Here is a 71,783-nt window from a genome sequence, read left to right on the forward strand (position 1 = left end):
TTTTTTTACTCTCGGTCGCTTTCAATAAATTGAAATTGCTCAGAGTGTGGGAGGCTTGTGATGTGTATCAAGGGTGTCAAAATTCAATTCAACTCGTCAATCCGACACGAGTCGATCGAAAAATATCGGATTAGGATTGGGGTTTTTGGGTGCGGGGTTGAATCGGATTGACCCGAAAGCTAACCTGAAAAAATTAACCGGATTCGGGTTGAGTTTGACCCAACATGACCCGAAACTTTTATTTATTATTATTATTTTTTTATATAAAATTAAAAAAAATTGTTACATTTTTATAGGTTGTATGCTTGAAAAAAATGTGTTGTATATTGATATAATAAATTTTCGTCATTTAATGTTTATTTTGTACAATTTTTATTTTTTAAAATAATTTTTTATTTTTTTAATAAATATACTTTAAATTTTTTACAACTAAAACTTTCAAATTTAAATTATATATAAGCTTAGATTTTATTATTATGTGATTAAATTAAATATTACTATTATTATTGTGTGTTTTGAATTTTTATTTAATTATTTTGTTAAATAAAAAAAAATAAAAAAAATCGAGTTGATCGGGTTAGTCAGATTCGGGTTCGAGTTGGGCATTTTCGGGTTAGTTCGGGTTCGGTTTGGTCGGGTTGAGAATTTTTTAAAAACTATTTTCCTCAACTCAACCCGAAACCATCCGACCCACCCAAATTGACATCCCTAAATTGGGTACAAGGTATTTTGATTATTATATTATATTTCTAACTAATAAATAACAAGGTTCTAAAAAGCATGAAGCGTGACGAAGCGTCACGGTCAAGCTTCAAGCTTTACAAGCTTAAGCGAGTTGAGAACAAGTTTAAGCGTGAAAAAGCGTTTTTTTTTATTTTTTTATAATTTTAATTATATTAAATTGATTTATAGAATAAATAACATATAAACTTAAAGATTTTAAGAATAAATACATAAATTTTCAAGTTATAAAAAACGTAAGTCTCAAAATAACAAATTATCTAGAGTAAAATGTTTGCGTTAGACCAGATTTCATCTCTTAGTCGCAAAGAAAGGAAGTGTACGAAACAAATTTAATTTTGATGTATTTAAATGTTTTTTTTAAAAAAATATATTATTAAATATTTATCATTTAAAATAAAATTCAAAAGTTAAAAATATTAAATAAAAATTAAAATTTTAATTGAATATTATTTTTAAAAAATTAAATTTTTTCACGTTTTTTTCGAGCTTTTCACGCTTTTTTGCGCTTAATATGGTCAACCAAGGGGTTGACCGCTTTTTTCACGCTTTTGTCCAAAGCAAAACTTTTTGCTCACGCTTCACGCTTTTTCGCGCTTAAGCGGCGCTTTTTCGCGCTTTTTAGAACACTGATAAATAGTAGTAGAAACTAGAAAGTGATCCTAACAAAGGAAAATAAATAAAGGAAATAGGTAAATCAAGAAGGTTAAAAAATACGCACAGAGAATTTTCGTGCTGGAAAAACTAAAAAACATTGAATCAAAGTGTTGGGATATTGGTAAAAGAACCTTGTTCTTCACCAATTTCTTCCAAAATATAAGCGTGTAAAAAAGAAAATTTATAAATATAAAGATAACTACATACCGACAAATCAACACCAGCTCGGGAACATAGTTTGGACACAGAACGATGTTGCAGAGACAGATCTACCGACCCGAGCATTCCTGAAGCACCTGAAGGAATGCATCCCTTCAACGTTTTGAATTTTCGGAACCATTCTGTTTTGGTTCTTCTCCACATTCTTCCCGGGCGATCCAGAAATTGGCAATCTTCAAAGATTACATACACTGCTTTAAGTACAAAGAACAGTGCAGCCACCCCGTCGAAGGGGTCGGGTCATCCTGGGTTACTGAAGAGTCGTCGCCCTTGCTTTGTTTGGTTCTTAAATGGTGGGTCGATCAGTCTACTCGCCCAAAAGATGAGATGGATGCTCCTTTCACAGTATCCTAAGATTTTGGTAGTATTTGGGAGATCTTATAAGAAACATTTATCAACTTTTTTTTAACAAAATTTTGAAAATTTTATTAAATTTTGTTAAGAAAAATCTGATAAGTGCTTCCTAGAAGCTCTTCCAAACACTAACTTTGTACAACGAAGGCGTCAGCTCTTGGTGTTGTATATTTGGATCGAGTCGACCCGTCTCAACTCTCATGAATATAAATTTTTCTTATGGTTATGTGTTAATACAAAATGTTTCATTTGAAGGCATTCGACATGTGTGCCGTCAAGCGATTTCGGCGGCTCATATGCTAGTTATTTTTGGTTATGCTGTTTTTTGTTTTCTTGGTTACATGAGACGTGTTTGACCTGAATCATATTTATAATAAAATATAATATTTTTGACATACAAAGTATTATTATTTCATGGTCGATTCGAACAGAAATTTCGTTTCACAAAGTTGATCCGTGAGATAGTCTAATACGAGTTTTTGTGTAATCATATCCAATTTAAAATAGATGATGCCGGAGAACATACAATGTTACCGATTGCACTTTCTGAATTGTGATAATCTAGGAGATAGATCAGTACAATTCAGAATACAAGAAATGAGAAGATAGCTACACTTTCATTCCCTTCCTTTGAGATTACCTATTTATCTTATTTTTTTATCTACATTTTTCGTCTCGTCTTTCACATCCAAATTTCGTCAACTCTTGCGAATCTTTTTCAAGTAATATAGATTTAGGTAGTGTTTGAGAGAACTTATTAAAAACTCTTCTCAGCTTTTTCGTTAACAAAAATTTGAAATTTTGTGAAATTTTGTTAACGAAAAGTTGAGAAATGCTTCATAAAAGCTCACTCAAGCAATACCTTGCTCAATGAACACAAATTATCAAATCACAATCATAAAACCATAATTTTCTCTTGCTACTTTTCTTCCTAGTTACCACTTACATACATTGGAATCCTTGTACTTACAAAAGCCCGGAAAAAATGGTCATAGTTAGTATATCCAAATGAGCCCAGAACCACCGGAAATTTAATCTATAAGGCCGGTGTGAACCGGTGCAAGATGAAGGCCTTCCAAGACCAGAACCATAAGATTGAGAAAATGGATCCCAGCACAGCTCCTACAATGACCTGGCTCACTGTATGAACTTGTTGCGAGACCCGTAGCCACGACTGCAACACCGACGACACGATTAATCGTGGTTTATTGCATTGTAAACAAAAAAATGCCAAGATGCTAAAGTTCATGTACTTACAAAGTAGGAAGCAAATATAAAAAAAAGTCCGCTTAAACTCATTGTAAGGCCACTGATCCCATGCAATTCTACCACTGAGAAAGAAAACACATCAAATTATAATCAAGGCTGTAGTATATATGATGAAACACTAAGTGTAGCATAAATGCGGAGATAGTATATATACTTGACAGATTTAGGAATGTGATGGTGTAAAAGAAGGATTGTGCATGAGAAGACGGCATCCCGGGGTCTGATCTTATTGTAGAAACTGGTCTTTGTTGGTTTAGAATCTTCTTAAGCTGGATTGATATCAAGACATTGACTACTGCACCCGCGAGCGCCCACAACGATCCCGTGTCGTGTCTCCACAGCACGATTGCGCCGAAGACCGCCGACACTACCCATTTGCTCTGCATACATCAATCTCAAACAGATGAATTCAGGATCATTAATGTTCTTAATTAAACAGGGAAAAACCGCAAAGATCGTCATGTAAGTTGGTTTGCTTTGACTTTTCGCCCAGCAAATGGTCAAAATTTGATCCTATTGCAATAAATTGATCATCTTTGACTACTTATGAGACCGAAAACCAGTATAGTTCAACTTACCTTAAAGGTATTACTTTAATCATAAATCCAAGGTTTTATGATTTGTCACATCAATAATATATAATTAATTATGCTAATATGTAGAGATATGGATGATCAGATACATGATTTGAGTAATAACCATAGTGTAGGATCTCGCATTAACCCTGAAAACCAAAACATACCAACTCACACCACAGTGCTTTTGCGGATCTTCCCTTCTTGAAAGCAAGCATTTAACAAGCAGAAAACATTTTACCAACCAAACTATTGAGAGTGGCATGAATATTTCGAGTCATGAAGGCAGCAGCTTTCTGCTCAAAACTTTTGGCAGTTCCCATTACTGTACTAGTTGTATTTAGACGATGGCCTCTAATTCTGCTGTGCCAGCAAACAATTTTCCTGCGGTTTGGAGAAGAAAAGTCCAATATTCTTCTGCTCCATTTTCTTGATTGAAATACAGTGGCACCTATCTGTGGTTTGATGAAAATGGCTGACATTTTTGGTTTTGCTTTGTGGTTAATTTTTAGTATGAGCTGAACGATTCGATCGGCATTTAATTAACAACTGTTGATTAATTTTTCTATGTGCCTTGCGATCAATTATTAGATCCAAAAAGGGAATCTGCTCAGGTTTCGTCAAAACCTACAAACGACAAGATCCCGTAATGTCACATATAAAATCTCAGCAGTTGTGTTGGACGTTAGATCACATGTTGTTTTTGTAAACTTCACTTTCGTTTTTTGTGAGTAGTTGCACATATGTACTTGAATAATATTATCTTTTGGGCTAATTTTTTGGGTTAGTTAAATCCAAATCTATAATTATTAATTAACATATAATGGAAACAAAAATGTCAAAATAAAGCACATGCATAGTACCATATATGTTTATGGTTCATGAGATCTAACAAAAATGTCAAAATAACGTGGCATGGTTATATTTCATAAATACTAATAACCGAAGCACACTCGTTGTGTGCGTGATAAGTGTTACATTTTCATTATAAAATATTTTGATAATTTACATTGAATTTAGTTTTTTAAATATCAAAATAAAATCTTGATTTTAAATTTCGGTGGTTTTTAATTATGATTTTTTTAAAGTTAACCTTCACTGTTTCCACATTTCCATTAAAAATCGACAATGTAGAGGCTAATATTGGAATTACAAAAATGACCTCACCAAAAGGTAAGTATTGTATTAATAACATAGATATAGATATTTTACAATTAAAACTTTTCAACTTCAGCATAAATAAGGTTTTACATTTTTTAACGGATATGAAATTCTATTGCAAATCCGGAAAATTTTTTAGGTTAAATCTTAAACTTTTTAAATAAATATTTTTTTCCTCAAATTTTTATTTTTATAATATCATTTGGTTTGTCTTAGTTGCATCAAAGTTCTAAAAAACGCGAAACATCCGGATCAAATTTCAAGTTTTATAAGTTTAAACGTGTTTAATACAAGTTAAAACGTGAAAAACGTTTTAAATTTTTATTAAAATTCTAATTATCTCTTACCAATATATTGGCTTAAATAACACACATATATAATAAATTTAATAGTAACATACAATTTCTCAAATTTTTAAAAGCACAAAATATCAAAATTATAATTTTTAGTAGTGTCTATAGCTAGACATCAAAAACTTAAAATATTGCCTAGAACACAAAAAAAATTGAAGAGAAAAATTTTGAGAGATATATGATCCTTGACTGGATGTATTTCTTTGATTTCGAAGAAAATGGTTTTCATTTTGAGTTTTTTTAATTGATATAATTTTTTTAAAAAAAAAATCATGTTTAATCTTGATTAAACACGTTTAATGATGTTTAATGATGTTTAATATGGTCAACATAGAGTTGACCGTTCCTTTCTATTTTTATCCAAATCTTACCGTTTTAATCACGTTTTACGTTTATTCCACGTTTAATCATGTTTTTTTTTTTTTTAGAATGAAAACATATTATAAATCATCAAAAGAATTCGATACAATCCAATCCGAAAATACCTCATCAACCCAAGACAATGGTGATGGATTAGAAATAGCAAATTTGGCAATACAATGAGCAAGTTTATTAGCTTCTCGATAAACATGATTAATAGAACACGAATGTCCGCTACAGTATTTTCAACTGGCTCACGAATTTCCTCCGATGAAGTCGCTACTTGGACAGCAAGGGAAGAATCGGAAGAAACCTGAACCATAGTACAACCTGTAGAATTTTTTATGTGATATAATACATTCGACAACGTGAAATAAATACAGGTGATCATTTTACAACCATGCATTGATTTAAATATTTAAGTATAACCCTAAAGATATGGTAGAAAAAAATTCCCTTCAACTTCAAGGTACAGGTTAAAACCCCATACATCATGGAAGTCCATGTAAAACAATAAATTAATAATACTATAAGTTACCACCTGACTTGTGGAACAAGACAATAAAATATAAGATAATAATAACAACGTGAGTCACTTGAATTACTGAGGAGGAAAGATAAATCAACGAGCCAATCAAGATATGAAAAATATATTTATTTTTAACTCTAGTAAAACTCTAGTCAAATGCCAAATGAAACAAAGATGTGAAGTTTTCTCAGCTACACCAAACAATACCTAAATAGAATTTCACATTCATTTCTTAATTTTATTATCATGCATTATTTTCAAACAATTTTTTAATGTTCTGACTCAAAAATCGGATGGATTATACTCCCGTCGTCCCCAAACACTTTGATAATCATTGGATCTGTAGTGAGGGTAATCCCCGCACCGTAGGATCTCATTAACCGAAGTTTAGCAAGAACAAGAGCTATGATGATGGAGCTGATATTATTATCTTGATTAAGCATATGTTGATATACCAAATCGGCATAAAGGTGGAACAACTTGTCCAGCATTAATGTTTATCCAAAATGATTCATGATCATCGATTCTTGAACGGATCTCACTGTGTTGGCCAATGCCACTCCATAGCTTGAACAATTTCCTGCATCTTCATACATTTCTATGATCACTACTTTACATTACCCCTCATTTCTTACTTCTTCTTCCAACTCTTCTATTGATGGCGAATAAAAGTAAACCTTGTATGGATCCAGTTTTTCCTCCGAAACTTAACCCTATCAAAAATCAAAAGATTGATTATTTAATCATCCATACTGTAGAATTTATCTGATCTGCACATAAACATACCTGGGTAACTAAGATAGCTATAGAATTTTCCATAAGATATTGTGTTCATGGTGGTTAGGGCCATTCCTTCCCAACAAAGTGAGCACCATTTGTCCTCCGCCAATAAGTTCCTCGGCTGGGACCTTGACTTGAGAAACAGTGAAAATTCTTGTTGGAATTGTTTTTAGTATGCTTGTTGCACTTGTGGCGGGCTCCTCTCTGATATGTATATGCTCTTTTTGTTTATAGACACACCCTGCTGAATGCTCATCATAAATACCTGAAGGAACCTGCAACTGATCAAATGCACAAAATATATATTCATCTACAAGCTTGATGCGTTCATCAATAGGTGGGTATGGGGAGGTGGTGTACCCTGGACAACCACTGCAAACGGTGTGAAGAACAGATGAAGTGCAAGTAATTATCTGGAAAGATTCTGCCACAAGCAGCTACATAAATACAACTAGGTGTCTTAAGCTCCCTATGTCAATTGGGCAAGGCCCGAAAAACTGTATTGAAATCATTGGTATGAAGATCATTGAGATACACCAGGTGCTTTGCTAGTAGTGGCCATGGCTTCAGCCTCCACAGCTTCCACAATATCTTTAATGTTTGAGAGAGTGTTCGGCCCCGAAGAACACCCAAGATCGGCTATTCTTCTGCTCTTGGGCCAGCTTGTTGCCACCAACATTTCTTTATGGCCTCCACCATGTGTTTGACCTTATCAGATGTCTTTTTCTGCATGCAGTAGTGCCATAAGAATATTGCTGAAACATGTATGACAAGATCAGTAAAGAAAATGTGAAACCTGACGCGAAGAATTTTCGGAATAGCTATTCCCTCCAACCCCTCAATTCATGTGAAAAACTTTTTCTACATCTATGAGTTTCGAGCAAATAATCATCCAATACCCAATAGGGAACTAGTTTACTTTATGTGTGCAAGTACAACTTCGGGCGAGGAGGAGAAGATTGATACACAGCTAATTTTGAAAATGTGATGGATACGGAATGAAATTTCCAACCACCTTTATACACAAGTCTAAAAAGGCAACATGTTCTGATCATAAGAAATTCTTACTCCATCTTGAGAAAGAGCTCGCCAGGACAGGCCTTCGTTTGTTGAGCAGATCCGGAAGCCATTGCCTGATTTGAACAAGATCTTCAACATCATGAACCCCTTGATTACCTCCTTTTCTCTAGAGAGAGATGGCTCATTATTGACTTCACACAAACATTTCTAAGAGGGAACATCGAAACTGTATGTGCAGAGAAGCATAAAAGCAAAAAGTTGCCAAAAGAAATAAATTTACTCCAGTCTGTGCTAACCTTTTTATTCTGTTGATTCCTAAAGCTATTGTCGCCTGATTCTTCAATGATGAAAAGTACTAGGACCTAATAACCAGCCCATACGGCAGAGAAAAAGTGCATGTATCTCACAGATTAGTCATTCACGGGATGCTGCGGGGAGACAAAGGACAAATATAACAAACTTAGTATGATAGTATTGTGATGAGAGCAAAAGTAAGAAAACAAGGAGGTGTCTTATCGATACCAATTTTCTCTGTCTTTTGAGATCCCACTTCTTCTTCAATACAATCTGGGCCAAATGAGGTTTGCCTTCTCTATTTAGCCCATAAAAAATTGTTCTAAAATTGACTGTACTGGGAATAATCCCATTAAGCATCATTTCAGGAATAAGTTTGATAGCTTCTTCAGACTTGCCAGTTCTACAAAGGCAATTGATATACATAGAATACATCTTAAAATCAGGTGATGGCCCATTCTTTTTTATATGATGGAATACCTTCCAAGCGTCTCTAACCTGCCCCATTCTTACATAACCACAAATCACCACCGAATAAGTGATGGTGGTAGGATGACAACCCACTTTTTTCATTTCTTCTAATATTTCCAAAGCTCTGTTTATATCTTTCTCCTTGAAAAAGTAGATTATTAAAGAAGTGTATACATGAACAGTTGGATGGATGCCGGCATTTTTCATGGTTTTCATCTTGTCCAATGCCTCTTCCAATAGCCCCTTGCGAAGTAAACAGTGAATCAAGCTACCATATGTGTACTGGTCCAAGATATTTCTTTCAGCGCCTACTTCGCCCATCAAGGGCAAAGCATCCTCCAACTTCCCTGCGCGGCACAGGGCCCTAAAGTACAAGGAATAAGATAGTGGAACCGAGAAACCACATTTAAGTAAGGATTTCACACAGCTTCTGGCATCTGACATTTTATCAACTTCACATAAACAGCCCAGATAAGTTTCAATCACTTCTTTATCAGGAATGCACCCCGTTCGAATCATTTCTTGATACGTCTGGATTGCTTCATCAACTTTCCTACCCTTTTTCCCGCAAAGAGATATTAACAAAGAATTGTAAGTGCTTTTAGTCGGTTCGCAACCACTAAGTTTCATTTCTCTAAAATTTCTCAACGCAATATCAGTCAACCCTGTTCGACCATACTGCATTATCATGATTGTCCATGTATCAGATGTTAACGAGCAACCTCTTCTCTTCATCTCATAAAAGAGGCTTCTCATTGTTTTGAAGTCTTTTCCTTGACCAGCGATTTTCATGGCCATGTTATATGATTGTGCATCGTGAAAATATCCAGTTTTCTTCCCAACCCAAGAGAAAAATTTTAAGGCATTTCCACCATTCAGCCTGCAATTACGCAAAACCTCTACCACGAAGTCTGGAATAATCTGGAAAGAGCATTTTTCCAGTTTTTCTTGCACAAAGCTCCAATCAGTTGAGGATGATAAGATTTGGCAAACTTCAAGTATCTCTTGTCCACAAGATCTTGACACTAACCCTGGCAAGGTATTTGGCAACCTTGGTTGTTCCACTTGATTGACTTCTGATTTTTCAGTCAATTCTAGATAAGTGCCCAGATTACCTTCCTTTTCCAATTTGCCTCTGTGATAAAACACACAAGCTCTATGCCTCAGCTTCATTGCTTCTAACTTCCCTGCCCCTTCATTTTTTTCCAGATACGATAGGACCCTCTTAAACGTATCATCTCTAATATTTATGTTGCGGGCATGCATTTCTTCCAAAACCTTGACAATTTCATGTGATTGGGAAACTTTACAGAGCTCCTTCATAAATATTGTATAGTCTTTAGAAGTGGCCTTGATTCCTTTCTCATCCATGCTCTTGAAAACTTTCCATGCTTCAGAAATGCAATTCTGTCTAACATAACCAGCAGCAACGGCAGTTATCGCTAAACTATCTAGTTGAATTCCCATTTCTATCATCTCATTGTAAAGCTCAATACCTTTTTGAAAATCATTCTTCCAGAAAAGGTATTGCATCAAATTTGTGTAAGCAGACACTGATACATCACCAGAATCCTTCATCTCTTGGAAAATATTAAATGCCTTGGAAACTTCGTTTCTTCTCAGGTATGTGCTTATAAGGATTTCGTATATCTTTCGATCAAAAATATTTCTTTTCTTCATCATTTCCACTATCTCTAACGCATCCACAATCCTATCTGTGTTACAAAGCCCCTTCACAAGCATAACAATAATTTCGCTGTCAAGGCTGACATTCTTATTCTTCATATTCTGAATTAATTCCAAGGCCTCTCTGATTCTTCCAGCAATGCACAAACTCTTCAACATCAGACCATAAACACAAGGCTCGGGAATCTCAGTTTTTGTGATCATGTTATCACCAACCAAATGAACAGAGGCAATATCTCCAGACAACGCTAAGCACTTGAGTAATTGTTTATACAGTCCCACATCCATGTCCACCTTGTTATGCACCATTTCCTTGTAGAACTCCAAAGCAATGCCCCCTTCTTTGCCATGGCAGAGCGCAAGCAACATTGTTCTGTAGGTGATTCCATCAGGTTCAACACCAGTTTTCTTCATTTTCTCAAACATAGACAAGGCTTTGCCAATCATATTTGCTCTACCATAATGAGACACAAGAGCAGTCCATGTCTTAACGTTCTTTCCATAAAAACTCTTCTCCATCCCCTCCACCAATTCCTCAACCAATCCAAACTCCTTGGCCTCTGAGGCTAGGAGAATCACCTGATTGCAAATGTTGGCGGTAAGTCGAAATCCTTCCCTTAATTTCAACCAATTGAAAAACTGCAAACCCAAATGAGGAACTTTGAAACACCTCTTCAACACCTTCACAACAACCTCCTCATTGTACTCGAAACCAGCATTCTCCAGTCTTTCCTCCATCGAAGCCATTCCATTGTCACCCCTTACGACCTCAGTGATCTTATGAACCGTTGGACTGACATCTACTAACTCATGTTCGTCTGGAAAAACCTGTAGCTTTTCCACCATTACCTTATCTAATCTCTCCTCCGCATTTCCACAAACATCATGCAGACTACATCCGGACTCTCCTGCCACACTAGCGTCACCTAGTTTCTGTCGAGCTTCTTTTGATATCAATAGCCCACATGGATCATTTTTATCCACGGCGCTTTCAGTCCCAAAAATACCAAGAATTTCATGGAACAGCGACCCAAAACCTTGTGTTCCTCTGCTGTCATCCAAGTCGCCAGTTTTACCGTGTTTCTTGGAATTATGAGGTGTGTTCGACGGCTTGAACAAAGTCGAAAACCAAAGCAATTGGGAAGCTCTGGGAGTAAAGATTGTAACTTTGTTCAAATAGTTACAAGAATTTGAGTTCAAAATTCTACGCCTGAACAAGTCCCGCATTATCAGCTGATTTCGACCTGTTGCTGGAACTGGCGGAAGTTCAATAATAGTCTACACATACAAAACGTGTTGTTTTCTGATTTCAGCTGGCTCGAAATTTTTTTTTGTTTTTTTGTGAAAAGAAAGGAAGAGAAAAGAAAAGAGGGAAATAGAGGGAGAGTAGTTGGAGGGAAAAAACAAAACAAAACAAAACAAAGGAAATAGAGTGAAGTAATTTGAAGAAATTGGGAAAAAGAATAATTCTCATTCATGCAGATTTCATACATATTACAAACATATATAGAGATATGTGATTAGCCTAGGAATATGGATGTACAATCATTAGTTCCTAAGAATAAACCTATACAGAATATTAGCTCTAATTGTCTCCACTAATTTAGCTTGACATATATACACATAATATTATTCTATGCTCCAATACTCCCCCTCAAGCTGGATCCAAAGGATTGATGGATCCAAGCTTGCTCAAAAGCCTGTGGAACTGAGTAGTCGTCAACACTTTGGTGAACACATCAGCTAGTTGATCATTGGAACGCACATATTGAGTGTCAATTAATTTGGATTGAACCTGTTGACGAATGTAGTGACAGTCTACTTCAATGTGTTTGGTTCTTTCATGAAACACGGGATTAGAAGCAATGTGCATAGCGGCCTGATTATCACAAAAAAGTTTCATAGGAATAGAACTAGGACAACCTAGATCAACAAGAAGACGATCAAGCCATACGAGCTCACATGCTGCGGAAGCCATTGCACGATACTCAGCTTCAGCGCTAGATCGAGCAACCACATGTTGTTTTTTACTTTTCCAAGAAACCAGATTACCACCAACAAACATACAATAACCAGTAGTAGAACGACGATCAAGTGCATTCCCAGCCCAATCAGAATCGGTATATCCCATAATATTAGTGTGACCATTACAGGTCATGACTATTCCACGACCAATCGTACCCTTCAGATACCGCATGATTCGTTTTACCATGCCTAGATGTTGAATAGTTGGAGCATGCATATGTTGACTAACAAGACTAACTGCAAACGTAATATCTGGTCTTGTGATAGTCAAGTAGATGAGTTTTCCCACAAGTTTCTGATAATAGCTTGGTGAGTCTAGGGCTTTTTCTGTAGAAGCAAGCCTCAATTTGCTATCGAGAGGAGTAGCAGCGGGTTTGGTGTGTAACATGTCAGCATCTTGAAGTAAGTCTAAAATGTATTTACGCTGGTTAAGGAATAGCCCTTTGCTGGAAGTCGCCATTTCAATTCCAAGAAAGTACTTCAATGAACCAAGATCCTTGATTGGAAATTTGTGTTGAAGTTGCGTTTTTAACTGAGCAATAGAGTCATTATTATTCCCAGTAATAATGAGATCATCCACGTAGATTAATACCACAAGTTTGTCAACTGAACCAAGCCGGACATAAAGAGACGAATCAGCTGAGCTCCTTCTAAAACCAAGAGATTCAAGAGCAGTGCTCAACTTGGCATGCCATGCACGGGGACTTTGTTTCAAACCATAAATTGATTTATGAAGTTGACAGACTAAGTTGGGATTGTCACTTTGAGGGTGCCCGGGAGGAAGCTTCATAAACACCTCTTCCTCGAGATCACCATGCAAGAATGCATTTTTGACGTCCATCTGAAACAAGGACCAACCGTTATTGATAGCAACTGATAAGAGAACTCGTGTCGTGGCCATCTTGGCAACGGGAGCAAAAGTTTCCTTGTAATCGACACCAAATTTCTGAGTGAAACCTTGAGCAACAAGGCGTGCTTTATGCTTATCAAGAGAACCATCGGAGTTGAATTTCACTTTAAACACCCAGCGACTGCCAACTGCATGTTTTCCCGGAGGAAGAGGCACTATAGTCCAAGTTTTGTTCTCAGCAAGAGCAGTTAATTCTTCATGCATAGCTTTCTGCCAAACAGCCTGGGATTTGGCTTCATGAAAGTTCTTTGGCTCAGGAACGTTTGATATAGTTGTAAGGAAAGCTGTATGCAAGGGTGATAGTCGTTGATATGACAGAAAATTAGTGACAGGATACCTGACCGTATGAGCAACATAATCTGCAAGTTTTGTTGGAGGGTGACGCATCCGCGGAGGATTACGTCGGGAAGATATTGATTCACCTTGTGTATCAGAACAATTTTGCTCTGGTGATTCTATAATAGCTTCCTTGGAAAGAGCACTAGAGATATCCAAGCGATCATCACAATGTTCTGAGGTAGCGTGGCTAGGATGTAAATCGTGAGTAGATTGTAGATCTTGAGTGGATTGGTGACCATCATTAATGCTAGGTAAGGGAAATAGCTCAGACAGCTTCTCCCCCTGACCAGAGGCAACAAAATATGGAATTTGTTCAGCAAAGCGGACATCTCTAGTCACATATAACTTCTTGGAGAGAAAATCAAAACATTTGTATCCCTTTTGTGTTTGAGAATAACCAAGAAATATGCACTTAACAGCTCGAGGATCAAGCTTGTCACGGTGAGCAGTTGGAACATGTACAAAACAGGTGCAACCAAAAATTCTGAGATGGGACAAATCTGGTGCCTTGTCCTGCAATACTTCAAGAGGACATTTAAAATCCAGCACTCGGCTGGGTAAGCGATTCACAAGATAGGTTGCAGTAAGAATACCGTGAGACCAAAACTGTTTTGGGACATTCATTTGAAGCATTATGGCTCGAGTTTTCTCAAGCAAGTCACGATTTTTACGTTCGGCAAGCCCATTTTGTTGAGGTGTACTAACACAACTAGTCTGATGCAATATTCCGTGAGAAATCAAATAGTTTGTCATGGTATGAGACATATATTCGGTGCCATTGTCAGATCGAAGAATTTTAATATGAGCTGAGAATTGAGTGGTAACCAACATGTGAAAGTCTTTAAAGAACTCAAAAACTTCACTTTTTGATTTCAATAAGTACACCCAAGTAACCCTAGAGAAATCATCAATAAAAGTTACAAAATATCTAAATCCATCTAGAGAGGAGGAAAAAGGTCCCCAAACATCTGAATGTACAATCTCAAATGGCTGAGTAGTACGAGACAATGATGAGTTAAAAGGAAGCCTAGAAGACTTAGAAAAATGGCAGATATCACAATCAAGAGTTCCGTTGGGTAGAACTCGATTTATTTTGCTAAGAACATTATTTGAAGGATGTGCGAGACGGCGATGCCATAAATCTTGCTCAGTAATGGGAAAGGAAATAGCCTGGAATCCCTTGGTAACCTGAGAGTTAGGAGAGAAGTAGTAGAGTCCATGCAAATGAAATCCTTCACCAATCATCGCCTTGGTGACGGGGTCCTGAAATATGACCTTGTGAGGAGTAAATATAACTTCACAATTGAGCGATGATGTCAGTTTGTGAACAGAAAGCAACTGAAATGGAAAGGAGGGAACATATAGAACATCGGACTCTATAGTATCTGAAACAAGTTTAATTTTGCCCTTACCCTGTACAGGAGCACCTTTCCCATTTGCTACAGATACCAAAGAAGGTGTAGAAAAAGGATGAAAATCATAAACATGGGTTAACTTATTTGACATGTGATCTGTGGCACCAGAATCAATGATCCATACATCATGCAAATTATTAATTTCGAATGCAGTTAGAAAGGCAATCTGAATACCTTGGTTGGTATCAGAATTTGCATCAGCCAAAAAACCAGCAAATTGACTAAGAAGTGCAGCTGATTTATCCTTTTCCTGATTAATAAATCTACCTTGGACAGCTTCCTGACCATGCCTGTTTTGTAAATAATTTGCGAAATCATTAAGTAAAGCAACAGGATTAGATGAGAAAGATTCAATAGAGTGAGTAGCCATATGAGCCTTATGATCAGGGATTCGTTTTTGATATCCTCCACTCTTCTGATCCTTTGAAAATTTTGGCTTCAACTCTGGGTGAAGAGTCCAACAACGATTAATCGAGTGACCAGTAATATAGCAATGCTGACATTTGAGATCAGGGCGTTTGCCCTTGTAAGACTTTTCTTCAGAGGATGAGCGAGTAATATACGCACGAACATCTGGAGGATTGGGAATAACAGAACTGGGCATGAATTTCCGGCGTATTTCCTCACGCTGAATGGTCGCGCAAATATTCTTGAAGGATGGTAACTCGGTACTCATTAGAATATGGCTTCTTAGATCCTCAAAATCAGGATTAAGACTAGCCAATAGCTGAAAAATACGGTCCTCCTCTGTTCTCTTCTGCAAAATAGCTGCATCAATAGTAGGAGGTCTATAAATCTCCAACTCGCTCCACAAACTCTTCAGACTCCCTAGCAAATTTACGAATGGCTTCCCATCTTGTTGAAGACTTGCAATCTCCCTGTGGATTTGGAAGATCCTTGCAGAATTGTTTTGGTTGCCATACATGTCACGAACGACATTCCAAAGATCCAAAGCAGATTCGGAATAGCTAAAAATTGCTGCAAGGTCATGCTCCATCGAGTTAAGAATCCATGACATAACCTGTTGGTCCTTTGACAGCCAAGCCTCATACTCCGACGAACTTGATTCAGGAGATTTGGAAGTACCATTAATAAATCCCAACCTTGATCTACCACCAAGAGCAATGGTAATTGCTCTCGACCACGGAAGGTAATTGAATTCATTCAACAATACTGAACTCAATTTTTGAGAGATATTGACATCACCAACAGCAATATCCTTTGACCCTGCAGTAACAACAATAGCATCTGCCATAACAAAAAAAAATTAAGAAAAATATGAGCAGCGTGCAAGGATTACTGCTTTGATACCATGAAGAAATTGGGAAAAAGAATAATTCTCATTAATGCAGATTTCATACATATTACAAACATATATAGAGATATGTGATTAGCCTAGGAATATGGATGTACAATCATTAGTTCCTAAGAATAAACCTATACAGAATATTAGCTCTAATTATCTCCACTAATTTAGCTTGACATATATACACATAATATTATTCTATGCTCCAATATAATTAATGGTTGTCAAAATTTGGTTGAGAGGGGGGAAGACCCGCAGTGCTTTTTCCAATGATGTGGTCAAATTATAATTATTGGATTATCAACATACATGTCAATTTTCATATAAATACAAGGGTTTCACGTGATCTAATGGTATTAAAATAGGGAAAAAAACACCTTCGATGTAGTATAGAATCACTCGAAGAAATTTTCCTCCCAATTTCCTTTTTTGTCTTTCTTTTAAAAAACCTTCAAAAAACACTTTTTATAACTTTTCCATCCAAATCTTTTCCTTGTTTTTCTTTTTAATTCTCTCATGTTAAGATAAAAGAAGAGCGTTAACCGTTTGTAATTTCAAATCAAAGATAATTATCGAACTTATCTTATATGAACATTATACTTTGTTTATATCAAAGATAATTATAGATATGGTTGAGCGAAAACTCGTAGTATTTTGTTAAATATTCATGAACATATTTCCAATTATGAGTTCCTCGCGTAAAACACACCAAGAATTTTCCTAGCATTGTCTGAACTATTAGTTAAAACTAGTAAAGAACACGTGCTTTGCACGTAGGAGCACTTTGCTTGTATCATATTAGTTATTCAATTGAATAAAAAAGTACATTTATGTCAAATATTTGGGAACATAATAATAGTAAGACAAATATGGCTAACAATATTCATAAATTCATTATTTTTTAAAAATACAATCTCAAACTTGCAATTCTTGATCTTTCTTATTGTTTATTATCTTTTTTTTCTCGGTCATGTTGCTTATATACCTGTTTTTTTTAATATCTTAAAGCTCGATGCTTATGATGTGTTAATCACCAATGATCTCCGAGTTTTCCTTATTTTAGCATCAATACGTTAATCTTCTATTTCTTTTTTTTTTTTTTTTGAAAGCAAACATACTTATATTTCTTTGCTTTGTTTACATCTCGTGTTTGACAAACTATATTTATAAATATTAGTTCAATTGTACAATTACAGATAAAACAAATTAAAGATGAAAATTTTTGTAGATATAAATATTATCACGTGATATATTTTATAGATTTATGAAATTTTATATTTATAAATATTTTTTCACAGTGGAGAAAATAATTATTGACTTCTCAATATCAATTTATGTCATTATACCTCCCCCGCTCATTGAAAAATCATCTTTCAAATAATATATATAATTTTTTGCTCTCTATTAACTGATTGTTAATACATCAATCTTAACTTCTCTTACTCATCTTCTTCTTGTATACTCCAATAAAAAGAGTTTTGCACTATAAATTTTATCTTGTGCAGTGTAAAACTTTCAAATATAAAACAAAAAAATCAATATGTACCTTGTAAAATACATCTGATCATGCATAAATTCCAAAATCATATATCTATTCATCCATTAATATTTAACCAATAAATAATAATTCTGAAATGTTGATGTTCTTTTAACTCTTGAACCAAACCTCACTCTAATATACCTAGCATGTGAATTTAATCATATACACTATCCCTATGAAATGTCGAGATTTTCGATAACTCCCCATAAAAAAATTTATTTAACAATTGACCAAATATTATTAACTACTGACAATAAAATGGTTAAAATTATTTTGTTTTGAAAAAAAATTATTTATTAACTCTATGTGTTTTCAAATCTTGAGCATATGTACCCTAAAAGCATGTACGAACAAGGTAATGATGATTAATATTTGAAAATCAGAATCACAAATAGATCATCGAGAATAAAAAAAAATTTAATTGCATATAATACCTCTATGAAATTTCAAATTTGCTAAAAACGACCTATGAAAAAAGAATAATATTCTATTAAATTTACGTGTTTTCAAGTCGTGTGCACATATATTCCCATGTTTTTAAATTTTGACCGTACATCCCCTTGTTCGTAAATAAATTTTATAGGATAGTGTGCTCAAAATTAGATGTGTCAAAAGGTCTAATGACGGGACGACCTACAACCCGTCGCAACCCACCATTATATCTTTGATTTGAAAAAATAATTCATTGTCATTCATTGAATCTACAATAATGTATTAAAACAAAAGTAATAATTTTATTAACATTTTTTTTCTCAAAAGGAAGGAAATCAAAGAGGAAAAATTATCTCAACCATATTGTTTTTTGTCTTTGATGCCATTGAAGAATTAGAAGCCAAAACTCAATCGGGCAGAAAAACAACACTGACCTTGTTCAGATATCAACTCCAAAAAATATTTAAAAAATAAATTGATTTCTTGTGACAATGGGGATTTCATCCATCAAATTTTATCGATTCGTATATATGGTGCTATTTGTTTCTGTTGCGTGTTTTTGCTCGCAAGCGCACGATGTCAAGTTATAATATAGGAATTAAGTCCAAGTCGATCCCACGGAGAATGAATAAATGATATTATATCAAATATTTGCAACTAATAAAATCTTAATCCTATGTAGAGCTACGAGAATGATTTGAGTCATATCAAACTAAAATTTGCAAGAAACAAAAATAAATAACCACGAGTTCACGAGATGAAAATTCAATAGGCGATGAATGCTAGAGGTTCGACTTCACTTGACTGTACACCACAATTTATTTCTAATGATTGTTTAATTATAAAATCTTCTAGTTTATTAGCCAAGAATTTCTATTATTTTCTACTACATCTCTCGAGTGATAGATTCTAAATCAATTATCATTCAATCTATGACCAGTAAATTGAAAGCATTAAAATCAGAAAAACACAAATAAACTGTGCGAAGAATTCAAATATATAAATCAAAATATCTCAATCATGGTTTTCAGTCAAGATCCGTCTACCTCTAGACTAAGAAATTAGTTCATAACAAATTCAAAGATCAAACAAAACTTGTTCTTCAAATAATCCATCAAACTAGAAAAATAGAGTTTAAAGGAAGACTAGAACGAAGTAAAATTAAGCTTTTCCGTCGCCTGATGCCGTCGTCTTCCGTCTTTGCATCAAATTCTCGAGCTCTTGTGCACTTCAAAACTCTCAATAGCCGTATCTATGCTCTGAAAACTTTATAAACCCTCGTATCCTCTCAAAATAAGCCATAAAATCCTTTTTAAACTCGATTAGAGACTTTCCATATTTTTGGATACTACGCAATGCTGGAGTGATAATTATTCGGCGCTGGGGCGCTCTGGACATGAATTTACGGGCGCTGGAGCGCTAGAAATATGGCACTGGGGCGCTACTTATTTTTCCATTTCACCATCTGCGCAGCATTTTTGTAAAAATCATTACTCAAGTTCTAGCCGTCGGATCGAGCTTAAATTTTGACAACAACTTTAAAACATCCTAATCTTCAATTTGAACGGTGAAGATTGGATTTGGATGTCTTAAACATTCCCAGTAATTTTCTGAAGTTTGTTGTCACGTAATTTGGCTTTCCGCTTCTTCTCTCTACTTTTGCGTCATTCCTTGCATCTCACAAAAACAACTAACACGCATAAAATCCACTCCATACATACAAAATCCAAGTCAAATATTATATAAATTAAGTGCATAAAATTCACTTATCAAATTCTCTCAAACTTAGACTTTTGCTAGTCCCGAGCAAAACAGTAATGAGCAATATAGTCGACCTCCGAATTTATACATTCCAAGATTCAATACACATGTCGGCTAATTTTCTCAAGAGTTCTCGTGTGTGTGTGATTTGCCAATCTTATCTACTCACCTAACTTTCGGTAAAATCATGAAATCCGTAAGCTTCATTAAATCATTATCTCCGCCCTCAAGTTTCAAAATACTCTCAACCAAGTTCAATATTTTACTCACACAGTCAACATGACTTTTTCGGTTAACATTAGGCTCAAGTATAATCAGCAAAAAATAAGCATCCATATGTATATCAATGTAAACAATGACTCATGATTCAAAGCAAAGGGTACTGAATATTTTCAATTTGTGCAGGATGATGAGTAGCAAAAAAATTTTTATTTGCATTGCGAGACATTATTCTTGAATTTCCTCTACTCCATACATCTCCATCCTTATGCCTTGTATTTGGACTAGAATTTCAATCCTTTTTTTTTTTTTCTTTTCAAGGCCTCCCCTCACCTTACTTTCTCCGCCATTACTTTTCTTTGAACTTTTTAGCTACTCAATTTGTTTTGAATTTTTCATGATTTATATAACTAACAAATGAATAATGGCTAAAAAGGCTCAACGAATTCAAAAATGCCTAAATCACTTCTGTGATCTTAAAAATCTACCTCAGTTTCAAGTAAAAATCACAAGAGTTAAGAATCAAATCCTATAATCCACATCACAAATCCACATAATTTTTTTTCTAATTGCTAGGAGTATCGAAAATCATGGCATTCGTGCATAAATGTGAGAGCTCAAGATTAAATATAGCTAACATAAACTTTTTCATCACACAAAATTTATTTTCATAATAGGCCAACACAATTACAACATCATGCATTTAACTCAAACTAACTCATTAGAAAAATTTCACAATTTTTAAACACCCCCCAAACTTAAATTGTGCATTGTCCTCAATGTACAGTATTCATTAAAAACAAGGAACACATACCTTAGGAACCAAGCGTCAGTACTCGGCACCATCTTAATCTTTCAAAACTCTTCATCAGGGGTGGCTCCTAAACTCTTTCAGCTCCATAATTTTTCACCTACACAATTCAAAATCATTATTAATGTCTAGTTTCCTCATGATAAAAATAAAAAAAAAACAACTAAAAGAAAATAAAAAACGCAAAAAAAAACTAGCTTGGGTTGCCTCCCAAGAAGCGCTTAGTTTATAGTCCATAGCCCGACTGTATTCCAATTCTAGCCCGGTTCCGCTTTATATTCAACAACCTTTTTAAACTTTGATTTCTTCTTCGTTTTCTTCTTCTTCTTTGGCACCTTCGGATCATTCTTCTTTGAATCTACCTCATGAACAAGTTTGGGATGACCATCTAGCTTCACAACTCGCTCAATCATGTATAATTCCTCGATGGGTGGATTACTTGATTTCTTGAATATGTTAAAAATAACTCTTTCGCCGTCCACACCCATCGACAACTCACCATTCTTCACCTCAATCTTGGCATCAGCAGTGGCCAAGAAAGGTCTCCCCAATATCAGTGGCATATTTGCATCCTCTTCCATATCTAGCACAACAAAATCCACCGGAAAAATAAATTTATCTATTTTTACCAAAACATCTTCAATGATTTCAAGCGGATATGTGATAGATCTATCAGCTAGTTGCAATGCGATCATTGTGGGCTTCACCTCGTCAAGTCCTAAGCTCCTGAAAACAGACAAAGGCATCAGGTTAATGCTAGCTCCTACATCGCAAAGTGCACTATTAAAATAAGAAGAACCAATAGTGCAAGGAATAGTAAAACTCCCTGGATCCTTCAGCTTTTGTGGCATCTTTTTTTGGAGCACAACACTACATTCTTCAGTTAAGCTCACCACCTCATTCTCTTGCAGCCTTTTTTTCTTGGACATCACCTCTTTAATAAACTTTGCATAATTCGGCATTTGTGCCAAAGCATCAGCAAAAGGGATGTTGATATGTATCTTCTTGATAATCTCCAAGAATTTTGAGAACTGCTCGTCCACTGTCTTCTTCTTGAACCTTTGGGGGTATGGAAGAGGAGGTTTGTACATCGGTTTCTGCTCAGGTTCAGACTCTTTCTCCTCGACCTTCTTCTCGTCAACTGCAACTTTTTTAGACGTCTTGCTCTCATATATTCCCTCTTCATTATCCACCTGCTTCCCACTCCTCAACGTGATAGCATTATACTGCTCCTTGGGATTCACCTCAGTATTACTTGGGAATTGGCATCTGTTATTATCTTTCAGTGCGTTCGCCAACTGCCCAATGCTAGTCTCCATGGATTTCAATACAACACCCATGTTGGCCATGTGCGTCTCTAAGCTGTCCATGCGAGTCTCAGTCCTTGCCATCCTCTTGCTTGATTCCTGCACAAAAGCATTAACAACATCCTCCAAAGGAGGCTTACCCTCACCCTTATTTGTATTGTATCCCGGAGGAGGATTCAACACATTATTATTATTTGCATATGAAAAATTCTCATGATTACGCAAACTAGGATGATATTGATTGGGTACAGGATTACCTCGATAGTTGTTGTAATTTCTGTTGGTCACATATTGAGCTTGCTTCACACTCTCAAATCCATCAGCAGAATTTACTGCAGTTGCTAGCGACTCTGTCTTAATAGAACTTTGATTCCCTTTGGTCAGTGCAGCCAACTGTGTAGAAATAGTATCCATCTGAGCAGTCAAAGCAGTGAATGCATCAACCTCATGAATTCCAGCAGACTTCCTTATTACAGATCTCTCACTCGGCCATTGATAACTGTTAACAGTCATTTTCTCAAGCATATTATAAGCATTTTCAGGAAATTTAGAAAATATTGAACCTCCAGCTGCAGCATCCACAGAAATCCTCGTTGGGCCATTCAAACCATTGTAGAATAACTCAATCTGTTCCCAATCCGAAAAATTATGGTTTGGACACTTCCTAAACAACTCCTTGTACCGCTTCCAAGCTTCATAAAGCTGCTCAAAATCTTGCTGTTTGAAAGTAGTGATCTCAATTTTCAGCTGGGAAGACTTGGCAGGCGGAAAATACTTAGCCAGAAATTTAGATGTCATGTCCTCCCATGTAGTGATGCTTCCAAGAGGTAGTGACTGCAACCAACTACGAGCATTGTCCCTAAGAGAGAACAAGAACAATCGTAGTCTGATGGTGTCCTCAGTAACACCATGAATCTTCACTGTGTCAGCAATCTCCAGAAAAGTACGCAGATGCAGATTTGGATCTTCAGTAGCTGCACCCCTGAACTGATTCTGCTGCACCATATTAATCAGTGCTGGCTTCAACTCAAAATTATTTGTCAGGATGTTCTGCCGAGCTATCCCATAATAATGATTATTGATCATCGGTCGAAAGTGATCTCTGATCGGCACCGGAGCATTATTGACTGCTCTTTCCCTTTTTTTAGCCATTTGTTGCAACTTTTCTCTTCTAGCTTTTCTCAAAGCTTTAGCAGTTTTTTCGATTTCCGGATCAAACTTTGGCTTTTTCTCATAAACTGCATAGACAGGAAAAATTTTAAAATTAGAACCAACAAAATAAAATAAAATGCTCTAAATCAAAATTAAGACTAATTAGCACAATTTAATATAAATCAAATAAAATTCAATCCCCGGCAACGGCGCCAAAAACTTGTTGCATGTTTTTTGCTCGCAAACACACGATGTCAAGTTATAATATAGGAATTAAGTCCAAGTCGATCCCACGGAGAATGAATAAATTATATTATATCAAATATTTGCAACTAATAAAATCTTAATCCTATGTAGAGATACGAGAATGATTTGAGTTATATCAAACTAAAATTTGCAAGAAACAAAAATAAATAACCACGAGTTCACGAGATGAAAATTCAATAAGCGATGAATGCTAGAGGTTTGACTTCACTTGACTGTACACCATAATTTATTTCTAATGATTGTTCAATTATAAAATCTTCTAATTTATTAGACAAGAATTCCTATTATTTTCTACTACCTCTCTCGAGTGATAGATTTTAAATCAATTATCATTCAATCTATGGCCAGTAAATTGAAAGCATTAAAATCAGGAAAACACAAATAAACTGTGCGAAAAATTCAAATATATAAATCAAAATATCTCAATCATGGTTTCCAGTCAAGATCCGTCTACCTCTAGACTAAGAAATTAGTTCATAACAAATTCAAAGATCAAACAAAACTTGTTCTTCAAATAATCCATCAAACTAGAAAAATAGAGTTTAAAGAAAAACTAGAACGAAGTAAAATTAAGATTTTACGTCGCCTGATGTCGCCATCTTCCGTCTTCGCATCAAATTCTCGAGCTCTTGTGCACTTCAAAACTCTCAATAGCCGTATCTATGCTCTGAAAACTTTATAAACCCTCGTATCCTCTCAAAACAAGCCATAAAATCCTTTTTAAACTCGATTAGAGACTTTTCATATTTTTGGAGACTACGCAGCGCTGGAGCGCTAATTATTCGGCGCTGGGGCACTCAAGTTTTGTATTTTATTTTTCAATGAAAGACGTCTGGCGCTGGAGCACTCAAAAGGCGGCGCTGAAGTGCTTTGGACATGAATTTACGGGCGCTGGAGCGCTAGGAATATGGCGCTGGGGCGCTACTTGTTCTTCCATTTTACCATCTGCGCAGCATTTTTGTAAAAATCATAACTCAAGTTCTAGCCGTCGGATCGAGCTGAAATTTTGACAACAACTTTAAAACATCATAATCTTTAATTTGAACAGTGAAGATTGGATTTGGATTTCTTAAACATGTCCAGTAATTTTATGAAGTTTGATGTCACGTAATTCGGCTTTCCGCTTCTTCTCTCTACTTTTGCGTCATTCCTTGCATCTCACAAAAACAACAACTAACACGCATAAAATCCACTCCATACATAACAAAATCCAAGTCAAATCATATATAAATTAAGTGCATAAAATTCACTTTCAAATCCCCTCAAACTTAGACTTTTGCTAGTTTCGAGCAAAACAATAATGAGCAATATAGTCGACCTCCGAATTTATACATTCCAAGATTCAATACACATGTCGGCTAATTTTCTCAAGAGTTCTCGTGTGTGTGTGATTTGCCAATCTCATCTACTCACCTAACTTTCGATAAAATCATGCAATACGTAAGCTTCATAAAATCATTATCTCCGCCTTCAAGTTTCAAAATACTCTCAACCAAGTTCAATCTTTTACTCACACAGATCAACAGGACTTTTTCGGTTAACATTAGGCTCAAGTATAATCAGCAGGAGATAAGCATCCATATGTATATCAATGTAAACAATGACTCATGATTCAAAGCAAAGGGTACTGAATATTTTCAATTTGTGCAGGATAATGAGTAGCTAAAATTTTTTATTTGCATTGCGAGACATTATTCTTGAATTTCTTCTACTCCATACATCTCCATCTTTATGTCTTGTATTTGGACTAGAATTTCAATCCATTTTTTTTCTTTTCAAGGCCTCCCCTCACCTTACTTTCTCCGCCATTACTTTTCTTTGAACTTTTTAGCTACTCAATTTGTTTTGAATTTTTCATAATTTATATAACTAACAAATGAATAATGGGTAAAAAGGCTCAACGAATTCAAAAATGCCTAAATCACTTCTGTGATATTAAAAATCTACCTCAGTTTCAAGTAAAAATCACAAGAGTTAAGTATCAAATCCTCTAATCCACATCACAAATCCACATAATTTTTTTTCTAATTGCTAGGAGTATCGAAAATCATGGCATTCGTGCATAAATGTGAGAACTCAAGATTAAATATAGCTAACATAAAATTTTTCATCACACAAAATTTATTTTCATAATAGGCCAACACAATTACAACATCATGCATTTAACTCAAACTAACTCATTAGAAAATTTTCACAATTTTTAAACACCCCCCAAACTTAAATTGTGCATTGTCCTCAATGTACAGTATTCATTAAAAACAAGGGACACATACCTTAGGCACCAAGCGTCAGTACTCGGCACCATCTTAATCTTTCAAAACTCTTCATCAGGGGTGGCTCCTAAACTCTTTCAGCTCCATAATTTTTCACCTACACAATTCAAAATCATTATTAATATTTAGTTTCCTCATGATAAAAATAAAAACAAAAACAAAAACAACTAAAAGAAAATAAAAAAACGCAAAAAAAAATAGCTTGGGTTGCCTCCCAAGAAGCGCTTAGTTTATAGTCCATAGCCCGACTGTATTTCAATTTTAGCCCGGTTCCGCTTTGTTGAGGGTCTTTCCTTTCGCTTTCACCCTCCAAATATATTCAAAAACCTTTTTAAACTTTGATTTCTTCTTCGTTTTCTTCTTCTTCTTTGGCACCTTTGGATCATTCTTCTTTGAATCTACCTCATGAACAAGTTTGGGATGACCATCTAGTTTCACAACTCGCTCAATCATGCATAATTCCTCGATGGGTGGATTACTTGATTTCTTGAATATGTTAAAAATAACTCTTTCTCCGTCCACACCCATCGACAACTCACCATTCTTCACCTCAATCTTGGCATCAGCAGTGGCCAAGAAAGGTCTCTCCAATATCAGTGGCATATTTGCATCCTCCTTCATATCTAGCACAACAAAATCCGCCGAAAAAATAAATTTATCTATTTTTACCAAAACATCTTCAATGATTCCAAGCGAACATGTGATAGATCTATCAGCTAGCTGCAATGCGATCATTGTGGGCTTCACCTCGCCAAGTCCTAAGCTCCTGAAAACAGACAAAGGCATCAGGTTAATGCTAGCTCCTAGATCGCAAAGTGCACTATTAAAATAAGAAGAACCAATAGTGCAAGGAATATTAAAACTCCCTGGATCCTTCAGCTTTTGTGGCATCTTCTTTTGGAGCACAACACTACATTCTTCAGTTAAGCTCACCACCTCATTCTCTTGCAGCCTTTTTTTCTTGGACATCACCTCTTTAATAAACTTTGCATAATTTGGAATTTGTGCCAAAGTATCAGCAAAAGGGATGTTGATATGTATCTTCTTGAAAATCTCCAAGAATTTTGAGAACTGCTCGTCCACTTCCTTCTTCTTGAACCTTTGGGGGTATGGAAGAGGAGGTTTGTACATTGGTTTCTGCTCAGGTTCAGACTCTTTCTCCTCGACCTTCTTCTCGTCAACTGCAACTTTTTCAGACGTCTTGCTCTCATATTTTCCCTCTTCATTATCCATCTGCTCCCCACTCCTCGACGTGATATCATTACACTGCTCCTTGGGATTCACCTCAGTATTACTTGGGAATTGGCATCTGTTATTATCTTTCAGTGCGTTCGCCAACTGCCCAATGCTAGTCTCCATGAATTTCAATACAGCACCCATGTTGGCCATGTGCGTCTCTAAGCTGTCTATGCGAGTATCAGTCCTTGCCATCCTCTTGCTTGATTCCTGCACAAAAGCATTAACAACATCCTCCAAAGGAGGCTTACCCTCACCCTTATTTGTATTGTATCCCGGAGGAGGATTCAACACATTATTATTATTTGCATATGAAAAATTCTCATGATTACGCAAACTAGGATGATATTGATTGGGTACAGGATTACCTCGATAGTTGTTGTAATTTCTGTTGTTCACATATTGAGCTTGCTCCACACTCTCAAATCCATCAGCAGAATTTACGGCAATCGCTAGCGATGCTGTCTTAATAGAACTTTGATTCCCTTTGGTCAGTGCAGCCAACTGTGTAGAAATAGTAGACATCTGAGCAGTCAAAGCAGTGAATGCATCAACCTCATGAATTCCAGCAGACTTCCTTATTACAGATCTCTCACTCGGCCACTGATAACTGTTAACAGTCATTTGCTCAAGCATATCATAAGCATGTTCAGGAAATTTAGAAAATATTGAACCTCCAGCTGCAGCATCCACAGAAATCCTCGTTGGGCCATTCAAACCATTGTAGAATAACTCAATCTGTTCCCAATCCAGAAAATTATGGTTTGGACACTTCCTAAGAAACTCCTTGTACCGCTATCAAGCTTCATAAAGCGCTCAAAATCTTGCTGTTTGAAAGTAGTGATCTCAATTTTCAGCTGGGCAGACTTGGCGGGCGGAAAATACTTAGCCAAAAATTTAGATGTCATGTCCTCCCATGTAGTGATGCTTCCAATAGGTAGTGACTGCAACCAACTACGAGCATTGTCCCTAAGAGAGAACAAGAACAATCGTAGTCTGATGGTATCCTTAGTAACACCATGAATCTTCACTGTGTCAGCAATCTCCAGAAAAGTACGCAGATGCAGATTTGGATCTTCAGTAGCTGCACCCCTGAACTGATTCTGCTGCACCATATTAATCAGAGCTGACTTCAACTCAAAATTATTTGCCGTGATGTTCTGCCGAGCTATCCCATAATAATGATTATTGATCACCAGTCGAAAGTGATCTTTGATTGGCACCGGAGCATTATTGACAGCTCTTTCCCTTTCTTCAGTCATTTGTTGCAGCTCTTCTCTTCTAGCTTTTCTCAAAGCTTTAGCAGTTTTTTCGATTTCTCAAACTTTGGCTTTTTCTCATAAACTGCATAGACAAGAAAAATTTTAAAATTAGAACCAACAAAATAAAATAAAATGCTCTAAATCAAAATTAAGACTAATTAGCACAATTTAATATAAATCAAATAAAATTCAATCCCCGAAAACGACGCCAAAAACTTGTTGCATGTTTTTTGCTCGCAAACGCACGATGTCAAGTTATAATATAGGAATTAAGTCCAAGTCGATCCCACGGATAATGAATAAATGATATTATATCAAATATTTGCAACTAATAAAATCTTAATCCTATGTAGAGATACGAGAATGATTTGAGTTATATCAAACTAAAATTTGCAAGAAACAAAAATAAATAACCACGAGTTCACGAGATGAAAATTCAATAAGCGATGAATGCTAGAGGTTCGACTTCACTTGACTGTACACCACAATTTATTTCTAATGATTGTTCAATTATAAAATCTTCTAGTTTATTAGCCAAGAATTCCTATTATTTTCTAATACCTCTCTCGAGTGATAGATTCTAAATCAATTATCATTCCATATATGACCAGTAAATTGAAAGCATTAAAATCAAAAAAACACAAATAAAATGTGCGAAGAATTCAAATATATAAATCAAAATATCTCAATCATGGTTTCCAGTCAAGATCCGTCTACCTCTAGACTAAGAAATTAGTTCATAACAAATTCAAAGATCAAACAAAACTTGTTCTTCAAATAATCCATCAAACTAGAAAAATAGAGTTTAAAGAAAAACTAGAACGAAGTAAAATTAAGCTTTTCCGTCGCCTGATGCCGCCGTCTTCCGTCTTCTCATCAAATTCTCGAGCTCTTGTGCACTTCAAAACTCTCAATAGCCGTATCTATGCTCTGAAAACTTTATAAACCCTCGTATCCTCTCAAAATAAGCCATAAAATCCTTTTTAAACTCGATTAGAGACTTTCCATATTTTTGGAGACTACGCAGCGCTGGAGCGCTAATTATTCGGCGCTGGGGCACTCAAGTTTCGTATTTTATTTTTCAATGAAAGACGTCTGGCGCTGGAGCGCTCAAAAGGAGGCACTGGAGTGCTCTGGACATGAATTTACGGGCGCTGGAGCGCTAGGAATATGGAGTTGGGGTGCTACTTGTTCTTCCATTTCACCATCTGCGCAGCATTTTTGTAAAAATCATAACTAGAGTTCTAGCCGTCGGATCGAGCTGAAATTTTGACAGCAACTTTAAACATCCTAATCTTCAATTTGAACGGTGAAGATTGGATTTGGATGTTCTAAAAATTCCCAGTAATTTTCTGAAGTTTGCTGTCACGTAATTCGGCTTTCCGCTTCTTCTCTCTACTTTTGCGTCATTCCTTGCATCTCACAAAAACAACAACTAACACGCATAAAATCCACTCCATACATAACAAAATCCAATTCAAATCATATATAAATTAAGTGCATAAAATTCACTTATCAGTTTCTTTATCACGTTATTCCATTCCTCCCCCACAATTTTCGCAATCTTAATTTAAAATAATGCAAGGATTGTGAAGATCGAGTAATAAATCTAAAATATTACAAAAGTGACATCATCTTTAATTACCTCCAAAATATTATTGTTCTACGCTGACAAAACTTCTTGACACTCGTTAAAGAAATGAAATATGCATAAAACAGTTTCATTGGTTTCAAAGGATCTCTAAGTTTCCTACGAAAGCAAGAATAAAAAAATATGCAAAAAAATATCACAAAACCAAGAAATTTAATAAATCAATAAAATATTGAAGTTTTCTGTGATTTCTTTTGTTTTCTTCCTATGTTTCATGTTTACACCAAGAGATACTGTTCCGTTTTGCATCCAATCATGTAACTTATAACAGAACATGAGAACGATAGTTTTGAATAATAAACATAATTACCATAGTTATATTTTTTTTTTTGACGTGGAAACCCGCAGCCGCTACCTTCGGTGTGCACTGGATTACCATAGCTATATTGTTTTATACATTAGCGTATCTCTCACGTAAAATATCAAAATACTTGGCTGTTTTATAGATTCAATTTAGCTGAATTCGAGTACATAACCGGCAACTTCAATGCTATTTATTAGCTTTGTAAGGTCCGATTCAAACTTTGATTTGTCAAAATAATTTGTAGATCATTGTTTGTCTTTGTAACACATGTTGAATCATTCTATTTCGATAATCGGGCTGAGAGATGCAGACAAAATATTAGAGCTGGTTTTACTAAGTTGGTTAATTGATGTTTTAATTCGACCGAGGTAGATATTGAGACCAATATTTCGCCTGAATAAAATACAAATGCACTCTGCCGACATGAACTATGATTTGTAGATTTTTGAGTTGGCTGTTCAACCGACTTGATGGCTGATCATTTGGATTATCGATATATGAGATATTATCGAAATACTTTAGCTTGCCATAAATTCATCTTAGCTGGATTTGAGTTGCATCTTCTCAAAACTTCCAAAATTTGATCTATCAACTACACAGTTGCGTAAATATGTTAAAAACACTAACAAGCTTCGTTACCATCAAAGTAAGATTGATTGTGTTTCCATTCCCAACAATCTCTCCCATTTGATGACCACAAAATTTGAATAAAAATATGAACTTTGAAAACTCAAGTACTATATGACATTAAAAATTATATTTTATTTAACACGTTTATTTTAGCATAAGTATTTATTGGTTTTCCGAACTTTGGTTTTCTATCCTTCGGTTTACTTTTGTTTCAGTAAATTTATTGTCGTTATTTATATTTATTTCTATCCATATGGTCTTCTGTATTGAATTTAATATTATCATATAAAGTTGACTCTTAAATTTAAATATATATTCTTATTATATATATATATATATATATATATAATAAGAATAAAATTAACTCTAATTAATTTCTCTTAAACTTTGAATGAATTAATTTTGATTCATAATTTGGCAACCATAACCAAGCATGCTCTCATCGTTAAGCATATTGGGGATACAATTAGATCAAGCTAAAATATTTAGCTTTTATTTTAATTTTAAAATTAAATAATAAAAAATTATTAATTTATTAATTTATTTATAATAAAATATCACATATAACTTTAAGCAACTACAATGCAACACAGAAAAATAAAAAAACATTGACCAATCTTAATAAATCAATAATCCAAATTTACCCCTATTTTGCTCTCATTTTTTTCACACATTGCCAACGCTAAAAGCACAAAGGTTACTCATTTTTAAATGATGCAAAATATAAATGCAACACAAACAACAAAGATGACAACTCGTAAATTGTGCAAATAGGTTAATCTAACTAAATATAATCAACGCAACTCGAAAAAATAAAAACATTGACCAATCTAATTAATAAATCAATAATCCAAATTTACTCCTATTTTTGCTCTCATTTTTTTCACACATTGTCCACGCTAAAAGCACACACCAAAAAGAAATAAAGTGCTCAATCGTAAATTCATAGTCAAGAATTTTAGCCCTTTTATTGGCTCTTTTTATAGAAAAAATAGATTAATAGAAAAATAGATATAAGCTCCTAGAGCTTAAAAACTGTTTTACGAGCTTATAAGCTGTTAGAACAACTTATTTTAAAAATAAGCTGTTAAAGTGTTTGGATAAACTTATTTTAATTAACTTAAAGATGTTGATGTGTTTGGTATTATAAGATCTTTTTATCATCGAAATTACCAAAAAGGATATAATTATATGAAAATAATGTTTCGAGTTATACATATATAAAAATAGTTTTAGAATAAACATATATTAAAAAAATAAAATTGTTATAATATTTTTATTTTAGAAAAATTTATGTGATTTGGAATTTTTTAAAAAATAATATTTAATATTTAATAGGTGGAGGATATGATGGAGATTTATTAAAATATTTAAGGATATTTTAGAGAGATAGAATGTTAAAATAAGATCTTTTTTTAAAAAGTACCTCCCCCCTTACTTTTTTAAAAACAGCTTATAAACTGTCAAACATCTTATTTTAACAGCTTATAAGCCGTTTCTAAAAAAATTTACCAAACAGATCCTTAAGCTTTTTTAGAGCTTAAAAGCTCTCCCAAACACCATCTAAATCTTTTTTATTGGTGAATTTTTTCACAATTCGAAAACGTTCTTTAATCACTCAATTTCATATCTTACAAAACCATTTTCATCCGATCTCTTATCATTTCAATTAAAAAAAATTGATAACTTTCATTTAAAAAAAAACAAACAAAAAAAAAAACAAACAAACATCACCGTCCGCTAATATAAAGTAAGTTTACCTTCCTCCCGCATTAGACAGGCAACAATGGCGTTCGTGTGACAATGAATTGGTAGCACCGGTTTAGTACATGTCGCCCGTAGGGCATTATCTTGCGGGTGACATGTAACCCCATGATTGATAAAAATTGGTTACTTCGATCCTATCTCATGGGCATTATCGCATGGGGTAGGTGAAACTCTTTCATTAGTTCAAATTATGGAGACCCCACATCAATCATGTAGGGTCCGCATAATTTGACCAATCATGTGCTTTCACCTATCACATGAGGGTAAAACTCATGGGATAGGATGAAATTTTTCGTCGAAATTAATGGGTTCCACGTAGGGCCCACTGATTTTAACAAATCATAAACCGTCATGTCATTCGCAGAGCACTACCTTGCGGGTAGCATCGACTCAACCGGTAGCACCATCAGATTTTTTATTTTATTTTTTTTTAAAAAAATATTGATGTGAACGTCATACGACGTCCCACGAGACGCAGCGAACAACGCAAGGAGATCCAAACATGCCAACAGTAGTTGTGAAGCATATTAAAAACATTGTGTGTGCATGTGAGTCATCATTGTTGTGTGGAGTGTGGACCAGTCAATTGGTAAGAATTCAAAGCTATGTATATGATTATGAATGATGGGATGTCAAAGTCAACGGTTGAGGCAAGGGACTAGAATGCAATTTTGTTCTGCTACTCCTTCTTCTCCCTCCTTCTTCCCCATTTCCCCAGCCTCAACCATCGCGTACAATCTACAGAACATCATCGTTGACTGTTGGTTGTCTCGGTCAACTCTTCCATTTTTCGCCATTTTTTAATTTATTCATTCGGAGGAATCGAGCGGAAACCCCATGATCGATCCAAGATCATTTGTGTTCTAATTTTATGTCAATTTCGATTGCTGATTGGAGTTTGATGCGGGTCTGGTTTTTGATTCATTAGCACGCTGTGTTTTTTTTCGAGGTGATGTTTCTACGTTGAACTTGCTTGTTTTCATGTGAAGCAGATGATATTGTTTGCTAGGTTGAATGTGGATCCAGGTTTTTATTTGCTATTCTGGGCTTTTGTTTTTGTGCAAAGCATTCCAATCTGCAAATTGAAATGGCTTTGTCACTGTCAAGGTTTTTCTGGAACTTGATCTTGTGCTTTCTTAGAGCCTGAGCCTCGAGCTTAGCTTTATATGCTTGTGAAAATTTTAAACACTTTTTTTTAACATTTTAGTAATGTAGATTAGAAAATTAAGGTCAAGCTCGTGAGCCAAGCTAGTCATCTAAGCTCGCGAATATGTAATGAGAAAATTTTATGAATTCAAGCTGCACTCGCGAGCCAATCTTGAAGTTCGGGATGTGAGCTCGCGAACACATTCTTAAGAAAAAGGAAAAAGGGAAAAAAAAAACTCAAGCTGAGTTTGCAAACTGGAGCTTCTTTGTTGTGACTTGTGAGCACAAGAAGCAAGTTCTCACGCTGTTTTTGTAATAGACTCCAATCCGGCAAAAGGAAACGATAATAATGCTGTTTTTTTTCTTTTTGTTTATTACAGTTGCTCTGAATTTTCATGGCTGGGAGCTGGGATGGAAGTCATGGAGAGGATGAATACTCAGATGACAGCCACCATTTTGATAGACTACATATAGAGCCTATTTATGATGCTTTCATATGTCCCTTAACCAAACAGGTGATGAGACGTCCTGTGACATTGGAAAATGGGAAAACTTTCGAGAGAGAGGCGATTGAGAAATGGTTCAGGGATTGCCGAGAGAGTGGCAGAAGGCCGGTTTGCCCTCTAACTTTGAGAGAGTTAAGAAGCACAGAAATAAGTCCAAGTATCGCTTTACAGCAAACGATTGAAGAATGGAATGCAAGAAACGAAGCTGCTAAGCTTGACATGGCTCGTAGGTCGTTATCCTTGAACAGCCCAGAGAATGATATTCGACGAGCTTTGAAGTTCGTTCAGAATCTCTGCCACAAAAGTCAAGCAAATAGGCAAGTAATTCGTAATGCAGAGCTGATGCCTATGATCATCGATGTGCTGAAGAGCAGTAGTCGTCGAGTTCGCTGCATGGCTCTTGAAACACTTCAAATTGTGGTGGAGGGAGACTTTGATAATAAGGTTGTCAAAGGTTGATGGTTTATTTTGCATTTTAAACGTCTGTTTCAGTTCAAGTTGTCGTTTATGACAACTACTCAACACTGTCGGTTTTGCAGGACATAATGGCTGAAGGGGACACTGTGCGCACCATTGTCAAATTTTTATCCCATGAGCAATCCAAAGAGAGGGAAGAAGCCGTTTCTTTACTTTATGAGCTCTCTGAATCCGAAACACTATGCGAAAAGATTGGTTCAGTGAATGGAGCTATTCTTATTTTAGTAGGAATGGCTAGCAGTGATTCTGAAAACCTTGTAACTGTTGAAAAAGCTGAAAAAACCTTAGAGAATCTGGAAAAGTGTGAGAACAACGTAAGACAAATGGCTGAATGTGGAAGATTGCAGCCTCTCCTGAGAACACTGCTTGAAGGTGCACCCAGCAACCTCAATACCCTTTTTATGTTAGATTTATCATTCTTTTGAAATATTATTATGGATGTCGATGAAAAAAAGCCTTATGCTAGTGATAGAGTTGCAATAATGATATGATTTTTTAAGGGCTTGCAGATAAATTTACTAAAAGTCGAACTGCAATAAAAGTTTGATATGAATCATTGCAGGCTCCCCAGAAACTAAGATATCGATGGCTGCCTTTCTTGGAGAACTGGTACTAAACAATGATGTGAAGGTCTTTGTGGCCAGAACTGTTGGCTATTCGCTTATTAATCTTATGACGAACAATAATATGCAATCCAGAGAGGCGGCTCTCAAAGCTTTAAACCAGATCTCATCAGACGAGGCTAGTGCCGAGGTTTTGATAGAAATCGGTATCCTCCCTCCTCTTGTTAAGGATTTGTTCACCGTTGGTGCTAATCACCTTCCCATACGGTTGAAAGAAGTTTCGGCAACCATTCTTGCAAATGTTGTGAATTCTGGACATGATTTTGATTCGATCCCAGTTGGACCGAACAACCAGACACTGGTCTCTGAGGAAATAATCCACAGCCTCCTACATCTTATCAGCAACACCGGGCCAGCAATTGAGTGCAAGCTTCTCCAAGTACTTGTCGGGTTGACCAGCTCTCCCACAACTGTATCAAGTGTCGTTTCTGCTATCAAAAGTTCTGGTGCCACTATTAGTTTGGTTCAGTTTATTGAAGTTCCTCAGAGGGATTTAAGGGCGGCCTCGATAAAGCTTCTTCAAAATCTTGCGCCACAAATGGGACCGGAATTAGCTGGTTGTTTACGTGTTTCATCTGGTCAACTCGGTAGCCTAATGAAGGTGATATTTGAGAATACAGGAATGACCGAGGAGCAGGCAGCAGCTGCTAGGCTTTTAGCCGATCTCCCTGAAAGGGATACAGGCCTCACCAGACAGATGCTAGATGAAGGGGCATTTCAGCTGCTTATTTCCCGAATAATACGGATTCGACAGGGGGAAATGAGAGGCAGCCGCTTCATGACCCCTTATTTAGAAGGACTTGTGAAGGTATTAGCGAGAATTACATTTGTTTTGTCCGAGGACTCAGGGGCTGCTCTCGCTCTTTGTCAGGTTAACAATCTAGCATCACTTTTCATAGACCTTCTACAAGCCAATGGGCTGGACAACGTGCAGATGGTATCAGCCACGGCTTTAAAGAACTTATCCCAAGAATCTATAAACTTGACTAAGCTACCCGAGTTTCCTGCTCCAGGATTTTGTGCCTCCATTTTCCCTTGTTTAAGCAAACCACCAGTCATAACTGGATTGTGTAGGGTTCATCGTGGGATTTGTTCTTTGAAAGAAACATTTTGTCTCTTAGAAGGGCATGCCACAGACAAGTTGGTGGCCCTTTTGGACCACACTAATGACAAGGTGGTGGAAGCAGCATTAGAGGCTCTGTCCACTTTATTAGATGATGGTGTTGATACAGAACAAGGAGTTCAAGTGTTGCTAGATGCAGATGGAGTGAAGCCTATACTTGACATTTTACTCGAAAAACGAAACGAGAGTCTAAGAAAGAGGTCGGTATGGGCTGTCGAAAGATTATTGAGAAGTGATGAAATAGCTTATGTAGTTTCTGATAATCCCAATTTAAGTACGGCGCTCGTGGATGCTTTCCAACATGGAGATTATCGAACACGGCAGATAGCTGAGCATGCCTTGCAGCATGTGGATAAATTCCCCAAGTTCTCCAGTATCTTTACAAAAAAGTGATGATAAATTTGCTTGATACAGCTTCTTAGTCTGTAAGGATTCTGTATGTACTTTCTCTCATGTTCTTTGGAATTCCGAGTTGTAAATTTACATTGTTTGAAGAATTTATAGTAGGTGCTGAAGTGTAATCTGGTCACACATTAGAACTAGGAACATCTTTCTTTTCTGCATGTTTGTGAATACATCTTCTCTCAGATGAATATATTGTATTTGTTTTTCAAATGTGTTGATATTTAGCCTTTTGCAAGTATCATTTTATGTTCACAAAACGCAAGCTAAACAGAGCTTATAATTTATATTATATATGCTTGTGAAAATACACACATGCTAGGCCCAAAAAATCATTCTTCATACGAGAACAAATAAAAATAAATAAATGTTGCTGCAAGTTGATAGGAAAGAATTCAAGAAAAGTTGCCACAAATAAAATCATACAGAGAAGCAAATCAGATCTACCGTAGTTACAAACGAAGCACTGCCATTGATTTTGTCATGCAGGAAGAAGCATCCAAGTCATGCGCCACGTGATTCCTTGAAATATGACACCAGTTCGTTGTTCCAGCGTCGGAAATGTTGAACATAGTGAGGAAATCCAATACCTGTCCAAAAATCTTAAACATTTCGACCCCGAAAATAAGGTCTTCATCAGCCACAAATGCTGCGTTCCAATCCATTGGGGCATCAGGATGTACAGAAACTTCTGTCCAAGATCGATACTCAAGATCAAGTTCCCAAAGCTTCCTAACAGCTTTGTTTCTCCGGCCAATTTGACCATCTCCTTCGCACCAAGAAACCGAGAGCATGAATAGCCGATTCTTGCAGGATATAAGTTTTGGATAATATTCATGCACACGGGAAGGGAAGGGGGTAGTTTGGATTCTGGTCCAGTATCCCCTTTCTACGTCGTATCCAGCAAGTTTGTCACTCTCTGAGTAAACATAGAAAACCCCGTTACATATGACACCGGAACAAGTAACGCCAAAATCTAGAGGTAACCTTTGAATCTCTGTCCATTTATTTGATACAGAATCATAGATTTCCCCGGAATCCAACGGTTCATCCCATGATCCAAGACCTCCAACAGCAATCATTATGAATTTTCTACTATCTTTGCTGTGTGAGCTTTCGTGTTTTTGCCTAACAAATTTGTATGTCTTGATACTGGGAATCAGCGAGTTGTCATTTTCATCAAGAGAGTGCCTAGATTGGCGTCTAACTGAGAGTCGGTGTGGATCCTCATAAACATCGGATACACCGCCAACTCTTGCCCTGTAGAAACGTCTGTCAGTTCGGTTTTGTTGATTTCTAATTATCAAACAATCGGAACTGAACTCTGAAATTCCTAATATGGGTGACGATCTAGCATACTTCATGGCAGCAACTTTACGCCATGATTTAGTCGAGGGGCTAAATGCCAATACACCTTTGTGAGTCTTGAATGAGCTCCTATCCACCCTCCCAAAGTTGGTCAAGCTAGAACAACCCCCGACGATAAAAATATCATCCTGGATGCTCGCAACTGAGAACAAAAATCTTCCTTTCAGAACATGAGAATCTAATTTGTGCCATTGGTTAAGGGAAACATCAAATGCATGTATCTCTCCAGAACAATAACCGTCTTTCACGACACCAAACACAAATAACCATGGATTTTGGAACAAGCCTTCCCTCCTCATTTGCATGAACCTAGGAGTTGTCGTCAAGTTTCTCCATTTCTTGCAGACAAGACGGGCATTCATCAGACTCGTCAGTGGGAGTCGAACCAAGCACATCTCAAGAATGTCATCCGGAAGACGTGCATTCATGGTATTGTTTTGTTGCGCTGTGTTAAATGTTAGAAGCTTTCTATTGTTCTTCCTCCAAAATTTCTCCTTCATACCATAGGCAAAGCAATCAACAGTTGCTTCCTCGGTTCCACATATCATAGCGTACCCTTTTCCCTCCTCACTTGCACTTGACCTTCTTCTACTGCATGAATCACCATAATCTTCACCTGTGTCAGCGCCTACTTTGCAACCTCCACCACGACCATAAAGTGAAAGACATCTCAAAGACATGCCAGACACCTCATCTTCTTGAACTTCGATTTTTTGGTTCTTTTTTTTAAATTTCTGGCTCATACTCCTCACAAGACGTTTGGAAACACTCAAAGACTCAATATCACGATCAATATAGTCTTCCCCTGTTAATCTTGGCGAGGACATCTTACACCCTTATTTTAGTCAAACAGAAGCAATCTAATATAGGCAACACTAAATCCATTCTGCTTCCGCCACCTACACAAATACATCAAAGAGAGTTTAAGCATGTTTCTTGCACCAACAACATATCAGTCCGACTAGGCCGAGTTATGTCAAGTATTTACAGATCAACCAAGAAAAAGATTCAAAAGTAAATTAACAGATACCATACAACTTTGGATAGAATCCCCTCCTAAATAAGTGACCCTAAAAACCACAAACTACAAAATCCATTAATTCGCCTCATTTGCTAGCCTGTTACAAACTCACAGAAATATGAGTACCGCTCTTGATTCAAGAATTACAAATTCTGAAAATTAAAGAAAAATCTCAAGAAGGGCCGTTCCACTCCCAGAAAAATGATCTCCAATTCCCCCATCCCAACTCACTGAAACGCAAGATTAAAGTCAACAAGCACAAGAAATCAAATTACAGATCCATAAACCAACTGAAACCCAAATTACCAAATCAAAAACAAGAACAGGCTAAAAATCACAACCAAGAAAGTTTAAAATCAAGATCTGAAATGTGCTAAGGCCCACAAACTACAAGCAAAAAATCACACGATGTGAACGCCAAGAAAGGTAAGTTGCGAATACCTTATAATCCGTACGTAAATGGAAAGGCAAGAAATTGCCAAAAGCAGGTGAGATTCAACAAAAATGGCAAACCAAAAAAGGAAAAAGAAGAACAACAAACGGACCTTCAAATCAAAACCAAAGCATTTTCAGCTTCACTATTGTCCACCGAAGCTCATTCCCCAGAGCCCATTTCAAGATTCACTCTGAAAAAGATCGGAAGCAAACCCATGAGATCCAATCTGCATAAAAGCTCAAATCTTTAGAGATCAAGGACCAAATCACTTAAAAAAATTCGAGCATTTATGGCGATAACAGTTAAAAATTAATCAAAGGGAATCATATTGTATTATTTTATATGTCAATTATAATGACCTTTTCTTTTGGCTGGGGATGAAATTTTTAGTAAAGTGATGAGTGATGACAAGGCCAAGCCCAAGTCCTACAATTCACTCTGCCTTTTGATTTTGTTTTTGTCGATTTATTTTTTCCTTTTTCATTGTTTTTTTGTTTTGTGGCATGGATTGACAAACGTCTAAATCACAATATTCAAAAACACCCCAGGCACCCTTTGCATCAACGTCTGTGATATGGCAATTTTACGAATTTTTACGAGTAATATTATTTTATAATTGACCAAATAGGATATTAGTCTTATAAAATTGATCAATAAAATCGTTTCACATATATTTTTATATTTTATTTAATTAAAATATCATAAAAATGTATTTACTAATTTATAACTTATCTATAATTAATACTAGTAATCATCGTATGTTGTTTTCGTGTGCTCACATATTTAATTATTTGGATTTTTTTTGTTTTAAAAAAACAATAAGAGATAATATAACATGTGAGATTTAAGATAAAAAGGGGAGAAATAAGAAATTGAATAAAAGATGGAAAAAAAATGAGATAAAGGTATGAAGATGACTTATAAATTACACACCATCAAAATTACACACCAAAGTAGCCGTGAATTGCTCAAAAATTACATAATAGTAAAGATATCTTATGAATTTCTTAAAAAATTTCAAATTATTAAAATTTAAAAGTATTTTTTATTTATATCTATAATTCTAAAAAATTTAGACATTACATCGATCCTATTAGACATATATATATATATATATATATAATCATCAATTTGAAAATTATAAAAAACTATCATATTTAAATAATTATTTCAATTGTATAAATATGCAACGTGTATAAATATTTTATGTCAAGTCAGGTACTACAGAGATATTAGACATTAAATTTTTATTCGAATCAAGAATGTGGTTTATATTATTTTGCTATTTGCGTATGTGTGTGTTTATTTTTTTTGTGACGTGAGAACCCATAGCCGCTATCTTTAGGTGTGCTCTGAATAAACCCCGGACTAACGCAATTATCTGCAAACTACGCTAGTCAGGTAAATCACACTGGGCAAACCCTGTGTGACAGACTAGTCCAAGAAAGTGTTGGTAAAAGAAATCGAACTCCTGACCTCTGGCCAAAAGTTCAGCTACTCCACCAACTTGGCACCCCCTTGGGTTATTATTATTATTTTTAAGAAGTGTGTGTTTGTTTATTATGTTCAAGCTATTGCTAATATTTTGTGAATGTTTTGTAGCAATTCCACTGGTGAGCTTTCATATTCTTAACATCATTAATAATAAACTTAAAAAAATAGCATTAATAATATATCTATTATTTTATTTATTGATATGTTTCAAACGCAAGAACGTACATAGACTTTTTATATTATTTGACAAATATATTTTAAAATTATTAATATAGTTAACATCAATTTTCCATCACCTGTAAATAACAGTTAAAATAAAGAATGAGATCTTAAGAGTATTAAATTCTAGTTTAATTCGGAAATTTTAAACAATACATTCTATTTCTTCACTATCTTTATTTTGATTTTAAAAAAATCAAATAGAGAATATTATGATTTTGTAACAAACACAGGAAGGACGAAAATGATGGAGAATAAAATACTCGATTAGAAATATTTTTCGGAATAGTTAAACAAAAGCCACAGTTAAAATTTCTCAAAAAAAAAAAAAAACCTCAGTTAAAATTTTTAAAAAAATTGAAAATTTTATTTTCTAGAATATACTAAAAATAAAGAAGTGAAGAAGTGAAATGGAACCTGAATTTAGTTCAATGTATTTATTTTCCACATTCAACGTTTTATATTGACCTTTTTTTTTAACTTAACGTTTTATATTGATCCATTACAAAATTATGTTGGCTAGGTTTGGTCAAACTAGATGTTTTGATAATCGTTGAAAGTATGATTGTTCATCCGTCGATTTAGTTTGATTTTCGGTCTTTTGGATTTCAATTTTAGAAATATATGATCCAATATTTGAATCGTTTTTCTTTCATTTCAATTTGGTTTCCACCAAAACGGTTCGGTTAATTCGGTTTTGAAAATTATTTAAATTAATAATAAAAATAAATTTTTAAATATAATATATGATATTTTTAGATAATTTTATACTTAAATCCTTTAAATATAAAATATGAATAAATGAAATAAACAAAAATCAACTAAATTTATTCAAAAATGTTTTTTCGTTCACTAAATATCATCTCATAAAATATATGATCTAATAAAAAATATAAATAAATCAAATGACAATTTGATTTTTTCGATCGGTTCATTTTTGACATGTATGATCCGAAAACGAACCATTTAAACTTTATTTTGACATTTAAATCCGAATTAAAAATTTTAGTTTTCGGTTTGATTTGTTATGTGGTTTTTTTCGATTTGAATTTACGTTTTTTATTTTTAACCAAAGTTTGAATGCTCCTAGACTCTAGCTAGTTGAAAGAGGATTTATCTTTTTAAAAAGGATAAAAACAACGAGCTATTAAGATAAAATTCGTGTATCAAGACAATTATGTGTAAGGAAGAGCTATAAAAACATTCTTCCAATATGTTTAAACTATATACATCTTTTAAATCCACTTTCATTTTATGTTGTCTTGGTTTGGCCCTTTAAATATAAAATAAAAAAATTTTAGTTCAACACATATCCAAAACAGGTAAAAACCATAACTGTATCCAAATAATTCGGTTTTGCATTCAACTTTTTATTGGAATCAGAAATGTTGATTCTAGAAGTAATATATCTAATTTTAGAAATACATTAGTTTTTGTAACAATTTTTTTTTCTTAATCGACAGTTTAGTGGCTGAACATGGCTTTGTCCGAACCCCATTAAAAATCATTTTCTCTACTTCGTTTGATTAATTTACATTTCAATTATCGTGAATGAAATCTACGTTTTTTAGAACTTCTCATTGTAAATACATAAAATAAATTATTTCATTTCAATTATAACCGAACTGCTTGAATAAGTTCCGATATCGATTTTTTCGAATACAATTCAAATATGATACCACTTCAACTTAACAAGACTTCATTATATCCATACATAAAAAATTAAAAATAATTCTTCATTTAGGCCACATGAAATAAAATATATAGCATACAAAAATAAATTAAACCTAATTAATTTGATCCTTTTGAGTTGTCCTGTCATCAACTTGTTTATTAATATTTTCCAAAATTTTAGATGCTTATTTATAACATTCACATCAAATATATGTAAACAATTTTTTTTTTAATAATGTCTTGATGGTGGCTTCCAACTATGTGCCACATGTAATGAAATGGTACATTACTTTCTTGTTTCTTGTTCCTTTGTCCATTAATTGGTTATCATTTCACCATCATAAAAGTATTGAAAATAAGGGAATTATGGGGTTGTTTTTTTTTCTTTTAGAAAATTTTGAATGGAATTTTAATGATACGAGAATTTGAATGATTTCGTAGGTGGTGCCATTTTTGGATACTTGCAATAATTAAGAATATATATATATATATATATATATATATTAGAAAGAAAATCTGTTTTATTTTGCATAGTAAATGAATTTAAAAAGTATACAAAACATTGTTAAGGATGATGGACTTGCTCATAACTTAACCCTAAAAGCTAGTCCAACGAGGGAGGGTTGTCCAAGATCCTATATAAAACTCTCATAAGTTTTATCCAACCAATGTGAGATAATTGCACACTAACACACGTTACACACCTCCAAGAATGAACACTTGAGCGTGGATATATCAATTGGTGACTCAATTATGGACGGTTCAATACAAAACGGTGGAATCTGACTCTGATACCATGTTAAAGATACTTAGATATACTTGAATCTAACTCGATCCCAAAAACTAGTTCAGAGGGAAAAAGTTGAAGACCATATATCAAACTCGAAGGAATTTTATCCAACCGATATGGGACAATTACACACTAACAAACAATATCATAATTAAAATTCTAATATGGGAATCTAGAGATAAAAATTAAATTGTTCTCAATCCTATGATTTTTATTTTTATTTTTTTGAATTTGGTTGGGTTATAAATGGGGTCCATCCACATGAATATGATAGTGCGCATGCTGCTTCAACAACTATCAATTTATTTGTAGTTCATTTTCGATGGTGACTTCAGTTCCCCCCAACATTTATCCAACCAATCGAACATGTATCTGGCTCACTTGTTTCACCACCACATTCAATTATATATAATTCCTAGCACATATGAAATGGAGCGATGAGGGAATTTAAGGGTCCTAGCTGATTTTGTCTCGAAATGGAACATCAGATACTTTATTCAGCTATGATCGAAAAAATAACAAGCATATATGCAGATTAAAAAACGATATTGATATCAAAATTTTAGAGATATGATTTTTTTTGAAATTTTTGGCAATTCTAGTGTATTATAAAATGTTGTTTTCGTTGTAACTCATTGTTCTACTAAAGAGTTTTATAATAGAATCCTCTTTCTCTTTAAGAACATTTATGGATTATTCCTCATTTATCTTGAAGTGCATCATCAGATAGTTTATTTAATTTGTCTATTTCTCGAATAATAGAATGTAAAATAGTTTTGAATCTATGAAGACTAGAGACATTGCTGAGGATGAACATTAGCAGATAATATGCCAGACACTCTTTGAATTCGCTAGGAGCCCTAGGATAGTGGAAAAAGAACCTATTGAGAAATCTTATGTTTCGTTCTAAAAAAAAGTAACTAAATGAATATCCAAATTCCAAATTTGAAAAAACATAATATTTTGGTGTAATGTATCAAGTTCTTGGGGAAATAACATATATCACCCTTGTGAAATCCCGAGTTTGCTGATAACCCCCTATGAAATTTTTTTGAGCTAATAACCCCCTGTGATTCTAGATATGTAGAATACACACCCCTTCTGGATAAAAAATGACGAAAATACCGCTACTTAATAAATAATTAAACTAATTTTGTTTTATAATTATAAATTTAATTGAATAAAATAATCAAATTTTAGTTAAATAAATATGAAAATTATATATAATTATTTTATATTAATATTTGTTATACACGAAATATTTTTTAATAGTAAATTGTATTATTACATTAAATTATGTAATAAGTTTAATTATTTTTTAAATATAATTTAATATTTAAATTAATTAAAGTGATTGTATAAATAAACTTAATTGAAAATATAAGTTAATGTATTGATGTTTCATTTAAATCTTCAATAAAAGGTGATAAATTAAAGAATTCAAAAAAGTTAAGGGCATTTTCGTTATTTTTTAGCTGAGAAGGGTGTGTATGCTACAAATCTAGTGTCACAGGGGGTTATTAACTTAAAAAAATTTCATAGGGAGTTATCAGCAAATTCGAGATTTCACAAGGGTGATATATGCACTTTTCTCTAAGTTCTTTTATTAAGCTATGGGTATGGTATATATAGGTAGAGTTTGAAATTTTTTTAAAAAAAATTCAAAAGCATTTTTTGGAGCAATCTCAAACACTACCATAGTTCTCTTCATTCATGTTCATTTTCATTTTTTAACAATTGACTATCAAATTAATTATATCAACCATCATCATATTTCAAAATGGTTTCATAAAGTTTTTATGATTTGATGAAGCACAAAAGTTTCCATTATATTATATTATATATATACTTTACTATTATTATTATTATTATTATTATTATTATTATTATTATTTGTAAATATATAAATTTGATTTGTGAGCTTGCAATTTTAACCTCTTATTTATTCTCTTTAACACGAGATTTTTTGCTTGTGTTTTTTTTAATTAACTTGTACGTTTTATTCTTGGGTAGGGCTTCGAGGTGTTTTTTTTTAAAAAAAATTCACTTCGTTTATATGTTCGTTTTTCTTTGATTGACGTTCGTCGAAGATAATTCTCTTCTCTTTTATAAATATATGATTTTGATTTGTGAGCTGACAATTTTACTCTCTAATTTGTTTAAGGTTCATAAGGTTGTTTATATCATTTTACTCTATCAAATTTAGTAATCTTTTAGCCTGAATGCTTAGTGGAAAATGATATTCATTAGAAGATTATTTTTTACATGATTTTTAAATAAAAAAATTATGACATTTTACCATAAATTTTGAGTGTTGCGTTACATAATCATTGAAATAGTCATTTACATCATCGAATGTACAACTATATATAGAGTTTTTTTTTCAATACCTAACATTAATGAAATAATTTTATATTTGGTATTGAAAAAAATATACCATAGAACCAAAATTACTTGAATAAAGGCTCACAGTTGATATTAAATTAATAATATTAATTTATAATTTACAGAGAGATTGACTTCAAATTTGGTAACTACACCTTATTTATCCACTCACTTGTGCATTTCCCTCTCTTTTCATTTGACGAATTTGAGGGTAAACATAACCAAAATCCCATTAACACTCCATATAAAAAATGTCAACAAGAATACATTAAGCTTCATAAACTTTGCACTCCTCATCTCCAGGGCTTGTCTTGCAGAAGTCCTCCAATGGATCTCCAGTCCCTTCCGCAGTCGCCCCCGGCCACTTCGCGGCCACCAAATGAGCCAAATCAACCACTCTTTGGCTGCAAAAAGTTCATGTCAAATTTTAGTTCTTAGACCAAAAATACAATTACATGTCTTTTGATGTGTATGCTGGCATATACCTGTATCCCCATTCGTTGTCGTACCAAGCCACCACCTTGACCATATCGTCTCCCATCACCATTGTCAACGACGAATCGATGGTGCTTGAAACATCAGAGCAACGGAAGTCAACTGACACTAGAGGGATGTCACATACGTCTAATACGCCGGCTAATGGCCCTTCTGATGCCTTTCTAAACGCAGCATTGACATCTTCAGCAGTTAGTCCTTTCTTCTCGACATTTACAACGAGATCAACGACCGATACATTAGGCGTTGGCACTCGAAGAGCAATGCCATTGAGCTTGCCTTTCAGCTGAGGCAACACGAGCGAAACGGCCTTTGCTGCACCAGTGCTTGTGGGCACTATGTTCAGTGCTGCAGCTCTAGCCCTCCTCAGATCCCGGTGTGAAGCATCCAAAAGCCTCTGTATGTTAACGAAACGGAATTAAAACGCTTAATGTTTCTGATATGATGTTCATTCAGTGTGGCATTTCTTGAATCCAAGTACAAGTTCTCTTGGAAGTTTACCTGATCACCGGTGTACGAGTGAGTGGTTGTCATTGTTCCCTTCACAATGCCTGAAAAACAGCATGATTTTTCTCCGTGTCACTTTTAAAATTCACAAGACTAGACAGAGGAGACCATGATCTTGAATCAAAGCTAAGTTTTCTTACCGAATTCTTCATCCATAACCTTAACGAAAGGCGCCAAACAGTTGGTAGTGCAAGAAGCATTGCTATAATTATTCAAACCAAGACATCAACTTGTGTACTACATATGCCATAGAGGAAATGTTCATAAATTTTCAAGTACATACTTTAACTGACCTTATAATATCCGAAACCTCGTGGGAATAGTCTTGTTCGTTTACACCGACGACATAAGTTGGAATATCAGCACCTTTGGCAGGAGCAGTGATGATAACTTTCTTGGCTCCAGCTTGAATGTGCTTTCCAGCTCCTGGACCATCAACAAAAACACCTGTCCCCTGCATGTTCCCAAATACATAGGATTCGTCGGACTTCTCAAACATCGCTTTCATAAATCATCACATGGACGAAAAGGAAAGCTGTATACCTCAATTACAATGTCGATTCCAAGTTCAAGCCATGGAAGTTGGAGAGGATCCCTACTAGAAACAACCTTAATATTCTTTCCATCCACGCTTATAGTCTCTTTATCCACTATTTTAACGTCCGCCTTGAACGTGCCGAGCATGGAATCATACTTCAGTAGGTGACGAGCCTGCCATTGAAACTCAAACTTTACTCAGAATTATTACAAAAGGAGTACTGATCAATAATTTTCTCTCTTCCGGAGATTTCTTATATATACATTCTTACATTTTTCACTCCAGCACTATCATTGATGACAACAACATCAAGCGGCGAATCTTTACGGCCATGCCAGCAGCGGATGAAGTTTCTACCAATTCGGCCAAAACCATTTATCGCTACCTTCAATTTCGCAACAGTTTCGCCTTTAACCGGAGTTAATCCTGCTGCCTAGTGATCAAAGGCACGAGGCTAAGTACATTAAGTACACATATATAGCAGTTAAATAAGTTTATAGCCAGTTATGTTCGGTTAGGCACTGTTTTGCTCGTGGATTAGATGACGAAAGATTCGTCGGACTAACAGAATCGAACCCTTTACTGGATTACATGGGAAATTTAATTAAATTCCAATTTTCACAGCAGAAAAATGGCAGGGAGAGTACCTTTGGAACGAGCTGTGCAGAAACTACATCAAAGAAAGAAGACTCCCTAGCATTCTTGGCAAATGTGACACCACCATTGGACTTAAGGCCAGAAAATTCTGCCACTTTCAGTTTCTAAATAACCCAAAAAAAAAAAAAAATCAAACCATTTCACATCTACTCCACTTACTAAATAGTATCCAAACCAAACCAACCAAATTTTATCCATATTTTTCGACCAAGAACATGACTCAAACATTAAATTTACCAAAGGGAAGGAAACGTGACCTTTGAGAAGCAGTGAGCAGGGAAAGAATGGAGGGTCTCAGAGGGAAGCCTGGAGCTTGATGGGATTCTTGATTGAGCCAGAGTTGAGTGGCAAGCCATGGTTGCAGCTTGTATTACTAGAAAATGGGATTTTTTTTAAAAAAAGTTGCTTATATTATGGTTTCAAGAACACAAATTTTTAGAAATTATTGATTTATTTGTAGGAGTTCTCTCTTTAACTTATGTTTTGGAATTGAGTCAGGAGTGTTCGATGAATGGTGAGGATGGTGTTTGAAGATTGAATATCAGATAAGATGATGTTTTTTTCTTGTTCAGAGACAAAATATGAGCCACAGATTGAGATTGCTCATCAATTATTCAATGGTTTTTGTTACTTCTCGTGACTTTATGTTCTCTGTTTGTAAATATTATACAGCGAGACATGCGTGATGTGTATACACAAAATATAAAAGATAAATGATTTTTTTAAACAAACAATGATGATTTTATAGAGTTGATTGAATTATATTATGTGACATTGAAATGAATTCACAAGTTCTTTCATCCGAAGAAAAACAAATTAAAGTTGTAAAAAACAAAATAGAAAAGTAAATCAAATTTTAAACAAAACAAAACAAATTAAAGACTTTTTTGGGATGATCCATCGGACACCCACGGCCACGATAGACGTCTATGTAAACACAACTGAAGTGACGTCGCTTTGCAAGGTGTGGCTGGATCAAGCAGCCAAGTGATGTTTGGATGGAGATAGTTTTGGGTAGCATCATCCACCACACACCATTTTCGTTCAAATGATTGAATCATTTAATGCATTGTGTCGTTTCAATTAAATGATTTTAGTAAAGAATGGAACATCGCTATAATGTTTATTATGATTCTGTTTGAACATGTGTTTATAAAAGATATTTTATAAAATTAGCTTTTACAAAAGTTTTATAAAATGTTTTAAAATTATTTTAAAAACGATATGTGTTTTAACAATTATTTTATGAAAAAAAATTTATGATAGGAAGGAATATGTTTTGCTTTTCATCTTTTCTTCATTTCTACGAACATCAGAAAACACCTCACTCAATTATTTTTTAAAATTTTTACTTGGAGACATTTTTTTAAAAAATATTTTCAAAATATTGTATCCAAACACATAATTCAAAATTTTTCACTTATAAAACAATAAAACCGTTTCTAAAAAATTTGTACAACAAAATCTATAATTTTTAATATAATTTCTTTAATACCACAAGGTTATTAGCTAATTCAATAAATAAATATAATAAATTTAGATTGAATAAATAAAATTACGACTTTTCAAAAGCCCAAAAATCTCATATCACACCTTTCGGTATTAAAGAAAATTATATTAAAATTGATAGATTTTGTTGTACAAGTCCTTTAGCTAATTTAATAAATAAATATAATAAATTTAGATTGAATACACAAAATTACGACTTCTCAAAAGCCCAAAAATATCATATTCACATTCATTTGCGGCTGCGGATCAATGAACGACGTCTCACAAGACACAAAGTATTTAGAAGCCAATTATTTTTTAAAAAAAAATTAAAAAGAAGTATTTATTTAGAACCAAAAGGTACGGAATTTATTTTATTTTACAAAATAATATATTAACTAAAAAGTATAAAAGCATACTTTTTATTGGGCATTCTTCTTCCGCCGACGGGCTTAATGCGATTACTACTGAGTTGACCATTTTTTCCTCTTTGCACTTTACGCATGGCCAGGAATAACGGAATGTGAAGGGAAAAAACAACAAAGTGCAACACTATATGGCCAACACAACGTATTATTTCTGTAAATTTTATCAACTTTGACACGAAGCGCATGTAACATGGGAAGAAAGAAATCAAAGTATCAGCATTTATCAATGGATAGCAAGTAGAAAGTTGCCAACAGCGGCATCTCCAGGTAAAACCGTCGTCCCCCAAAGAAAAGGTGGGATTAGGTAACAGTGTGACCAACGTAGCCTCAGATAATAGCTTCAATATCGTCTGAGCTCACCACGGATCCATTCGGTGGTTCGTCTGACCGTAACTGATTGGATACATTATCTATAGCAGAGTTGAGCTGTTCGATCTTCTCGGCCAGTTTCTTGCGTTGTTTCTGTGGAGAGGAACAGCGCGTGAGTCCAATGGTGGGACAATACAAGTAAGCGTCTTCACACAATCAATGGATACATCGGTGTTGGGAGTTGTATACTCCTCAGAAGAAGTTTAAAAGGAATAAGTTCAAAGACAGAGGTAGTGTTTGGATTGCTTCGAAAAGGCATTCTTGAGTTTTTTCTTCACAAAATTTTCAAACTTTTGCGAAGGAGAGGTTCAAAAGTGCTTTTAGAAGTAATCTTAAACACTGACATAACATCGAGCTCTAGAAAGAAAACAAAAATGAAATTCTCATTTCTATCCAAATTATATCTCTTCCAGGCTGCACACATAATGGCAGGTAACAAGAACAAATGATACATCAATCTCAGAAAATTACAAAAGGTCTTATTGGAATTATGTTAGCCATGTTCATCACTCAACTCTTTCTTGTTATGGGGTTTGAAGAGTAATTACTTTTGAATGATACAACCATAGGAGTATGTTAAAAGACTTGAACGACTTATTGCACCTCCAAACAAAACATTTTTGGGTCAAAATATGGTCATCATGGTTACTGGCAACATATTATTTATATAGAAGCTATATAATTCATCCAAATTCATAATGAAGCATTTCAGGAAACTTCTCTTCTGCAAACCACATCAAATCAAGCTATGATGAAGTTAACAGGAAAGAAATTGCTTTTAGAGCTTTTTTAACCAAAAAATTTCAACACAAACAGGATCTGCTGTGGAGATAAAAAAGCTACTCACCTCCAAAGCTTTTTCTTCGTCATATATAAATTTGGGCAACTTTTTCATTAGATCCTTCTTATCAGTACCAGTAAAAGCCTTGCTGATCTGTGAAAGGGAAAAAAGTAAGTTGCATCACAATGTAGTTCTTAGACCTTCAAGTTGGAACAATCATGCATTTACACACAACAAAATCTCAATGCAACAACAAAGATTATAATTTCTGATGTCGGCATCATTATGAATAATAAGATGAACATGAATGGCTCATACAGAGAACAGCTGGATGTAAATTGTAAAGACAATAGTCATTCACTGTTTGAGAATCACCTGAGGTGCATAGACACAACCAAGAGTACCAACAATTAATCCCCCTAAAACAAATCCACCAACAAAGGCGCTTGCACCACTTTGCCTTCCACCATCACTGAATCAAAAAAAAGTCAAGCCAACAAACTGTTAGAAACATCTATTGAAAGATATTAAAAGTTTAGAAGTAGTCTTGCCACTCGTTACCATTTTGACTTAGACCCTCGGTCAGTTTGAGACTGATCATCTCATTAGAAAATCAGTGTGGTCCTTCATCATTCATTGATAAGAACCTCATAAAGACAACGGTGTATAAATTAGGGATGTCAATTCGGGTGAGTCGGGTAGGGTTGATGCAATATGCCATTAAAAAATTGTCAACCCGAACCCGCCTAACCCGAACCAAACAGATTTTATTTTTTAATTTTTAAAAACAAAATAATTAAAACAAATCAGAACACATAATAATAATAGTAATATTTTAATTTAAACACATGACAACAAAATATCACTTATAAATAATTTAAATTTGAAAGTATATGGTAGAAAATTTAAATTATACTTGCTACAAAAATAAATATTTAATTCAAAAATAAAAAAGTTTACAAAATAAATATTAAACGAAAACAGTCTATTATATCAATATACAATAATTTTTTTCAAACATAGAATACATAAAAATGTAATCAATCTTTCTTAAATCTATATAAAAATAAATTTTTAAAAATTTTGTGACATATCAGGTCAACCCGGGTTGACCCGAACCCGATTAATGTTTCGGGTTAGCTTTCGGGTCCAGCACGATTTGACCCAAACCCAAAAACCCACGACCCTAACCCGACATTTTCGGGTCGACTTGTGTCGGGTACGGATCGTGCTCATTTTTGACACCCTTAGTATAAATATAGATGAACAACCCTCTTGGCTCCCCTGGAGTGTTCCAAGGTCCAAAACATGTAAAAGAAGAGAGCATGTTCACGTTCTTCAAACGAATCGAGAGGTGAATTGGAAAATGGCTGAAACTTTAGGTCAAATTAGGGCAGTCCCAAGTGCTAACAGATATGCACAAAATGTATTCGTTGCAATTTATTTATCCATATAAATAACTGTAAAAGGCCGTTTGTAATAAGAAGATGATCACAACTACAAATTCAATTAGAAGGTTAAATGTAAACTTTAATTCAGCCAGAGACTAACAGCGATAGCAATCAAATCTTGAGACGATACCTATAACTTGCTTGAACAGTGAGAATCCTTTTCTGGGAGAATGATTTGTTTGTGCCCTTCGCACTGAAAGCCAAGTAGTTGGTGTCTGCAAATTGGTCTCCTGACTTCAGAGAAGAACCTAACGAGGAAAAACAATGTTACAAATACTTATTAACCATATAGTTATCATGTCAACCAACATACAACATAGACTTTCAAAGTAAACCATCAGCAAAGGAAAAAAAAGATTGACACTATTTGATTCGGCAATTTAATTGTCATCAATTCTTTTGTTCTCGAGCAGCTCCACATGAAAAGTTGCAAGGGACTGGCAGACGAGATAATGCAGGCGAATTAGCAGGTCAATATCAATGGAGCTCCTTGGAACTTACATCTTTCAAACTCAAGCTTTCTGCACCTAGGTAGTTTAGCACAAACGAATTGACCGAATCTTCACCTTATATAACTCAAGCCATGTCCTCGTATCTTCACCTTATATAACTCAAGCCATGCCCTCATACTTTGCTTCAACGACCTTATTACCAAAGATACAGTGTAATATTTCTTATGCATATACAAAAGATAATAATAATGTGACGAGATTCCCAATGGAGCGTATATAATGGTTTCCCAATCACAATACCCAACCATTAGGTATGTTGATGAAGTAATGACATGCTTCCTCCAAAACAAGCCAATAAGGCATGTCCAAGGAGAGGAATGAAAAGGCAATAACACCAACAGCTTTTTGAGCAGTTGACAAAAGGATGTACAGACAAGACTATCTATGATTTTCACAATCTTTATCTAAAACACTCTCATGTCATACTAATTTAATACATTATAGCGAGGTTCTTTGTATACAAGAAAAAATCAAGCATCTGCAACAAGAAGAAAGGGCACCTGTGAACCACCAGAATTCGGATTATTTTATCTAGTGTTACATTATGAAATCAGATTTCTCGGAAACCATTCCCAGAAGATTCACCTTGTTCTTGGCGCAATTCCCCTCTCTCACACACAAACACAGTGCTAGTAAGGGAATTGAAATTCAAGCAACCACGGTACCATCCAACATTCTTTATAACATCCAAGGCAGCGAAACAGAGGTACAAGCTCAAACTCACGAGATGCATAAATGGGCTAAAAAGGAAAATGTGTAATAAACTAACAAAACACTGACTGACACCTATCTTGCTACTAGCACTTTTGACCCTTCAGAAGCTAACACTAAATCATCAACTGTCCTGTTCGAGTTCTGCACTCAAGCCACATAGAGAGATCATATTATTCAGACAACTCCACTTATCAGCTCTCACTAACTTCACCGCTCTTCGATGAATCTTATCGATGTAAATAAACTTTCAGGTAAAAGAGTGTGAAATCGGTATACCATTTCGCCCTTTATCAGCTGCAATTCTGAACCAAGTCAATCAATTTTGGCCCATACGATTAAACATTTAATGCCAACACACTCCAAACACTTTATCTTTAATCAGTTCAACAACCAATAAACTCTTCTCCGATATCATTGAAGAACGTGAAAAGAATCATAAAAATGTACACATAGATGACATCAAACCATGGGGGAAACCCAAACACCAAACAAATTGAAGTTAATCCACGTCCAAACACAAATACAACAAAATTCACCGATCAAAAGCATCGAAGAACACAACCAAGCCTAAAAACGAAAGGAATCGGTAGATTTACCGCACGAAAAACGCAAGGCATCATGAGCTTTGGAAATCACGAACGGATTGGACAGAGCAGCCATTGTTGCAGCAAAATTTCAGCGAAGAAATCGTCCGAATGAGAGCGAACAAATCGAAGTAGTGATGAAAAACAGGGAGCGGGGCTAGAAATCAACTGTTGGTGAAATGGCGTAATCCTCTTGTCCTTTTATCCGTCGGTGAAATCGAAGCTGCATCGTAGATACAACGTGGCAGGGAAATGGAGCATTACCCGACCCCGGAAGTCCAGACCCGTATAAAGAAATTAGATCGGGTCAATTGATCCCGGTTCATTCTCAGCGAGGGGAGAAAGTCTATGCTAGTTTTTATGTGCTATATCCAATGATCTTTTGAAATGCAAAAACAAAAAACAAAAAAAAAAAAAAAAAAATTGGCCGTGAATCCCTATCAAGTAGCGTCCAAAGTAGCATAGACAAAACCCAACGAGGGATCTAGCTTGGCTATCGATAATCGAAGACATCATTATTAACTAATAACTAGTGCATGGTGATGGTATCGCCGTGTTGTATATGTATTGAAAACAAATATTACACGAAATTAAAAGTTATGGTTTGAAATTTGAATTTAATTATAAGTCTATGATGGTTTTTTTTTTTAGTTTCAATATCAAAAACATGAAATATCATTAGCAACCGCTACATACCATTCGGTGCGTATTGAGTAAATTATCTAGACTAACGCAATAACATGTAGGGTGTGTTTATTTGGCTTGATAACAATAAGATAAGCTTATTAATCCAACTTCATCCATTGTTTACTTGCAAAAAAAATCAAATATCTCAAAACTCAAGGCCCGTCATTCAACCTTAATTCATGGTATTAGACATCCTTAATTACACAAGGAATAACACATCCTAACTCATATTTGTGGAAAAAAATACTTATAAATCCTAATCTACCCTCCTTCAATTATTTTGTTTCTCTCCCAATTTCTTTCGGTCTCTCTCTTTTTTATAACTCAATTTATCAATTTTATTATTTTTGAAAAAATACATATTTTTATACCTAATAATTTTGATAAATAAAAATGCCTCCGTGTGAATCAATAATAATTTAGTTCAAAAATAACTCAATCCAAATTATATGAATATAAAATCAAGCATAAGATTGTATATCATAAGTGGAGGGTAAAACTGTCTTTCATCATTCAATCAGTATTTAAATCCCAAAATTAATAACTCGAAGTAAACATGTTATTGTTTTATCTATCATTATTTTAAATCCTTCAAAATTATTTTAATAATCCTGATATGATTTATCCATGTGTAATCTCATCCCACTAAGTAAACGCAGCCGTAAAAAATAAGTCACGGTCGTCTTTAAAAAATTGGAGGCATTAGAAGAATTTTTAGATGATGATACCGTATACTTATTTTATTATTACTAAATAATATATATGATTACTTAAATGTAATAATCAAAATGTCAAATTATTTCAACTAAAAATAATGACATAATCACATAAATGATTGCATTGAAATAGGTTTAAACTAAAACTAACAACAAAATCCAATGAAATTTTTGATCTCACGAGCCACTGATGAATCAGTGCATAATATAAATAGAATAAGAATCATTACAATGTGAAAACATAAATAATTTATTTTTATCACGACAAATCTAAAAAATATATAATTATAATTTATGTATGCAAGGAATAATTATAATCGAATAGAGTAAAAATCAGTTCAAAAGCCGAATAATCAAATTATAAGATTTTAGACTTTTGGAGACCAAAAACCAAAAATCGATTATGTATAAAAACATCAATCATAATACGCAAATTGACAAAAAAAAAAGTCACATTAAATAAAAAACCAACATATATATTAATTGATCAAATTTGAACAACTTAACTACTTGAGTGGAGTAATTTAATGAGAAATTAGAGTTTTTTTTAGCAGAAATAAGGTTTTTTTTTAAATGCAAAACAATTAGGAGGAAAAGTCAAAAACTTCACGACCGTTTTAAATTTTAAATAAAATAATTAAGAGACGCAAACAAGATTTTTAGTTAAGAAAACAATAATAATAATAATAATAATAATAATAATAATAATAATAATAATAAATTTTAAAAATTTTAAAAATTTTGATGCCCCGCCAATGGGAAGTCTTAGGCGGGTGCCTAAGCTTCTTTCCCCTCGGAGTCGTAATGAATTTGGGTAGCCGGGTAAATAATGCTGAACAAGTCCTGTGTGATATATTTGCTCGAGAAAGTGTTGTTAAGGGTAATTGAACTATTGATCTATTTGTCATAAAAACAATTTTTTTTTATATATTAAACTTTAGCTTGTACTAGTTTAACTTTTATTTCCAAAAATTCTTTACTTTTGCTTCTCACCCACTTTTTAAAAATTATATAAAAATAACTTAAAAATAAATAAAATCTCTCTCAAACAAGCCCTTATCTAACTAATTAACATCATTTACAACTAATTAATTTCATTTGGAAGGAGAAACAGATTTATATTCATGGAGAGAGGAGGAAACAATTGTTGGATATCCAGAGCCGTATCTGAGTTCGACGAGACCCGGGACAAAAGATAAAATATGGGTTTTTTGTTATAATAACTGTAAAGTTTGATTCGTAAATAACAAATATGATAAAATGTACATAAATACATCATAAACAATATATTACATCAATAATATGTTAACAAATATTTGAATTAATTACATAAATACTAATCATATAGATGTTTTGGATGCAATAATATTTTTCAAATCTGTGTAACCTAGCTAGTTATGTCAATATATAGCATAGCTAGCCCTTTTAGTATATCAGGTAACATTTTTTTATCGAATATAATTATTGATTAACTTCAATTTGAGAAGCTTATTTTTGCTTATATAACTGTTCTGGTATGGTTAACAAAAATTTTATAGTCACTATCAGTATTTAGAAATAAATCATTCAGTTTTAACAAATATTGTAGCATATCAATTACTCTTTTTTATTTATTTAATAGCATATTACGACAATCAAATCTAAAACAACTCGTCACCACTAATTTATGAACGTCCATTGTTACTAAAAAAAAGTTGGAGCTTCATATAAGACTCCTTCAATCTTAAGGTTTGTTTGTTAATTTCTCCAATTTTTTTTTTAAAAAAGTTACTTGATATTTTTAAATTATTCAAACCGAACTTGAAAAGAAAATCAAGCTTGATCAATTATTTAAAAAAATAAATTAAAGTTGATATTCTTTTTAACATTGGTTAGATATTTTTTTATTTCAATGAACACCAATTTAACATATATATATATATATATATTTTACTATTAATTAATTTTAAGAGCATGTCCAATGGGGCGATCAAGTTGGGACGATCAGCCCAACTTGATTGCCCCCCTCATCACTCGCCCCTCAAAGGGGCGAGGAAATCGCACGCGGATGTTATCCGCGTGCGATCAAGTGGTGGGCCTCTCCGCGCGGTCAAGCCCACCAATGAATAAAAAAAAAATTTAAAATCAACGGCCATCTTTCTGGCCGTTGATAAATGAAGGGCCAGAAAAATCTGGCCCTTTTATTTAAAAAAAAAAAAGAAAAACTGAACAAAAAAAAAAAAGAAGGGCTGGGATGATTTGGCCGTTTAAGATCAACGGCCAGATCAATTTCAGCCTGATATTTTTCAAAAAAATTATTAATATTTCAAAAAAAATTTAAAAAAATTTCAAAATTTTTTAAAAATATTTTGAAAAAGTACAAACGGTCATAATTTTCAAAATCTATGAAATTTCCTATAAATATACTCATTTTCATTTCATTTTACACATTCTCCACTTTGTTTAAACATATTCACACACTCAATCTTTAATATTTTTCATTGCATACATGAGTTCATCATCGGACAATGAAATTATGTCACATGATCCGATGATGGACGACTTTATCTCCCCACCACGTTCAATAACCCAGAAATTAATAATGAACGTTTGTATGCTTCAATCGGGGGAGTCAAGTCGCATACGTGGCTACAAACGAAAATCAAAAAATCGAGAACGTGTTGCCCGTGCTCGAAGGTTATTTAAAGATTACTTTGCCGACAGTCCCGTCTATAGCGAGCATGATTTTCGAAGGCGATTCCGTATGAGAAGACCTTTGTTTTTTAGAATTATGGAAGCTCTACAGACCAATGTGCCTTACTTTGTCCAACGGAGGGACGCAACCGGTAAACTCGGCTAAATGCTGAAAATGCTAGAAGAGGATTTTCCGGGATGCTTGGAAGCATTGATTGCATGCATTGGGCTTGGAAAAATTGTCCGGCAGCTTGGGCAGGGCAATATCAAAGTGGACATCAAAAAGAACCTTCAATCACACTACAAGCTGTTGCATCAAAAGAATTATGGATTTGGCATGCATATTTCGGCGTATCAGGATGCAACAACGACATCAACATACTGAAAAGGTCCAAATTGTTCTTAAATCTTGCAAAGGGAGAAGCCCCTCCAGTTCAATTTGAGGTGAACGGGAATGAATACAACATGGGATACTATCTCGCCGACGGTATTTATCCATCTTGGGCTGCCTTTGTCAAAACTATCCCTCGACCCCTCTCGCAAAAACATAGGATTTTTGCACAATATCAAGAGGGGTTGAGAAAAGATGTTGAGCGAGCCTTTGGTGTACTCCAGGCACGCTGGCATATAGTGAGATGTTCATCTCGCTTGTGGGATCCAATTGATCTAGATTATATAATGAAAACATGTATCATTCTACATAACATGATTGTGGAGGACGAAAGGGAGGATATACTCGAAGATCACGATTTTCCAACTAGAGATGATGAACATGTGCCACCAAACGTTGTCCCTTCAAGAGATCCTACTCTAGAGTTCAACGCCTTTTTAGAACAACGTGTTAGTATTCGAAACCGAGAATTGCACCACAATCTTCAAAAAGACCTGATCGAACATATTTGGAATTTATATGGGGATGCATTGTAACACCCGAAAATTTTTAAACGTAAATCCGCATGCATAATTAGGATAAATTAATTTTAAAATAAGGGTTAAATAAATTTATGTGTTATTATGTGATTTATATGCATGATTTAATTTATTTTAGCATTTAACCCATAATTATGGAAATTCTAGATTTTTAAGGAATTTATTATTGATTTGATCACGTATATGGGACCGTGGACGGACGAGATACCAAAATTCTTAGCCAAAAAAATTTTATGAGTTTTATGAGCCCTAAAATAATATTTTAAGGTATTTTGTCAAGAAAATTTTAGTATTTAATTATATATTTATTTAAGGGTTGATTTTTAGCCAAAATTATTCACTTTATTGACTTTTATTGATTTTTAAAATTTGCCTAATTAATTATTTCGAGTTTAAGGCTTATTCATCAGATTATTATTATTATTAGAGAGTTTTAATTATATTTTTTTAGGTATATTATCTAGATTCTTATTATTTTAATTATTAACCTAATTATAACCTAGTATTAAACCTAAAATAAATTCCTACCCTACGTGATTCTCCCATCAGCCGCCTCCTATCATCATCATCAACCCTCCTCACGTTTCTTTACCAAAAAACTCAGCCCCATAGCTGATCAAACAATTTTTCTTTGGAGATTTTGGTCCGTTCGTCGTCCCGGAGACTCGTAAACGCATCAATCCTCATTCAAAGATTAAAAGGCATGTCTAAAACTTTTATTTGGCCACCATATGAGCTATTATTCATGCATGATATTTTTATTTCAGATTTTTATCATGAAAACTTTGAATTTATGCAAGCATGTACGGTTTTGTTGCATGGTTGATGGTTAATGGTCATGGCTCACGTTTTTCCTAGCATGTCTCGGTCCAGGGCTGAGGGCTCGGTCAGGGGTGTCCTAGGGTGACTTGGAGTCGGCTGGTGAAGGAATGGGTTGGAGAATGGTCAAGGCCAATTGTTTTACTTCTTGGAGTTGCTATAAATCGGCGGATTCGGGTTTCCCGAAAGTTGGATCGCCAAGGCTTTGTAGTCAACGGTTGGGACCGTGGTTGGGTCCGTTGGAACCGCCCAAACATGGGCTACGTCTGGGCGGTAGAACTCCGGACAGGGGGTGGCCGGAGCTGGCCGGCAGCAGGCCACAAGGCCTGCTGCTACACGGCCGAGACCTGCACAATTATGTGCAGGTCACGTATGTTGGGAAAGGGGCTACGGGTTGGGGTTTTGGGTGGATCCGGTCGGGTCAGGGTAGTGGGTCGGGTCTGTAGGGTAGTGGGTCGGGTCAGGTGAGTTTGGGTCCGGGTTAGGTGGGCCGGGCTCGAGTGTTTTTAATGTTTAAGTGTTTAATGTTTTAATTGGTTTTTGGGCCAATTAATTATAAATAAAATTATTTGGGCTTCCAAATAATTTTATTTGGACTTTCAAAATTATTTTTAAGTTAGCCCAATTATTTTTATGGGCTTGTGGGCCCATATGAATTTTTGGGCCAGTCAGCGATTTTTATTGGGCCAGTCCAGGAATTTTTATGAATTAATTAGTTAATGGGCTAAATATTTTTATTTAAACCCAATAACATTTAAGTATTTTATTTTAGTAAAAATTATAATTTTTAAAATTATTTATTAATTATGGGGTTAAGTTAGATAATGGGCTTTAAGTCAGTTAAGGGGTTTAGTAGAGAGACCAGCAGACTGGACCGAACCATGAAAAAAATCCCCAAGTCCGAAATATATATTTAATTATTTTAGTGCATGAAAATATTTTAAGTATACGAATATATTATGGAAAATCAATTAAATATATATTACGGACAAATTTTCAGTGCATGCATTCATGAAATTTTACATGCTTATGATTATGTATGTGTTGAGCAATAAAATATTTTCATGATGGAAATTGATGTAGTGTGACATAAGGGTGGTTATCCACCATATGATTTATGAGGTAGTTTACTACCATAGGAGGTGATTTATCACCGCCACGTACTTTGGTTCATGAGACTGATCAGTCGGCACAGATAAGCGTCACACTTACGGATAGGACCATAGACTGTTTCAAAAATACCATGCTCAACTATGTTATGTATGATGAAGAAAGATGATGTTTATGCTCAAGATTTATGATTCAGCATTTATGTTATGAAAATGTTTCCATGCATGTTCATGTATCATGTATATGTATTAGTATAATTATGTGATGCATTATTTTAAACCTTGATATTCAAGTTTAGACATGTTGAGCCCATAGGCTCACTACGCTTATATGGTGCAGGTGAGACAGATAACTTTTATGTAGCTCCTACCGGTGGTAAGGACGTATGAGCTCACGGAACAGTGGCCCCGTGACCGTTGCATGACTTAGGATTATTTCAGATATATTTTATTATGTTATTGATTTTTAAGTAAATTATAATTTTACTTTAGTATTTCCGCACTTGGTGTTTTTGGAGCATGCAAAACTTATTTTTATTTCATGCTGATATTATTTATCTTTTATTTTGAATTACATATATGTATGGGCGTATATGTATTGTTATTATTTAAAAAAAAAATTCCACATTTAAGTTTAAAGAGTCTTAGACGTTTCAATTAGTATCAAAGCACGGTCCTTGGAGGGTGTCCATCTGCCACGTGAAGCTCAAAAATCTCACTATCGGTCTGTAAGTTTTAAATGCTTTAATAAGATTTATTAGGAGCTTATGTATTAGTTTAAGAATTTCATACTTATTAAAACTTTGAAACCCTAGCTATGCATTGCGATTTACGTAAAGAAACATGTGGTAGTGCAGAATGTCTCCGAGACCCGTTAACAGACGTGGGAGATCTCCACCTCCGCAGAACCCTCTTTCAGCATTGGAGCAGGCCAATGCAAACATGATGGCTGGGATTACTGATCTGTTGGAGCAGCAGGCGGCACGTCCGAGGCTTTAACCCCCTATGAAAATTTTTTAAGCTAATAACCCCCTGTGATTCTAAATTTGTAGCATACACATCCTTTTCAGTTAAAAAATGACGAAAATACCCCTACATAAAATAAATGATAAATTAAATAGTTCATAAAAAGTTAAGGGCATTTTCGTCATTTTTTTTAGCCAGAAGGGGTGTGTATGCTACAAATCTAGAATCACATGGGGTTATTAGCTTAAAAATTTTTCACAGGGGTTATTAGCTAACACGGGATTTCACAAGGGTGATATATGCAATTTCCCCTTTATAAAAACATAACTTAAAAATATAAACAAAATTATAGTATTTTTGATATGCTCTTCCTTCCCGTCAGATATAAATTGCATTGAAGTTGTTGAATAATGTTTTTACTAATGTATCTGCACTATTTACTCTTTAATAATTTCATAAAATTTCAACCAGGTTAATGGATTTTTAAATTTTATACACAATTATATTTTATTTATATTACTTGGAAAATTTTCATAAAGTCAAACTTTTATACGTAAAATACATAACATGGTTGTAAATTTTCATATTAGCCTTCAAAACAACTAATACATAACTTTGCTTTCGAGAAATCAAATCTATTGGTAAAATTTAGGACTTTAATCTTAATTCATCTCATGTTTACTTCAAAATATAATCTTAAACTCCAAGACCAGTTAATAATTGGATTTCAGTTTCATTTTTTTATTCCTTAATTTTTTTAAAAACATAATCTATTATTTTTATTTCATAAAAGTCCAATCAGGTGAATGGATTTTTATTCAACTTCTCTAAATTTTATACACAATTATATTTTATTTATATTACTTGGAAAATTTTCATAAAGTCAAAATTTTATACGTAAAATACATAACATGGTTGTAAATTTTCATATTAGCCTTCAAAACAAATAATACAGAACTTTGCTTTCGATAAACCAAATCTATTGGTAAAATTTAGGACTTTAATCTTTATTTATCTCATGTTTACTTCAAAATATAATCTTAAACTCCAAAACCAGTTAATAATTGGACTTCCGTTTAATTTTTCTATTCCTTAATTTTGTTAAAAACATAATATATTATTTTTATAAACAATGTTTTTAAAGAAGAACCAAACCGGTCATATCAACCGCGAGCCGGTGAAGGGTCTGATCCAGGTTAACCGATTTATTCACAAATTATAATCTATTATAATTTATTTACATTGCTTATTTAAAATTTCAAAACAACCCGATCACAAATTACCCTTCAAAACAACCCGTTCACCAATCGTTGCCTTGATTCGGTAAACCGATTTAACACCACTTCGACCGTTTGACCTCATCTTTAAAATATATATACATATATATGTACTTTTTTTAAATGTTAATTATTTATTATATCTTTCCAAAAAATAATATTATTAATATTTTAAATTTTAAAGTTTTATTTTCCGTTATATATAAATGATTATTTGGTTTTAAAGTTTTTATATAAGTAATAATTAATAATTTAGTAGTATTTGATCTTATTTTTATTTATTTTTGGTATATCAATATAAATATATTAATAAATATTTTTATTATATATATATATATATATATATGTTTTGAAATTAGATTTTAAATTTAAAATTTGGTACATATATTTTCTAAATGAACAAACTACCTAATACAATTTTAAATGGTTTACCAACCACTAATAAAAAATAAAAACATTAATTGAAAATGTAAACAAAATTATAGAATTGTTGATATGTTATTCCTTCCTGTCATATTTAAAGAATAAAAATCAACAGATTTTTATGAATCACACTTCTAATCGCAATATTAATCAACCAAACTAAAAAATACCCACTCCTTCTGCCACATGGTATAATATTCAATCTCTATATCATATCTCATTAGTTTAATAATTACCATACAAATTATGTCTTCACAATCCTATCCGCACAAGTGCATTGAAGCTGCTGAAAAATGTTTTTATCAACGGATATGCCATCAATTTTCTCTCTCAAATTCTCTATTTACTCTTTAATAATTTCATAATGTAGTGACCCTGCATGGTATCACCTACTAACTGACAACTAATAACATGCATTAAACTTAATATAACACAATAACTTAACAGAGTAAAACATGCGGAAACAAAACCATAATCTACAAATCAGCTTAGTAACATAATCCATGCTTAAATCTGTAGTGATACAACCAAATCGAAACTTTAAACAGTAAACAGTATACAGCTATATCGAATCCTGCTGTATAAAAAAATCCTCAAGGTTCCTGCTCTCTAGTCCTGCCTTGAACTACCAGCTCCATCCATCCTGTGACCTGCCCCATGGAATAGGGTGTCCAATATAACAACTAGGACGTGAGCACTAACGCCCAGTACATAGACATGAGTAAACATATGTATATAATGCATGCAACATGATGACTGGTACAGGGTCATCTAAAAAATCATGCTCAGAACCGGCGCCACATGAGTGCTGCCACCGCACGGATCAACCTCTGGGTGCAACCACACTCGTCTAGTACACCAGAGTAGACAGACATAAATGCCCCCGCCGTCGCGGTACTCTCAGTGACAGACTATCGAGTATAGAGCTGAGCGGCTCTATAGTCAGGTATAACAAGGTATAGGCTCAACGTGTATATGCACAGGACATATGAGTATAGAAAGCGGTAAATCATATATCATGCCATATAATAATGCCAAATAAATGCAAGATATAAACATGTATACTTGCTGGCAATCTCAATCAATGTGTACGTACCTCTAGGCTAGTTCAAGTATGATAGGATCCTAGGTTCTAAGCCTATATTCAAAATTTCACCGTATCACTACATAAATTCTATAAGCCTTAACTAAGCTAATAAGTACCCCCAAAACTTAAACAGATTCCCGGACCATACCTTCGTCCGTAGTTAGCCCTTTGGAGTCGTTAGTCCTGGATGACTATAACCACAACTTGGTTATTCCAAAACCTCTATTATAACCGATAGGGCCCTCAAGTATATATCTCACACTATATAACTGAAGAAAGAAACTCAGGAATTCGTATTTAGAAATGAATCTGGGAAGCCCTATTTAATATGCAAAATTCTCGGGCAGGATCGGAACTTCCGATTTCAGGATCGGAGCTTCCGATCCAGCTCATTGCATGCATGTGTGACACGTCGGGATCGGAGCTTCCGATCTGCTCTACGTTCAACACTTGTCAAAACTCGTGGCTGAGTCATCGAGCATTGCTGGCAGCTGGAGATCGGAACGTCCGTTCCAGGATCGGAGCTTCCGATCTCTGTGCTTCCGATCGGCTTCCGAAGTGGCTGGGATCGGAGCTTCCGATCTGGGTTCGGAGCTTCCGATCCGGCCCAAAGTCAAAAGCCCAAATTTTCTTCCGAAGTCCAATAACACTCCGAAATTGATTAATTACCAACCCTTAATCATGTTTATCATATTATTATCTTAAAATGGAATCTGGGTTACTACATTCTCCCCACCTTTAGATATTTCGTCTGCGAAATAATATCTAAAGACAAATCAAGATAACAATATGAAACATCAAACCATGTTTTATTACAACAACTGTAATTACATCTTACATGGTAAATCAAAAGTACAAAGCAAACAACTCAGGATATTCCGCTTGCATATGACTCCCAGTTTCCCAAGTTGCTTCTTCAACGCCTCGGCGCTGCCACTGTACCATCACAAGTGGTATAGTCTTGTTCCAAAGAACTTTCTCCTTCCTATCTAAGATACGGATTGGTCGTTCAACAAAAGACAGATCTGGCTCTAGCTGAATACCAGTAGACTGAATCACATGAGATTCATCAGCTATATACTGTCGATGTAACAACACATGAAAAACATTATGTATACTGGAAAGATTTGGCGGTAAAGCCAAACGATATGCAACATCTCCGGTCTTCTCCAGTATCTGGAAAGGTCCAATAAAACGAGGAGACAACTTGCCTTTCATGCCGAATCTCATCACCTTCCTGAAAGGTGATACTCGTAGAAACACATATTCACCAGGCTCAAACTGAAGTGGCCTGCGATGAATATTAGCATAACTGGCTTGTCTATCTTGAGCAACTTTGATCCTATGCTTGATCAAATCTACCTTGTCTACAATCTGCTGCACCAATTCAGGACCCTCGACTTGTCGTTCCCCGACTTCATCCCAGAATAACGGAGTACGACACCGTCGACCGTACAATGCCTCGAAAGGTGTCATATCAATACTACGATGATAACTGTTATTGTAGGCAAATTCGATCAAAGGTAACTGATCCTGCCAAGATAAGCCAAAGTCCATGACAGAAGAACGTAGCAGATCCTCCAAAGTACGAATCGTCCGCTCTGATTGTCCGTCAGTCTCCAGATGATATGCAGTGCTCAAACTCAGAGTGGTACCCAACGCCTCCTGAAAACTACCCCAAAAACTTGAGGTAAATCGCGGGTCTCTATCACTGACTATGCTAACTGGAATCCCATGCAATCACACTATCTCCTGGATGTATAAACGTGCCATGCGATCATAAGATTACTCTCGGTTATAAAGAATAAAGTGTGCTGATTTCGTCAAACGGTCAACAACGACCCAGATAGCATCACACTGACGTGAAGTCATAGGTAAGTGGGTAACAAAGTCCATAGTCACGTGCTCCCACTTCCATTCGGAAATCTCAAGATTCTGCAATAATCCACCTGGTCGTCGATGTTCAGTCTTGACCTGTTGACAAACCAAACATCTAGAAACAAATTGATACATACTCCTCTTCATCCACCAGAATCTAGTTCGCAAGTCCTTATATATTTTCATGCTTCCAGGATGAACTGATAATCGACTCCTGTGAGCTTGAGAAAGAATATTATTCCTGAGCTCCGCAACATTAGGTACAACCACTCGATTAGATAAGCACAATAAACCATCTGCCTGAAAATGAAATCCAGATGTATTAACTCCATTGGCTAAACGTGCCAAACGTTGAGTCTTAACATCAGATATCTGAGCATCTCTGATCCGAGAATACAATGCTGGCTCAAACAAAATAGTATACAACCGAATCCCATTTTTTCCTTTCTTGTGTTTGAGCGTAAAACTCAATGAACAATACTCTTGAATCATATGAGATACTTCACTAGTCTGAAGTGCAGAAAGTCTCACCTGCCGACTCAAGGCATCAGCAGTAAGATTAACAGAACCTGGATGATATTTGATTTCACAATCATAATCCTTCAAGAGATCCATCCAGCGTCTCTGTCGCATATTCAACTCATCCTGAGTGAATAAATACTTCAAACTCTTGTGATCCGTGAATATCTCAAATTTCTCGCCATAAAGATAATGCCTCCAAATCTTGAGTGCAAATACAATGGCGGCCAACTCGAGATCATGCACTGGATAATTATTCTCATGTGTCTTCAACTGTCAAGAAGCATAGGCAATAACATGTCCATGCTGTGTCAGAACACATCCTAACCCCTGACCAGAGGCATCATGTAACACCCGGTATTTTTAATTACGTAAATCCGCATGCATAATTAGGGTATTTAATTATTTAAATTTTAGATTTATGGGTTAAATAATTATGTGAATTATTTGTGCATGATTTAATTTATTTTTAAGCATTTAACCCATAATTAGTAATTTTTATGATTTTTAGTATTTTAATTATTTGATCGCGTAGACGGGATCGTGGACGGACGAGATGACAACTTTCTAGCCAAATTATTTTATGAGCCTTTTTAGAGCCCTAAAATATTATTTTGAGTTTTATTATCTCAAAATTTTAAGTATTTAATTTTATATAATTTTAGGAGTCCATTTTTATCCAAATTAAGCCATTTTAATGACTTTTTATTATCTTTAAAAATTCCCTAAATTAATATTTCGGGAATTTCAATTATTTATCAGGTTTCTTTTTTTAATTAGAGTTCTAAGCAATATATGTTATATATTAAAATCCTTATTAATAATTTTTAATTTACCTAAAACCTATTTTATTAATTAAAACCTAAACCTAATCTACCCAACCCCACACACACACGCCTCCATCACTCAGCCGACACCCATTCCCTATTATCCCCTGTTCACTTTCTTCTCGGCCGAGAAGCTGCCCAAGAGCATCATAGCTCGTTTTCTTTAAGCTTCCGAAGGGGTTGTTCATCGTTCGTCGTCCCGGGAATCGTTCTACGCGCTTCTAAACTCAAACACCAGTGAAAGGCATGTTTCTTTTCATTTTTAATGTGCCATATTAGTGATTATGTGGGTGTGTGCATGATCAGTAGGATTTTTCAAAGAATTTTCAGAAAACTCGGTGGGTTTTGTTGTATTGAAGCATGTGTATTCGTTGCTAATTCATCTCACGTTTTTGTCCTTCATGGATCGTTCCTAGCTGCTGGTTAGTTTCAGTGGGTTGTATGGAAGGGGTCTAGGCTGGAATGGCTCGAGTGGCTCGAGCCAAACAAGCCTAGTACCTTGGTAGAACAGTTCGGCCGAGGGAGTTGCAGACTAGGGTTCTGAGGGAAGTGGTTCGGTTAAGGTGGCTCAGGGTGCATGGGGTCTGGGCATGGGTTAGGTTCGAACCGCCCAGACGTGGGCTACGTCTGGGCGGCGGGGCTCCGGCCAGGGCGGCCGGAGCAGGGCGGCAGCAGCCCTAGAAGAGCTGCTGCCCGCGGGAGAACAGAACAGGGAAAGGGGGGGGCGTCGGGCTAGGTCCAGTAGGGTTTGGGTCGGGTTGTGGGTCTTGGGTTGGGTCAGTAGGTTAGTGGGTCGGGTCAGGTTGGTCCGGGTCCGGGTTTTGTGGGCCGGACTCGAGTCTTTTTATTTTTAAAGTATTTTAGGAATTAATTGGTTTTTGGGCCAATTAATTAGAAATAAAATTATTTGGGTTCCCAAATAATTTTATTTGGGCTTTTAAAATTTTAATTAAGTTAGTCCATTAATTTTATGGGCTTTTGAGCCCATAAAAGTTATTGGGCCAGTCTTTGGGCTTTTGGGCCCATTGGGCCAGTTTAAGTTGTTATTGGGCCTAGAATATTTTATGGGCTTTGAATTAATTTAATTGGGCTTAGAATAATTTTATTGGGCTTAAGTATGTTATTGGGCCAGTCTCAGTGTTAATGGGCCAGATTTAAGTAAATGGGCTTGAGTGTTAGGGCCAGCAGTCCAAGACCATCCATGAGAAATTGCATGTGTCCTGAATATATATTTAATTATTTTTTTTTATGCATGGAAGTTATTTTTATATTTATATGATAGTATGAAATTAAATTAAATATATATGAAGGACACACATTTTATTTAAGTACATGCATTCATGAAATAATTTTATGCATAATTAAATGTTTAAGGTTGAGCAATAATAAAATATTTTATGTTGGAAGTTGAAGTAGTGTGACAATTTAAGGGGGATTCGTCCCCATATGTGACCTATTGAAGGGCAGTTTACTGCCAATTTAAGAGGTGATTCGTCACCGCCACGTACGTTGGTTTCCACGCTGATCAGTATTTAATGTATGATTTAAGGTTACACTACGGATACAACCATGCGATGTTAGAAAATTAATTGCTCAACAATGTTATGTATTATGTTATTTAAGTTAAGTTATGTTATGTTATGTAATTTTAAAGCATGATCATTCATGTATATGTATGTATTAGTATTTAATTGTTTTAAATTATTTTAAACCCTTGTTATGTTAGCATGTTGGGCCTCTATGCTCACTACACTGGTATGGTGCAGGTGAGTACGTTGAGGATGATGTTGTACCCACCGGAGGCGAGGATGTATGAGCGGACATGCAGTGACCCCGTGACCGTGATAGATGTCTGAGTCACGTGCATGTTTTATTTATGTCAGCATGTTACATTTTATATTATTCTTTCAGTGGTGGTGAATTTTGAATATTTTATGGAATATTGTCAGTGCATGCAAATCTTAATCATTTTATTTATGCAGTATTTTTAATTAAATGTTTGACTCACATATTTATTTTATTTTAAAGAATGCAATTTTTATTAAGTATTTAATTATTTATTTATTTAATTATTTTTAAATCTTTTTATTCTGTGCATATATGTATGGGCATATATGTACATATTTTGTTTAGTAAGTAAATAAAAAAAAAAAAATTTCCGCATATTTATTTATTAATTATAGAGTTAGGGTCGTTTCACATCAGTATAGACAACATAACCTCCTGATCCAGAAGGTAGAGCTAGCACAGGTGCAGTAGTAAGACGTCTCCGCAGCTCGTGAAATGACTCCTCACAATCCGAGGACCATATGAAGGAAACATCTTTCCGAGTAAGCTGAGTCAAAGGCCTGGCCAACTATGAAAAATTCTCGATGAACCGACGGTAATATCCAGCTAGACCCAAGAAACTACGAATCTCAGCAACCGTCGTCGAACGAGACCAGTTTAGCACTGCCTCTATCTTACTAGGATCAACAGATATCCCTTCATTAGAAATCACATGACCGAGAAACACTACCCGATCAAGCCAGAATTCACACTTGCTCAATTTCGCATACAGCTGCTTATCTCGTAACGTCTGTAAAACAATCCTCAAATATTGTGCATG

General features: G+C 34.7%; 6 protein-coding genes, 2 non-coding genes and 1 pseudogene across 12 annotated transcripts in view; 4 read left to right on the forward strand and 5 right to left on the reverse strand.

Moving 5' to 3' along the window:
- Nucleotides 1-2,818: 2,818 nt before the first annotated feature.
- LOC140864972 (lipid phosphate phosphatase epsilon 2, chloroplastic-like) lies at nucleotides 2,819-4,138 on the reverse strand (annotated as a pseudogene).
- Nucleotides 4,139-8,066: 3,928 nt separating this feature from the next.
- LOC140880628 (putative pentatricopeptide repeat-containing protein At5g06400, mitochondrial) lies at nucleotides 8,067-11,849 on the reverse strand. Of its 2 annotated transcripts, XR_012149704.1 has the most exons (3): nucleotides 8,541-11,849; nucleotides 8,315-8,446; nucleotides 8,067-8,184 (listed from the first exon to the last, which is right to left on the reverse strand). XR_012149704.1 is itself a non-coding variant. In XM_073285242.1 (2 exons), exons 1-2 carry the CDS (start codon nucleotides 11,694-11,696, stop codon nucleotides 8,429-8,431), a joined length of 3,174 nt encoding a protein of 1,057 aa, XP_073141343.1. In that variant the 5' UTR covers nucleotides 11,697-11,849; the 3' UTR covers nucleotides 8,067-8,428. The 2 variants fall into 2 exon arrangements, 1 of the variants encoding a protein (XP_073141343.1); XM_073285242.1 differs by having other exon boundaries at nucleotides 8,067-8,446.
- Nucleotides 11,850-23,177: 11,328 nt separating this feature from the next.
- LOC140876884 (small nucleolar RNA R71) lies at nucleotides 23,178-23,283 on the forward strand. The gene has a single exon (XR_012149114.1). It is a non-coding gene; the product is annotated as a small nucleolar RNA R71 (small nucleolar RNA).
- A 4,933-nt stretch (nucleotides 23,284-28,216) lies between these two features.
- Nucleotides 28,217-28,321, forward strand: LOC140876816 (small nucleolar RNA R71). The gene has a single exon (XR_012149048.1). It is a non-coding gene; the product is annotated as a small nucleolar RNA R71 (small nucleolar RNA).
- A 5,399-nt stretch (nucleotides 28,322-33,720) lies between these two features.
- On the forward strand, nucleotides 33,721-37,567 carry LOC140877791 (U-box domain-containing protein 44-like). 2 transcript variants are annotated; one of them, XM_073281371.1, is made up of 4 exons: nucleotides 33,721-34,025; nucleotides 34,603-35,172; nucleotides 35,268-35,577; nucleotides 35,768-37,567. In XM_073281371.1, exons 2-4 carry the CDS (start codon nucleotides 34,618-34,620, stop codon nucleotides 37,342-37,344), a joined length of 2,442 nt encoding a protein of 813 aa, XP_073137472.1. In that variant the 5' UTR covers nucleotides 33,721-34,025; nucleotides 34,603-34,617; the 3' UTR covers nucleotides 37,345-37,567. The 2 variants fall into 2 exon arrangements, with proteins under 2 accessions (XP_073137472.1, XP_073137477.1); XM_073281376.1 differs by lacking the exon at nucleotides 33,721-34,025 and having other exon boundaries at nucleotides 34,045-35,172.
- Nucleotides 37,568-37,678: 111 nt separating this feature from the next.
- LOC140889845 (F-box/kelch-repeat protein At5g42350-like) lies at nucleotides 37,679-40,630 on the reverse strand. Of its 3 annotated transcripts, none has more exons than XM_073297585.1 (3): nucleotides 40,538-40,630; nucleotides 40,288-40,404; nucleotides 37,679-39,620 (listed from the first exon to the last, which is right to left on the reverse strand). In XM_073297585.1, exon 3 carries the CDS (start codon nucleotides 39,546-39,548, stop codon nucleotides 37,806-37,808), a length of 1,743 nt encoding a protein of 580 aa, XP_073153686.1. In that variant the 5' UTR covers nucleotides 39,549-39,620; nucleotides 40,288-40,404; nucleotides 40,538-40,630; the 3' UTR covers nucleotides 37,679-37,805. The 3 variants fall into 3 exon arrangements, with proteins under 3 accessions (XP_073153686.1, XP_073153691.1, XP_073153680.1); XM_073297590.1 differs by lacking the exon at nucleotides 40,538-40,630 and adding an exon at nucleotides 39,855-39,972 and having other exon boundaries at nucleotides 40,288-40,504; XM_073297579.1 differs by lacking the exon at nucleotides 40,538-40,630 and having other exon boundaries at nucleotides 40,288-40,504.
- A 6,179-nt stretch (nucleotides 40,631-46,809) lies between these two features.
- Nucleotides 46,810-49,523, reverse strand: LOC140887373 (glyceraldehyde-3-phosphate dehydrogenase B, chloroplastic-like). Its single transcript, XM_073294594.1, has 9 exons — nucleotides 49,195-49,523; nucleotides 48,928-49,041; nucleotides 48,552-48,713; nucleotides 48,286-48,453; nucleotides 48,036-48,196; nucleotides 47,883-47,944; nucleotides 47,737-47,786; nucleotides 47,226-47,632; nucleotides 46,810-47,144 (listed from the first exon to the last, which is right to left on the reverse strand). The coding sequence occupies exons 1-9, from the start codon at nucleotides 49,291-49,293 to the stop codon at nucleotides 47,009-47,011; spliced, it is 1,359 nt and encodes a 452-aa protein (XP_073150695.1). The 5' UTR covers nucleotides 49,294-49,523; the 3' UTR covers nucleotides 46,810-47,008.
- A 1,459-nt stretch (nucleotides 49,524-50,982) lies between these two features.
- Nucleotides 50,983-55,483, reverse strand: LOC140874994 (uncharacterized). Its single transcript, XM_073278507.1, has 5 exons — nucleotides 55,277-55,483; nucleotides 53,585-53,702; nucleotides 52,379-52,475; nucleotides 52,070-52,156; nucleotides 50,983-51,315 (listed from the first exon to the last, which is right to left on the reverse strand). The coding sequence occupies exons 1-5, from the start codon at nucleotides 55,338-55,340 to the stop codon at nucleotides 51,181-51,183; spliced, it is 501 nt and encodes a 166-aa protein (XP_073134608.1). The 5' UTR covers nucleotides 55,341-55,483; the 3' UTR covers nucleotides 50,983-51,180.
- Nucleotides 55,484-59,538: 4,055 nt separating this feature from the next.
- Nucleotides 59,539-71,783, forward strand: part of LOC140864986 (uncharacterized) — a 22,229-nt gene continuing 9,984 nt past the window's right edge. Inside the window, exon 1 of the mRNA XM_073269461.1 lies at nucleotides 59,539-60,180. Coding sequence (XP_073125562.1) covers nucleotides 59,539-60,180 — 642 coding nt within the window. The remainder of the gene's footprint in view (nucleotides 60,181-71,783) is intronic.

Source organism: Henckelia pumila, chromosome 1 (assembly GCF_033568475.1).
Source record: "Henckelia pumila isolate YLH828 chromosome 1, ASM3356847v2, whole genome shotgun sequence".
NCBI lineage: Eukaryota > Viridiplantae > Streptophyta > Magnoliopsida > Lamiales > Gesneriaceae > Henckelia > Henckelia pumila.

Excerpts from the sequence above, each read along its gene's own strand:
- LOC140874994 (XM_073278507.1), bottom strand. The coding sequence starts at position 55,340 with ATGGCTGCTCTGTCCAATCCGTTCGTGATTTCCAAAGCTCATGATGCC. Across the intron at positions 53,703-55,276 it reads TGCCTTGCGTTTTTCGTGCG|GTTCTTCTCTGAAGTCAGGA; the intron begins GTAAATCTACCG and ends TTTCCTCGTTAG. Across the intron at positions 52,157-52,378 it reads GTTGTGTCTATGCACCTCAG|ATCAGCAAGGCTTTTACTGG; the intron begins GTGATTCTCAAA and ends TCCCTTTCACAG.
- LOC140889845 (XM_073297585.1), bottom strand. The coding sequence starts at position 39,548 with ATGTCCTCGCCAAGATTAACAGGGGAAGACTATATTGATCGTGATATT.
- LOC140880628 (XM_073285242.1), bottom strand. The coding sequence starts at position 11,696 with ATGCGGGACTTGTTCAGGCGTAGAATTTTGAACTCAAATTCTTGTAAC.
- LOC140877791 (XM_073281371.1), top strand. The coding sequence starts at position 34,618 with ATGGCTGGGAGCTGGGATGGAAGTCATGGAGAGGATGAATACTCAGAT. Across the intron at positions 35,173-35,267 it reads AGGGAGACTTTGATAATAAG|GACATAATGGCTGAAGGGGA; the intron begins GTTGTCAAAGGT and ends TCGGTTTTGCAG. Across the intron at positions 35,578-35,767 it reads CCTGAGAACACTGCTTGAAG|GCTCCCCAGAAACTAAGATA; the intron begins GTGCACCCAGCA and ends GAATCATTGCAG.
- LOC140887373 (XM_073294594.1), bottom strand. The coding sequence starts at position 49,293 with ATGGCTTGCCACTCAACTCTGGCTCAATCAAGAATCCCATCAAGCTCC. Across the intron at positions 48,454-48,551 it reads ATAGTGCTGGAGTGAAAAAT|GCTCGTCACCTACTGAAGTA; the intron begins GTAAGAATGTAT and ends TTTCAATGGCAG. Across the intron at positions 47,633-47,736 it reads ACTCGTACACCGGTGATCAG|AGGCTTTTGGATGCTTCACA; the intron begins GTAAACTTCCAA and ends GTTAACATACAG.